Raw genomic sequence first — 71,365 nt, 5'->3', positions numbered from 1 at the left:
AACAGCACGGGCTATAGATTTGGCATCTCCTCCTTCCAACTCAACAAGCCCCAAAAATGTTGATACAATTGTCTGCTTGGTGTCACTAAAGTACCTTATCACAACCCCCAGGTACTTAGAAACATTTACATCCGTGGACTCATCGAGGAGGAGGCTGAAACGCTGGTCACCCACACCTGCGACCAACTTTTTCAGAAAGTATGGTGCTAGAACACCATTAATCATTTCTGTGCACTTTGTCCCGTGCATTTTGAAGTGGGTAGCAGCAGTGGAGTCTGAGAAAGCAGCTCTACGTGCTTCTCCAATGTGATCACATGCCAGCATGGAACAGTGTTCAGCGATAACTAATGCCATGGTGGCCTCAGCCTTTTTTGCAGGGTCAATTTTTTTTAACCATAAATGGCAGCTTGTTTTGGGTGGAACTGTTATAAGGCTTTGCCTTTTGAGTATGTTTTTGAGTTGTCATGTGTTTTTTTACATCACTAAGTTTGGCGTAGAAATCAGCCTTACAATACAGGCAGTATGCCCGTGTATCATCTCCAATAAACGGCTTCAACCAGCCTTTGAATTCAGGGTTTGATTCCCACTCCTTTCTGTATTTTTGAGTGTACAGTTTAGACTGAGACATGATGAGCTAGCCAGCTAGTAAGTGACTGAGGCTGTGTGAGTCAAATGCAGTGATTTATTTTAGATAAATAACATTTTACATTTACGATCAGCCAGCGGCGGCTTCCCGCATGGGCGATTCATTTGCAGTCTGGACGCGGAGGGGTGAACATCTCCTGCTCTGACTGCAGCTGGGAGGGACTGCTGCGCGAGGACTTGGCCGCCTGTGAGTGCTTTGGGATGGGGGTGGGGCCCACGGCAGCACCCGCTGCTCGTTGAGAAGAGTAAGAACGATACGTGCTTTCACGCCAGAGTCTCCAATAACACCAGAAAAAGTTGCTAGATGTCGCTAGTCGATTTAGAGGGGTCTGAATACTCGCTAAATATAGCGACAAAGTCGCTAAGTTGGCAACACTGCCCGAGTGGCGCAGCGGTCTAACGCTTTGAACATTAAGTAGTACATTAATGTCCAATGGAACGCTGCGTTTGCCTTGCAGCATTGCGTTGCAGAGTCAGTTGCAGTGCGTTCTGTGTGGTGCATACGTTGGATTTATCGAACGTATGCGTCAAACTGTATGCGTAAACGGGTTGACAGAAATGGTAGCAGAGGGTGAATGTTGAACTTTTGTTGCACACATATCTAAATGATGCTGCATACTATTTTGCGCAACGACGCAGTCGTTGTGTTCAAAACATAAGGCACTGCATCGCAGGCTGTGTCAAAACATAAGGCACTGCATCGCAGGCTGTGTCAAAACATAAGGCACTGCATCGCAGGCTGTGTCAAAACATAAGGCACTGCATCGTAGGTTGTGTCAAAACATAAGGCACTGCATCCCAGGCTGTGTCACGGCTTATACCTGCGTATACCCTTCACTACACCACTGGCTCTTTGTGTTGTGCAAGAGTGCGCTGGTATTATGGTTGCTGTCAGAATCATGAACCTGTCACACACTGAAGGCCTATAGGTTCGCCTCTGACCGGGAGTCCCATAGGGCTGCGCACAATTGGCCCAGCATCGTCCGGGTTAGAGGAGGGTTTGGCCGGGGCGGGGCTCTAGCGACTCCTTGTGGCTGGCCGGGCGCCTGCAGGCTGACTTCGGTCATCAGTTGAACTGTGTTTCCTCCTTCACATTGGTGCAGCTGGCTTCCGGGTTAAGCGGGCGGGTGTTAAGGCGCGCTGTTTGGTGGGTCATGTTTTGGAGGATGCATGACTCGACCTTCGCCTCTCTCGAGCCCGTTGGGGAGTTGCAGCGATGAGACAAGATCGTAATTGAAATTGGGAGAAAAAAGGGGGTAAAATTGTTTTCTGCCTCCATTCGGGATGCACTGTTTCAGTTTCAATGACTCAATATTCTGTACAAAAACAGAAACTCAATATTCCGCCCCCATAAATGCTTGTGCCCCCCACTTGGAGGGAATTTATTATTAAATATACGTACTGTAGGCTAATAATAATTGTGCCCTGCCCTCCCATGCATTTCATATGCCCCCCTTAAGACTGAGGACTGGCAACGGGTCTGCTTGCATTAGTCCCCTCGTTTGGTGATTGGCATTTAGGCTGTTACAAACGAAAAGGCAGCAGACAGAGAGACCTACTCTACAGTATGTTTTATCAGGGAAGTCTGGTAGGGTGACCTGATTTGTAACTATAAAAATCATTTTGTCAATTAAATTGTGAACCCAAAAGTTTGAATCTAGAGGGAAGACTGTAAATAGAAAATAATTTGGGTAGAGTGTAGGGGCAAATTTATGTTATATATTCTTCAGGAGATTTTATTAGCTATTTACTTTATTTAGTCTGATCAGTGGAACAATTCTCATTCTTAACAACGGGCTAAAATCTAGGGTAATTACTGTGCTTGTCAGCAAGAATGGCGCAGTGGTCTAAGGCACTGCATCGCAGTGCTAGCTGTGCCACTAGAGATCCTGGTTCGAATCCAGGCTCTGTCGTAGCTGGCCACGACCGGGAGACCCATCGGGTGGCGCACAATTGGCCCTGCGTCATCCAGGGTAGGGGAGGGAATGGCCGGCAGGGATGTAGCTCAGTTGGTAGAGCATGGCGTTTGCAATGCCAGGGTTGTGGGTTTGATTCCCACGGGGGTCTAGTATGAAAAAAAAAAAAAAATTAATGTATGCACTCACTAACTGTAAGTCGCTCTGGATAAGAGCGTCTGCTAAATGACGTAAATGTAAGAACACCACTATTATTCCCCACACTTATTGTATTATTCTACTTCTTCCCAATGTTGCCAGTGTAATCACATATTTGAAATCTGATATGCCTACTTATGTCTTTGAAAATATATATTTTCTGTTGTAATTGTACCCCCTTTTTCGTGATATCCAACTGCGATCTTGTCTCATCGCTGCAACTCCCCAACGGGCTCGAGAGAGAGGCGAAGATCGAGTCATGCATCCTCCGAAACTTGACCCGCCAAGGCACGCTGCTTAACATCCGCTTGCTTAACCCCCGCTTGCTTAACCCCCGCTTGCTTAACCCCCGCTTGTTTAACCCGGAAGCCAGCCGCACCAATGTGTTGGATTAAACACTGTTCAACTGATGACCGAAGGAGTCACTGGAGCGCGATGAGCCAAGTAAAGCCCCCCCCGGCCAAACCCGGACGACGCTGGGCCAATTGTGCGCCGCCCTATGGGACTCCCGGTCACGGGGATCAAACCCCAGGCTGTAGTGATGCCGCAACACTGCAATGCAGTGCCTTAGACCGCTGCGCCACTCGGGAGGCCCAAGGCTATATATTTTTGCAGGCATTCACGGACAGTTTTGAATAAGTCATACAAATAAGCATTGGATATTAAATGCTCCAGGAATCAAATGTAATTGTTGACATTTTAGTATTGTGCACATGCTAGGCAGAGATGGTAGGGTGTCTCACAACTCATAAGCATCATATTGTGTCTATGCAGAGTAAGATGAAAGCAGGGATTTTCAACTAGTAGGCATCAACCACCTGAATATTGATATTCATTAGATTTTTGGGTGATTTTGAGAAATTAATTGTTATAACAAGAACATTTTCAAACACCCAGCACTTGGGGAAAATAGTTCAGGGGTGGCCAACCCTCCTGGAGAGCAAGCAGGATTTTCTTCCAGCCCTATTTTAATGAGATAGTTCACCCATATTTACAAAATGTTTGTGTCCTTACCTTGAAAGCAGTCTATGGTCAAGCAGACTGCAATCTATGATTTGGTTACCCACTGCCATCAACCATTAATATTACAATTTCCTGTGCAGAGCCTTGGTGTAGTGGTAACACTCCCCGGCCTGTGTTGCATAGAACTTTCCACCTGAGAACAGGGATCGTGCCAGGGGGCAATGAAATTCACTCCAAGCTTTGGGGATTAGAACCAGTGACCTTTCGGTTACTGGCACAACGCTCTTAACCACTAAGCTACCTGCCGCCCTATTTTCAGTTTGTGATTTTGTGCTATATGGGTTGGAGACATGTTTATTTCGACATTCTAAAGAACAACTTCTATAAGCATTGGCAACACTGCCAGGTTGCACTGAGCCTTGCTGTTGGAAAAAATACAAATCAAATCCAATTTTATTTGTCACATGCTTCGTAGACAACAGGTGTAGACTAACAGTGACATGCTTACTTACGGGTCCATTTCCAACAATGCAGAGTTAAAAATAAGATAACAAAATCGAATGAAAAATATAAATAGTGACACAAGGAATAAATACACAGTGAATAACAAATAAAAAGAATGAGTAGAAAATACCATGGCTATATACAGGAAGTAGAAAATAACATGGCTATATACAGGAAGTAGAAAATACCATGGCTATATACAGGAAGTAGAAAATAACATGGCTATATACAGGAAGTAGAAAATACCATGGCTATATACAGGAAGTAGAAAATACCATGGCTATATACAGGAAGTAGAAAATACCATGGCTATATACAGGAAGTAGAAAATACCATGGCTATATACAGGAAGTAGAAAATAACATGGCTATATACAGGAAGTAGAAAATACCATGGCTATATACAGGATGTAGAAAATACCATGGCTATATACAGGAAGTAGAAAATAACATGGCTATATACAGGAAGTAGAAAATAACATGGCTATATACAGGAAGTAGAAAATAACATGGCTATATACAGGGAGTAGAAAATAAATAAAATACAAATCTTTATCAAATAACATGGAAAACAACCACTTTTTGTGCAGTATTAATTTACCATCCTTACAAACCACTTAATGTAAATACACATTACTGTATTGTACATAGGCTGGTCATCTAGGTTTGGTACCTGTAGACTTTCCATCACCATGAAGAAAAACAATGCACAATACAGTAATTGAGTACATTGAGACACCAACTTGTTTGTGATGCGATGATGTGGCTCAGTTGATAGAGCATGGCGTTTGCAACGCTACGATTGTGGGTTCGATTCCCACGGGGGACCTGTACGAAAATGTATGCACTCACTACTGTAAGTCGCTCCGGATAAGAGCATCTACTAAGATGTAGAAGGAATGAACAGACCATTTCTTTTAACACAAAGTAACTGGAACACATATATCAAGCAAGTATTATCATATTAACTGTTTTGTACAGATAATTATCAGACTGAATTTACAAATGCTGGTAAACGCTCAAATACTAATACATTTAGTTAAAACATTTTCACAAAAGTAGTGCACTGGGCCTTTTCTAGTCCTGTATTAGCAGACAGATATAGATGTCTTCAGTGCAGGCAAATTTTTTTATTTCTGCATCGCCCCCCTGACTTCTCTATGTGGCCGTCTATGGAAATTGTCTTTCTGGGCCGGGCATTAGTTAAACTGCAATACCGAAGCAAAACTGTAGGAGCAGTCAAAACCATGCTGGTAGACCTGAAAGATGGTCGATTTACTGGGGTTTTAAATTGTCAGTGGTGAAGTCTTGCTGTATGTTATTCTCGAAGAAGAAAGTTGCTGATAATATAGAGTTGTTTCTGTATGGACAGCCTATGGGAGGGTTTCTAAGTACAAATATTTTTGATCTGTGGTTCAATGAGCGATATACAGTGCATTCGGAAAGTACTCAGACCCCTAGACTTTTTCCACATTTTGTTACGTTACAGCCTTATTCTAAAATTGATTAAATTTGACAAAGCAAAAACAGGTTTTTAGACATTTTTGCACATTTATAAAAAATAAAGAACTGAAATATCACATTTACATAAGTATTCAGACCCTTTACTCAGTACTTTGTTGAAGCACCTTTGATAGCGATTACAGCTGTGAGTCTTCTTGGGTATGACGCTACAAGCTTGGCACACCTGTATTTGGGGAGTTTCTCCCATCCTTCTCTGCAGATCCTCTCAAGCTTTGTCAGGTTGGATGGGGAGAGCCGCTGCACAGCTATTTTCAGGTCTCTCCAGAGATGATCGATTGGGTTCAAGTCCGGGCTCTGGCTGGGCCACTCAAGGACATTCAGAGACCTGTCCCGAAGCCACTCCTGTGTTGTCTTGGCTGTGTGCTTAGGGTCGTTGTGCTGTTGGAAGGTGAACCTTCGCCCCAGTTTGAGGTCCTGAGCGCTCTGGAGCAGGTTTTCATCAAGGACCTCTCTGTACTTTGCTCCGTTCATCTTTCCCTCGATCCAGACTAGTCTCCCAGTCCCTGCCGCTGAAAAACATCCCCACAGCATGACGCTGCCACCACCATGCTTCACCGTAGGGATGGTGCCAGGTTTCCTCCAGACATGACGCTTGGCATTCAGGCCAAAGAGTTCAATCTTGGTTTCATCAGACTAGAGAATCTTGTTTCTCATGGTCTGAGTCCTTTAGGTGCCTTTTGGCAAACTCCAAGCAGGCTGTCATGTGCCTTTTTAGTGAGGAGTGGCTTGCGTCTGGCCACTCTACCATAAAGGCCTGATTGGTGGAGTGCTGAAGAGATGTTTGTCCTTCTGGAAGGTTCTCCCATCTCCACAGAGGAACTCTGGAGCTCTGTCAGAGTGACCATTGGGTTCTTTTGTCATCTCCCTGACCAAGGCCCTTCTCCCCCGATTGCTCAGTTTGGCCGTGCGGCCAGCTCTAGGAAGAGTCTTGGTGGTTCCAAACTTCTTCCATTTTAGAATGATGGAGGCGACTGTGTTCTTGGGGACCTTCAATGCTGCAAAAATTTTTTGGTACCCTTCCCCAGATCTGTGCCTCGACACAATCCTGTCTCGGAGCTCTACGGACAATTCCTTCGACCTCATGGCTTGGTTTTTGCTCTGACATGTACTGTCAACTGTGGGACCTTATATAGACAGGTGTGTGCCTTTCCAAATCATGTCCAATCAATTGAATTTACCACAGGTGGACTCCAATCAAGTTGTAGAAACATCTCAAGGATGATCAATGGAAACAGGATGCACCTGAGCTCAATTTCGAGTCTCATAGCAAAGGGTCAGAATACTTATGTAAATAAGATCATTCTGTTTTTAATGTTTCATAAATGTGCTAAAATTTATAAAAACCTGTTTTTGCTTTGTCATTATGCGGTATTGTGTGTAGATTGATGAGGAAAAAATGTAATTTAATCAATTTTTGAATAAGGCTGTAACGTAACAAAATGTGGAAAAAGGGAAGTGGTCTGAATACTTTCCGAATGCACTGTAAGCATTCATGGTAAAGGCTGGAATGGAATTAATGGAACGGAGTCAAACATGTAGTTTCCATATGTTTGATGTCTTTGACACCGTTCCATTGAATCCATTTCAGGCATTACATTGAGCCCGTCCTCCTATAGCTCCTCCCACCAGCCTCCACTGGTATTTATAGAGCTCTGATCAGGACGACAATTGATTACAGGTGTATAGTTTATGGAACAGCGGCGAAGACTTTGCTTCAGAGGCTGGACAGAATCCAGTAAATAGCTTTAAGGATATTCATTGGTGCGTTTAAATCAACATCTGTATGTGCCTTACTGGTGGAGGCAGGTGAGATGCCTTTGGATATACGGTGTAAAAAATGGTCATTAGCTTATTGGGTTGAAAGGCTGTGAGGTTGAGCATCCCACTGCTACTGTTCTAGATGACTGTTGGGAATATACTAGTAGACAAGGCAGTGGTTTTGGTTGGACAGTTGTAAAGCTTGCTGATGAGAGTGGTTTGAGGGAGTTGGAGGTTGGCCCTTCTGTGGTGATAGGGGATGTTCCTCCGTGGTTACTACCGGATCCTGTTGTTGATCTAACCTTGGTTGAAAAAATAAAAGGTTGGTCAGAAGTCAGTGATATAGTGAAACTGGTTGACCATTAAATTGGTAGAAGTTTTTATGCATTTTTACCGCTTTTCACAGATGGATCCAAGGATCCAAAGACCCAGATAGTGGGCGCACAGGGGAAGGCATTTACATTCCTGAATTTGATGTGCAGACATGTAGAAGACTAACAGATTAACTGTCGGTATACCCAGTTGAACTGTTGGCGATAGTAGTTGCCCTCCAGTGGGTGGAGGACGCTCAACCTGTCAGAATTATAGTATGCTCAGATTCCTAGTCTGTGTTGAATTAATAGTTTATCATCTGGCAAATATAATAGGAGTGACCTACTATTGGAGGCATTCATGTTAATATGGAGAATCAAGAGATGTGTAGTAGTGAGATTCTGCTGGGTCCCAGCTAGGGCTGTTACGGTGACCGTATTACCGCCACACCGGCGGTCACGAGTCATGACGGCAGTCAAATTCCACATGACCGTTTAGTCATGGTAATTAGGCTTCTCCAAGCTCTGATGCTGCTGGTGGTCATTAGTAGCCTACCGAACATGCTAACTGCCTGGTACTCAGCTCTCTGCTGTCCCTCTAATCACTCTGATATCAATGCAAGTGTTATAAAATCAAATCAAACACTTCATGAGAGCCCATGAGCTCATGTTGCACAACATTTGTATAGATTATGCAATTGCGTGTGAAAACAGAGTGATGGCCTCTATTAAAAAGAGGAGGATCCCATCAGCTTTCTATAGACTAGGCCTAATATATTTATTTCTCAGCTTTCCTAATATTAAGCACATTGCTTCTCTTCACAACAGGAGTATAGCCTACCTGGCTGGCATGAAAATTAACCACTGGAAAAGCGTCCTCCATTTGCTATTTAAGTGCATAGATGACGTATTTTTTTTCCCCCTGCCCCTGTTTCGAGGTGCATGATAATGGTCCATTGTAAATCAAAAACAAATTTCACACATATATTATTTAGAATATGTAAAGACAAGATTAAATCAATATTATTCTACCACTTGTGAATGATGAATTATCACTTGTGAATGATGTATTATCACTTGTGAATGATGTATTATCACTTGTGAATGATGTATTATCACTTGTGAATGATGTATTATCACTTGTGAATGATGTATTATCACTTGTGAATGATGTATTATCACTTGTGAATGATGTATTACCACTTGTGAATGATGTATTATCACTTGTGAATGATGTATTATCACTTGTGAATGATGTATTATCCCTTGTGAATGATGTATTATCACTTGTGAATGATGTATTATCCCGTGTGAATGATGTATTATCACTTGTGAATGATGTATTATCACTTGTGAATGATGTATTATCACTTGTGAATGATGTATTATCACTTGTGAATGATGTATGATCCCTTGTGAATGATGTATTATCCCTTGTGAATGATGTATTATCACTTGTGAATGATGTATTATCCCGTGTGAATGATGTATTATCACTTGTGAATGATGTATTATCACTTGTGAATGATGTATGATCCCTTGTGAATGATGTATTATCCCTTGTGAATGATGTATTATCCCTTGTGAATTATGTATTATCCCTTGTGAATGATGTATTATCACTTGTGAATGATGTATTATCCCTTGTGAATGATGTATTATCCCTTGTGAATGATGTATTATCCCTTGTGAATGATGTATTATCCCTTGTGAATGATGTATTATCCCTTGTGAATGATGTATTATCCCTTGTGAATGATATATTATCACTTGTGAGTGAAGCCCAGCTTGTGTGCAGTAAAGGAAGAAACAGCGCATGCCTTTTTTTGGCGACTTCTTCAAATCATAGTCGCACACCTCATGTAGCCTAGCCCATAGGCCTATACAGTGACTTCGGAAAGTATTCAGACCCCTTGACTTTTTCCACATTTGGTTACGTTACAGCCTTATTCTAAAATTGATTAAATAAAAAATGTTCCTCATCAATCTACACACAATACCTCATAATGACAAAGTGAAAAGAGGTTTTTAGATTTTTTTTTGCAAAAAATAAAAACTGAAATACCTTATTTACATGAGACTCGAAATTGCTCTCAGGTGCATCCTGTTTCCATTGATCATCCTTGAGATGTTTCTGCAACTTGATTGGAGTCCACCTGTGGTAAATTCAATTGATTGGACATGATTTGGAAAGGCATACACCTGTCTATATAAGGTCCCACAGTTGACAGTGGATGTCAGAGCAAAGGGCCTTGGTCAGGGAGGTGACCAAGAACCTGATGGTCACTCTGACAGAGCTCCAGAGTTCCTCTGTGGAGATGGGAGAACCTTCCAGAAGGACAACCATCTCTGCAGCACTCCACCAATCAGGCCGTTATGGCAGGGTAGTCAGGATGGAGGGAAATATGAACGGAGCAAAGTACAGAGAGATCCTTGATGAAAACCTGCTCCAGAGCGCTCAGGACCTCAGACTGGGGCAAAGGTTCACCTTCCAACAGGTCAACGACCCTAAGCACACAGCCAAGACATCGCAGGACTGGCTTCGGGACAAGTCTCAGAAGCCAGAGCCTGGACTTGAACCCGATCCAACATCTCTGGAGGGACCTGAAAATATCTGTGCAGCAACGCTCCCCATCCAACTTACAGAGGTTGAGAGGATCTGCAGAGAAGAATGGGAGAAACTCCCCAAATACAGGTGTGCCAAGCTTGTAGCATCATACCCAAGAAGACTCGAGGCTGTAATCACTGCCAAAGGTGCTTCATCAAAGTACTGAGTAAAGGGTCTGAATACGTATGTAAATGTGATATTATTATTATTATTATTATTATTTGTATAAATGTGCAAAAAAATCTAAAAAACAGTTTTTGGTTTGTCATTATGGGGTATTGTGTGTAGATTGATGAGAGCGAAAACGATTTAATCTATTTTAGAATAAGGCTGTAAAGTAAAGAAATGTGGAAAAAGTCAAGGGGTCTGAATACTTTCCGAATGCACTGTATGTTTTGATAAGGTTTGTATCACAACCAAAGTGGCCAAATAACTTCTTAAAATTAAGCACATTAATCCACTTTAAAACAGGTGTAGAGCCTAACTGGCATACATATGCAGCACGTGAATTTCAAGTTTGGGGAAGATAATTTTCACCATAAAACTGCACATTTATAATAAAAGCATTACATGCATAATGGCATTTGCCATTTGCTATGTTTGGAATATTTATTTCTCACACAGAATAGAATAGGTCAACATTTTGTACTATGGGGGATAGTAGATTGACATAGGCTAGTGCTTTTGCTGTTCGTTAGGCCGACTCATCTTGTTGGCTGATGAAAAGTAAATGTGGACAGTTCTTCCAATATCTTCAATATACGCCTCAGAATTGGATAAGGACGGGCGCAGTTGCATCCCCGATGTGTCGGTCTTCACTTGTAGCCTGTGAGAAAGACCTGATCACGTGACGGGCATTGGCTAATAAGAATTGAGCTAACTGTGAGAGCCATGTCGGTGAGAGGTGCTTCGGAGCACGCAGCCAGGAGAAGGGAATTATAATGATTAAATTCGGCACAATGGCCACTGGCCGAGAAAGGCATGGATTTCTTTAGGGGGCATTACGGCCACACAAAGGGGATGCCACCGGGAAAAATCGAGGCATTATCAGGTGCTTGTTAAATTGTGAATGAGAGACTGATGAGGTGTGTACAGCCTGCGCAAAAAACAAAGCAGAGCTCATGCCTTTCATGTGACTTTTTTCAAGTCATCATTAGAGTCGCATCTTGAAGCCTTAGAATGTATTAAAAATCAAAACATATAGCCCAGCATTTGTATCACAACTAAAGTTCCATAAATAACTCTAAATTAAGCATATAGGAGTACCTGTTTCTTTGTTAACTGCTCAACACAGAATAGCCGCAGGTGCTCACTCCCTCAAATCGTTTGGAGAAAATATCCTTTCTATTTTATTCAGCTATGTTCAATTGTATTCTTCATACAATAAAATAATGCCATGGAATTCTAAGCAAATCTTGTCTGCTAAATGAACTAGTGTAGCCCACAGCCATTTGGCATAGCCAGATCAGGGCCTAACATAAGAACAACTCAGAGTATGCTATTCTGTTCTTCTGAAATATACTATATATTTTTTCATATCATGTTTCTTTAGACCTGTCTAAAATAAATAATGGATTTATTGTGATGGTGTAGACTATATTATGTAGATGTTGCAAAGGTCTGCTTTAGTGGCTTGTAGGCTATGCGTGGAAGCCAGGAGATGCTAAATGTGTTTATGTTAATTAACGGTCAATTACCGTGAGACTGGCAGTTATTTGCTTGACAATCACGGGCTGACAAAATGTAATGAACGCCACAGGCCTAATCCCAGCCCATTCGGGTGTGGAAGGGAATGAAATTGTAGACCAGATAGCCAAAAGGGCTTTAAAACTAGATATAATTGATATTCATGTTCCACTGGATAGAGGTGAGGCCAAATGTAAGATCAGCTATTTTGATAGATGTGTGGCAGAAGAGATGGGACTCTGAGCCCAAGGGCCGGCATTAATATGCCCTCCAAAGGGTATTTTAGAAGTTAGTAGGGTTCTTTTTTTTTATTTTCTCAGAAGTACTGAGTTAGGTAAGAGGATTTAGAAAATGTGGAGCTAACGTTGTAAACCATGATCGACCATACACTCCAGCACAGTAGGTGGCGGCATGCACGGGAAACGTTTGTTTGCGGACCGCCATTATATCATAGAAGAAGAAGAAGATCAGCTCGCTACAAGAAGTGAAGATGGCGACTGCCTACGAGAGGTTCAATTTGTAAGTATTGTTCTTCACTTTTAAATGTATTAAAACGATACCAATCATGTATAAGGAATATCGGTCGACATTTGTCATGATTGTCAAAAGTCGGGTTGACATTAGCTAGCTGGCTTGCTGAATGTTAGTTAAGTCAACAGCTATCTTGGTGAATGCTAGCCAAGGCAACAACCAATGGTCATGCAGTCTAGTAGAACTCGCTTAGCTTGCTTAAAGGGTAACTCTCAACCCCAATTTCAGCCTTTTCCGAACCCCTTCAAATGTTCAAAAATGCATTCAGTTGAGAAGTTGTGGGTGGGAGTAGTTGTACCTTATCCCAACACTTTCTCACTAAAGCATACTTACCAGAAGTATCTAATGGCATGCTCTGATAATAAAATGATGTGCATCACGAGCAAATATGTCTCTGAACAGTTGGCTCACAGTGGTAAACTCTAATCCCCCCGTAGGGTGCAAAACAAATCATTGAAATGTGGATTCACATTTATGGCGTTATTCTGTTGGGAAGAAAAGTGCAATCATCACCTCGAAAATAAAGATTAGGGTCTCAATTCAATCCAACCCGCAGTGCAGTATTTACCCAGTATCTCTTTTTCCAATGGTCAAATTAACTCACAGATTAGTCTTGGGTTCTCTATAAAAACCTACAACTACTACCAGGGCGACCCCTCTCACAGATATGCTTTTACTTTTCAGAATTAGAAGTGTGGGCACAGGATGGATATTGTAAATAAAGGAGACATTTTTTTTTATCTGCCCCCAACCTGTTTTCAGAGCATTTAGTATTATTCTGTACGTAAATCCGAGATGGTCCATTTAGTATGATACAGTATGTTACATTTCGTATGGTATGTATTAATTTGTGAATGTCCATCATCCATTTCGTATGATATGTTTACGAATTGCAATTTGTACAATATGTTACGGGGCGGCAGGAGGCCTAGCTGTTAAGAGCGTTTTTCCAGTAACCGAAAGGTCACTGGTTCGAATCCCGAACCTGCTTGGTGAAAAATATTTAGATGTACCCTTGAACAAGGCACTTAACCCTAATTACTCATTTAAGTCGCTCTGGATAAGAGCGTCTGCTAAATGACTAAAATATCAAATATGTTACGAATTCCAATTTGTTGTTGCCAACGTTAGCTAGGTGGCTAACGTTAGCGGGATTAAGATTAGTGGTTAAGGTTAGTAGTTAGATTAAAGGGCTAGGGGAAGGGTTAGCTAACATCCTAAGTAGTTTCAAAGTAGCTAAAAAGTAATTTGTTTCAAAGTTGCTAAAGTTGTCCGTGATGAGATTCGAACACGCAACCTTTGGGTTGCTAGATGTTTGCGTTATACGCCCACCCATCCACCCCTGACCAACCACACTCCTTTCGGTTTTGCCTTAAGTAACCATACCAACCGTAACATGTCATACTAATTAGAGTGGCCTGGATTTACGTTTACTATGTCACGTCTAGTCTATGAGACCAGGCTGCTGCCACCATTAAACTATGAGCCAACTGTTTTAGCAGACAGCGGTTGGGAAAAAATCCAACGCGTTGACATGACCACCATTGTCATCTATTTCTTGTTACGATTGATTGAGGCTATGAATATAAACGTATCATCCTCAGCCTACATGATTTTGTTCTTGATATGTGTGGAAATGTGCCTTTTTGAATGTTGTGTAACATCAGTAGTCTAGTCAAGGAACCATCATGCAAAATATATTGGCACACTCCACTTACCAAGACCTTTGCCAAGTAAGGTGCACTGTCACCAGCACATCTAGAAGGGAGTTTATTTCATACTGAATCCCTCCCTTGAGATGACGTAGGTGCCATTACGTCACGATTTCAATGGTAGAGTTGAACCGCTACGGGCAAAAAGAGCTACATTTACTATTAAAAGACCAAAATTAGGGCTGTCAAAAATAGCGCGTTAACGACGTTAATTAGTTGTTTGCTGTTAATTACGTCAATTTTTTTAACGCATTTCACGCATGCGCAGTGTGACAAATTATTCAGGTCAGGAAAGTGGTTGGGAGCTAGAGGCGAGATGGAGCAAGGTGAGCCTATTGACGGATACAAATATAAAAAGAATGATGATGGTACAGTTAACAAGTACAAGGTTATTTGCAAGATTTGTAAGAAGGAGTTTCAATTTCACCGGAGCTGTTCAAGCTTGAAGTACCATGTCAACGCCAAACATGCGTTTGCTGGGCCGTCAGATTCAGCAAGTGGTTTGCGCCAGACCACGCTGAATGTTTGCAGGCAATTAACAAAATCAACCTCAGATAATTTGACCAACACAATAGCAAAATGGATTGCAAAGGATTGTAGACCCATTAGCATTGTAGAAGACTCAGGTTTCCTTGATGTTTTGCAAGTGGCGTCTCAAGACTCATTCTATAAGCCACCGTCAAGAGCCACAGTTATGAAGAAAATCCACGAGCTCTATGAAAACGAAAAAGAAAAAAGGAAAGAGGTCTTGGCTCAAGTAAATCATATCGCCCTGACAGGAGACCATTGGACATCAGTGAGTAACAACAATTACCTCGGAGTAACTGCACATTTAATCAGTGACACGTGGGAACTTAAGTCTTTTGCGCTGACTATATTAAAAACTGAGGAGCGTCATTTTGCGGAGGCTTGTAAAGAACAGTTCCTGTCTGTTGCACGTGAGTGGGACATCGTATGCATTTCAGAAAAAAAATGGTTAGGATTCAGGTGTAATTGCAAATAGTGATTAATCATGATTAATCCACTGAAAATTCTGATTAATTTGATTAAAAATTTTAATCATTTGACAGCCCTAACCAAAATATATCACTTTTGCAACGAACTGTCAAAATGAAGACCAGTATTGACATGTTTCACTATAACTAAGCACAAAACATCTGGTTTTCCATGGGAAAAAAAAGTGTTTTTCATAAAAGTTACTCTTTAACCTGAGCTAGCTATATAACAATATATTTGTCTAGCTAGCTAATGAAGAAATCCCATTTAATGTTGCATGAACATTTCAGTTTAGTGGCCAGCTAATTAGCTCATCTTGTTGCAAAAAAAAACTTTAATTGTCTGGTTGGCTTGTTTGCTACCAGGTAGTCAAGTCATATGGATAAGCAGCATATGATAACAATTTGACCAGAGAACTGTCCAGGCAAACAGAACTAGGGTTTTATCACTCCCAAATTCTGCATTTTCTTTGTTGAAATGTTGTCCTGTAAGCTCAGTTCTATGTGCCATCTCAGCTGTAGTGTGTGTGACCCTTTGCAAGAACTATTGGGCAACTGAATACCTGACTGAGTTGTCATGTTCTCAAACCAAGGAAATGGGGGCAAGTCAGTAGTAGATGTATTAACATAAAGTACTGCTGATGAATCAGAGATGGCGCCGGTAGCTCGTTGAGAATAACCAAGCCTATGTGACAAGTGCAATACCCATGGGCCATGAACCGGGTCTAACCTACTTTTGGTTGTTGAATTCAGTCACAACTTCACGTCAAGTTATGCAAGCAGACAATATAATAATAATAATAATACCAGTAATTATTATAATTAAAGTTTTATTACGCTTTTCATTATACAGAATCTCAAAGCGCTTGTTAAGCGGCAGGTAGCTTAGTGGTTAAGAGCGTTGTGCCAGTAACCGAAAGGTCGCTGGTTCTAATCCCTGAGCCGACTAGGTGAAAAATCTGTCTATGTGCCCTTGAGCAAGGCACTTAACCCTAATTGCTCCTGTAAGTCGCACTGGATAAGAGCGTCTGCTAAATGACTAAAATGTAAAAATTATATAGGCTACAACATCAGCTAGATCAAGTCTGTTGGAGTGCTTCTAGATCAAGTCTGAGTGCTTCTAGATCACGTCTGTTTGAGTGCTTCTAGATCACGTCTGTTTGAGTGCTTCTAGATCACGTCTATTTGAGTGCTTCTAGATCACGTCTGTTTGTTCTCTCACGTCACCCCGCTCCTCCGCACACTCCACTGGCTTCCAGTTGAAGCTCGCATCTGTTACAAGACCATGGTGCTTGCCTATGGAGCTGTGAGGGGAACGGCACCTCCGTACCTTCAGGCTCTGATCAGTCCCTACACCCAAACGAGGGCATTGCGTTCATCCACCTCTGGCCTGCTGGCTCCCCTTCCTCTGCGGAAGCATAGTTCCCGCTCAGCCCAGTCAAAACTGTTCGCTGCTCTGGCACCCCAATGGTGGAACAAGCTCCCTCACGACGCCAGGACAGCGGAGTCACTCACCACCTTCCGGAGACATTTGAAACCCCACCTCTTTAAGGAATACCTGGGATAGGATAAAGTAATCCTTCTACCCCCAAAAAAAAAAAAAAAAAAAATTGTAAAGTGGTTATGCCACTGGCTATAAGGTGAATGCACCAATTTGTAAGTCGCTCTGGATAAGAGCGTCTGATAAATGACGTAAATGTAACGTAAATGTTTGAGTGCTTCTAGATCACGTCTGTTTGAGTGCTTCTAGATCACGTCTGTTTGAGTGCTTCTAGATCAAGTCTGTTGGAGTGCTTCTATACTGAACAAAAATATAAACGCAACATGTAAAGTGTTGGTCCTATGTTTCATGAGCTGAAATAAAAGATCCCAGAAATGTTTTATACGCACAAAAAGCTTATTTCTCACAAATGTTGGTCACAAATCTGTTTACATCCCTGTTAGTGAGCATTTCTCCTTTGCCAAGATAATCCATCCACCTGACAGCTGTGGCATATCAATAAGCTGATTAAACAGCATGATCTTTACCAGTGGTGTAAAAAGTACCCAATTGTCATACTTGAGTAAAAGTAAAGATACCTTAATAGAAAATGACTCAAGTAAAAGTGAAAGTCACCCAGTAAAATCCTACTTAAGTAAAAGTACTTGGTTTTAAATATACTTAAGTATCAAAAGTCAATGTAATTGCTAAAATATACTTAAGTATCAAAAGTAGAAGTAAAAGTATAAATTATTTCAAATTCCTTATATTAAGCAAACCAGACGGCACCATTTTCTTGTTTTATTTTTTTACGGATAGCCATGGCCGCACTCCAACACTCAGACATAAATTACAAACGAAGCATTTGTCTTTAGTGGGTCCGCCAGATCAGAGGCAGTAGGGATGACCAGGGATGTTCTCTTGATAAGCGTGTGAATTAAACCATTTACCTGTCCTGCTAAGCATTCAAAATGTAACAGGGTACTTTTGGGTGTCAGGGAAAATGTATGGAGTAAAAAGTACATCATTTTCTTTAGGAATGTAGTGAAGGAAAAGTAAAATTTGTCAAATAGTAAAGTACAGATACCCCAAAAAACGACTAAAGTAGTACTTTCAAGTATTTTACTTAAGTACTTTACACAGGTGCACCTTGTGCTGGGGACAATAAAAGGCCACTCAAAGATTTGCAGTTTTGTCACACAACACAATGCCACAGATGTCTCAAGTTTTGAGGGAGCGTCCAATTAGCATACTGACTACAGGAAGGTCCACCAGAGCTGTTGCCAGATATTTGAATGTTCATTTCGCTACCATACGCCGCCTCCAACGTCGTTTTAAAGAATTTGGCAGTATGTCCAACCGGCCTCACACCTGCAGACCAACGCAAAACCACACCTGCCCAGGACCTCCATATCCGGCTTCTTCACCTGCGGGATCGTCTGAGACCAGCCACCCGGACAGCTGATGAAACTGTGGGTTTGCACAACCGAAGAAGTTCTACTTTCAGGAAACCGTTTCAGGGATTCTCCTCAGCTTGCTCGTCGTCCTCACCAGGGTCTTGACCTGACTGGAGTTCGGTGTTGTAACCGACTTCAGCGGGCAAATGCTCACCTTCGATGGCCACTGGCACGCTGGAGAAGTGTGCTCTTCACGGATTAATCTCGGTTTCAACTATAGCTCTCCAGATGGAGGGTTGACGGACCACGTGTTTTATACCGTAGCCTATCAGTGCAGTATTTTACTCTGTGGGTGGTTAAGTGCGTTGCTCAAGGCCACAACGGCTCAGTTGTCATTATCGTAAGTTCATGGTCTGCCTGTCTGCCCTGTAATAAACCTCAGGATTGTCACGTCTCTGTAATGTGCTGCATCTCAGGCGGCAGACAGCCTTTCTGTTACGGTGTGCTCCTGGCTGACCCAAGATCAGCATCTAGGGGAAACTTCACCCTACTCCGCCACATACTTGAACCTCTCCATTATTCCCTTCCCACAGGCACACTACCCCAGAGAAGTTCTACATTGAGGCCTGTGATGACGGGGCCGATGCAGTCCTGGCCATCGACAGGGTGTCCAATGAGATGACCCTGACTGGTAAGACTCAGTACACACCGTAGCGAAACGTTTTGCAACAAAAAACAAGCATTTGTTATTGGATGAATTCAGGTAGGTTCCAAGAGAGGGTTTATAGCTTCCTAATGGAGTTCCTGAAGTGCGGAAGTTGTGAATAATGAATGTACCCTTAAAACCTACAACTGCATAAAGTGCTGGCAAAGTTTAGCGCACCACTCCGTCTAGCTCAGCAAAAGATCTAGGTCTACAACTGAAGATGACCTATTGTGGATCAGTACAGTAGATGGATGTGTGTGTGGTCTGTACAGTAGCTGGATGTGTGTGGTCAATACAGTAGCTGGATGTGTGTGGTCAATACAGTAGCTAGATGTGTGTGGTCAATACAGTAGCTGGATGTGTGTGTGGTCAATACAGTAGCTGGATGTGTGTGTGGTCAATACAGTAGCTGGATGTGTGTGTGGTCAATACAGTAGCTGGATGTGTGTGGTCAATACAGTAGCTGGATGTGTGTGGTCAATACAGTAGCTGGATGTGTGTGTGGTCAGTACAGTAGCTGGATATGTGTGTGGTCAATACAGTAGCTAGATGTGTGTGTGGTCAATACAGTAGCTGGATGTGTATGTGGTCAATACAGTAGCTGGATGTGTGTGGTCAATACAGTAGCTGGATGTGTGTGTGGTCAGTACAGTAGCTGGATGTGTGTGTGGTCAATACAGTAGCTGGATGTGTGTGGTCAATACAGTAGCTGGATGTGTGTGTGGTCAATACAGTAGCTGGATGTGTGTGTGGTCAATACAGTAGCTGGATGTGTGTGGTCAATACAGTAGCTGGATGTGTGTGTGGTCAATACAGTAGCTGGATGTGTGTGTGGTCAATACAGTAGCTGGATGTGTGTGTGGTCAATACAGTAGCTGGATGTGTGTGTGGTCAGTACAGTAGCTGGATGTGTGTGTGGTCAATACAGTAGCTGGATGTGTGTGTGGTCAATACAGTAGCTGGATGTGTGTGTGGTCAATACAGTAGCTGGATGTGTGTGTGGTCAATACAGTAGCTGGATGTGTGTGTGGTCAATACAGTAGCTGGATGTGTGTGTGGTCAATACAGTAGCTGGATGTGTGAGATCAGTACAGTAGCTGAATGTGTGTGTGGTCAGTACAGTAGCTGAATGTGTGTGTGGTCAATACAGTAGCTGGATGTGTGTGTGGTCAATACAGTAGCTGGATGTGTGTGTGGTCAATACAGTAGCTGGATGTGTGTGTGGTCAATACAGTAGCTGGATGTGTGTGTGGTCAATACAGTAGCTGGATGTGTGTGTGGTCAATACAGTAGCTAGATGTGTGTGTGGTCAATACAGTAGCTGGATGTGTGTGGTCAATACAGTAGCTGGATGTGTGTGTGGTCAATACAGTAGCTGGATGTGTGTGGTCAATACAGTAGCTGGATGTGTGTGGTCAATACAGTAGCTGGATGTGTGTGGTCTGTACAGTAGCTAGATGTGCGTGGTCAATACAGTAGCTGGATGTGTGTGTGGTCAGTACAGTAGCTGGATGTGTGTGTGGTCAATACAGTAGCTAGATGTGTGTGGTCAATACAGTAGCTGGATGTGTGTGGTCTGTACAGTAGCTAGATGTGTGTGGTCAATACAGTAGCTGGATGTGTGTGTGGTCAATACAGTAGCTGGATGTGTGTGGTCAATACAGTAGCTGGATGTGTGTGGTCAATACAGTAGCTGGATGTGTGTGGTCTGTACAGTAGCTAGATGTGTGTGGTCAATACAGTAGCTGGATGTGTGTGTGGTCAATACAGTAGCTGGATGTGTGTGGTCAATACAGTAGCTGGATGTGTGTGGTCAATACAGTAGCTGGATGTGTGTGGTCTGTACAGTAGCTAGATGTGTGTGTGGTCAATACAGTAGCTAGATGTGTGTGGTCTGTACAGTAGCTAGATGTGTGTGGTCAATACAGTAGCTGGATGTGTGTGTGGTCAATACAGTAGCTGGATGTGTGTGGTCAATACAGTAGCTGGATGTGTGTGGTCAATACAGTAGCTGGATGTGTGTGGTCTGTCAGTAGCTAGATTGTGTGGTCAATACAGTAGCTGGATGTGTGTGTGGTCAATACAGTAGCTGGATGTGTGTGGTCTATACAGTAGCTGGATGTGTGTGTGGTCAATACAGTAGCTGGATGTGTGTGGTCTGTACAGTAGCTAGATGTGTGTGGTCAATACAGTAGCTGGATGTGTGTGTGGTCAATACAGTAGCTGGATGTGTGTGGTCAATACAGTAGCTGGATGTGTGTGTGGTCAATACAGTAGCTGGATGTGTGGGTGGTCAGTACAGTAGCTGGATGTGTGTGTGGTCAATACAGTAGCTGGATGTGTGTGGTCTGTACAGTAGCTGGATGTGTGTGTGGTCAATACAGTAGCTGGATGTGTGTTAATCATTGTGATTAGAGAGTGTTTATCCTGTATCTTGTTTCTTTAGGGAAGAAGGATGTTCCTCCGTCAGCTAACACCAGGCCCATCTGTGGCATCATGGGGACCATCCGCCTGGTGGCAGGTAGGCACCACAGCCTGACACAACACTGGACTGGTCCTTATCTTGTCACACAGGATGTAGGCCTACCACTCGGTGCGTCCCAACAATATCTCCTTTCTCCTGAAATGTGGAATCGTTCACTAATTCCCGCAAATCTAAAAACATCAGATTGGTGGAGGCATGGGCTAGAGCAGGGGTGTCAAACCAATGTTTTTTTTTTTCTTCTACTAACTACAGTGGGGAAAAAAAGTATTTAGTCAGCCACCAATTGTGCATGTTCTCCCACTTAAAAAGAGGAGAGAGGCCTGTAATTTTCATCATAGGTACACGTCAACTATGACAGACAAAATGAGAGAAAAAAATCCACAAAATCACATTGTAGGATTTTTTATGAATTTATTTGCAAATTATGGTGGAAAATAAGTATTTGGTCAATAACAAACGTTTCTCAATACTTTGTTATATACCCTTTGTTGGCAATGACACAGGTCAAACATTGTCTGTAAGTCTTCACAAGGTTTTCACACACTGTTGCTGGTATTTTGGCCCATTCCTCCATGCAGATCTCCTCTAGAGCAGTGATGTTTTGGGGCTGTCGCTGGGTAACACAGACTTTCAACTCCCTCCAAAGATTTTCTATGGGGTTGAGGTCTGGAGACTGGCTAGGCCACTCCAGGACCTTGAAATGCTTCTTACGAAGCCACTCCTTCGTTGCCCGGGCGGTGTGTTTGGGATCATTGTCATGCTGAAAGACCCAGCCACGTTTCATCTTCAATGCCTTTGCTGATGGAAGGAGATTTTCACTCACAATCTCACGATACATGGCCCCATTCATTCTTTCCTTTACACGGATCAGTCGTCCTGGTCCCTTTGCAGAAAAACAGCCCCAAAGCATGATGTTTCCACCCCCATGCTTCACAGTATGTATGGTGTTCTTTGGATGCAACTCAGCATTCTTTGTCCTCCAAACACGACGAGTTGAGTTTTTACCAAAAAGTTCTATTTTGGTTTCATCTAACCATATGACATTCTCCCAATCCTCTTCTGGATCATCCAAATGCACTCTAGCAAACTTCAGACGGGCCTGGACATGTACTGGCTTAAGCAGGGGGGCACGTCTGGCACTGCAGGATTTGAGTCCCTGGCAGCGTAGTGTGTCACTGATGGTAGGCTTTGTTACTTTGGTCCCAGCTCTCTGCAGGTCATTCACTATGTCCCCCGTGTGGTTCTGGGATTTTTGCTCACCGTTCTTGTGATCATTTTGACCCCACGGGGTGAGATATTGCGTGGGGCCCCAGATCGAGGGAGATTATCAGTGGTCTTGTATGTCTTCCATTTCCTAATAATTGCTCCCACAGTTGATTTCTTCAAACCAAGCTGCTTACCTATTGCAGATTCAGTCTTCCCAGCCTGGTGCAGGTCTACAATGTTGTTTCTGGTGTCCTTTGACAGCTCTTTGGTCTTGGCCATAGTGGAGTTTGGAGTGTGACTGTTTGAGGTTGTGGACAGGTGTCTTTTATACTGATAACAAGTTCAAACAGGTGCCATTAATACAGGTAATGAGTGGAGGACAGAGGAGCCTCTTAAAGAAGAAGTTACAGGTCTGTGAGAGCCAGAAATCTTGCTTGTTTGTAGGTGACCAAATACTTATTTTCCACCATAATTTGCAAATAAATTCATAAAAAATCCTACAATGTGATTTTCTGGATTTTTTTCTCTCAATTTGTCTGTCATAGTTGACGTGTACCTATGATGAAAATTACAGGCCTCTCTCATCTTTTTAAGTGGGAGAACTTGCACAATTGGTGGCTGACTAAATACTTTTTTTCCCCACTGTATGTGTAGAAATGATAATGGGCCTACATTCAGGAATTTTATTGACTTTGTACAGCTCGCTAATAATCACCGAAATGAAAGCTAGACAGTCAGGGAGCATCAAATACCAAAAGTGATGGATAGATGACTTTTTAGCAAATTTGTACGGCGAGGAAATATAATCAGTTTTAAGTGTGGCCCTCCGGACCTCGTTGAAGACCGAATGCGACCCCCAGGGCAATCTGAGTTTGACACCCCTGGGCTAGAGGGAGTTTCCACCGTATTTCTTATACCAGTCATTACCTTTCAAATCAGTGAAGGGAATTGAACAAGTGAACACTTGGGGAGAAAGGAGATTATCGGAACGTAACCCTTGTCCCTACAGGATGTACCCCTGTAACTAACACGTTACTGTTTTAAATAGGGTGTTGACCAGGCTGACGTTAACTGTGGTTTCCCCTCTCACAGGGATGTACCTGATCGTCATTACCAAGAAGAGGAATGTGGGCAGCCTCCTGGGTCACGCTGTGTGGAAGGCTGTGGATTTTGATGTCATCTCTTACAAAAAGACGGTGCTTCACCTCACTGAGAACCAGGTGACAAACACACTCATACACTTTTTGGGATATATATATTATTTTTTATATATTTTTTTACACTACAGTTGGAAACAGAGGGGGAAGACAGGCAAATGAGAGACCAGTAGGAAGGGTGGATGTGGCGATTGAACCCAGTCTGTGGTGGGTTGTGACTAGCCGGGAGTGTTACCGCTAGACCACGGGGTTCTGCACTGTATTTTCAGAAGTTTTACGCTTCCTATTCTAATACTCAGTCGGATGGTTCTGTTTGAAACTCTTCCTAGTTACAGGATATCTATTCACTGATAGCTGTTGCTTGTTATCAATCCATCCATATCTGTGACTTTGCATTGTGTCAATACGCAGGGAGAATCTCCTTTCAATCTATCCTAGTGTTTGACAGGCAGTAGGGAAAGCACACTGCCATGGAAACAGTAGCTTTGACCTAGAGGGGACCTAGCTACAGTAGCGTTAGTACAGCTAACAGACAGTAGCTTTGAACTTTAGCTAACAGACAGTAGCATTGAACTAGAGGACCTAGCTACAGTAGCTATGGTACAGCTAACAGACAGTAGCTTTGAACTTTAGGGGACCTAGCTACAGTAGCGTTAGTACAGCTAATAGACTGTAGCTTTGAACTAGAGGACCTAGCTACAGTAGCGTTAGTACAGCTAATAGACAGTAGCTTTGAACTAGAGGACCTAGCTACAGTAGCGTTAGTACCGCTAATAGACAGTAGCTTTGAACTAGAGGACCTAGCTACAGTAGCGTTAGTACAGCTAATAGACAGTAGCTTTGAACTAGAGGACCTAGCTACAGTAGCGTTAGTACAGCTAACAGACAGTAGCTTTGAACTAGAGGACCTAGCTACAGTAGCGTTAGTACAGCTAACAGACAGTAGCTTTGAACTTTAGGGGACCTAGCTACAGTAGCTAACAGACAGTAGCTTTGAACTAGAGGACCTAGCTACAGTAGCGTTAGTACCGCTAATAGACAGTAGCTTTGAACTAGAGGACCTAGCTACAGTAGCGTTAGTACAGCTAACAGACAGTAGCTTTGAACTAGAGGACCTAGCTACAGTAGCGTTAGTACAGCTAACAGACAGTAGCTTTGAACTTTAGGGGACCTAGCTACAGTAGCTAACAGACAGTAGCTTTGAACTAGAGGACCTAGCTACAGTAGCGTTAGTACCGCTAATAGACAGTAGCTTTGAACTAGAGGACCTAGCTACAGTAGCGTTAGTACAGCTAACAGACAGTAGCTTTGAACTAGAGGACCTAGCTACAGTAGCGTTAGTACAGCTAACAGACAGTAGCTTTGAACTAGAGGGGACCTAGCTACAGTAGCGTTAGTACAGCTAACAGACAGTAGCTTTGAACTAGAGGGGACCTAGCTACAGTAGCGTTAGTACAGCTAACAGACAGTAGCTTTGAACTAGAGGGGACCTAGCTACAGTAGCGTTAGTACCGCTAACAGACAGTAGCTTTGAACTTTAGGGGACCTAGCTACAGTAGCTAACAGACAGTAGCTTTGAACTAGAGGACCTAGCTACAGTAGCATTAGTACAGCTAACAGACAGTAGCTTTGAACTTTAGGGGACCTAGCTACAGTAGCTAACAGACAGTAGCTTTGAACTAGAGGACCTAGCTACAGTAGCGTTAGTACAGCTAACAGACAGTAGCTTTGAACTAGAGGGGACCTAGCTACAGTAGCGTTAGTACAGCTAACAGACAGTAGCTTTGAACTAGAGGGGACCTAGCTACAGTAGCTAACAGACAGTAGCTTTGAACTAGAGGGGACCTAGCTACAGTAGTGTCAAATCCAATGTTAAGTAAATTCCAAGAATTCAATTCCCAATTCAATATTATCCCCAAGAATTCTACAAATTCCAATTTGAAATCAATTCCTTCAGGCTTTCAGGCTTATCATTTCAGTGTTCAGAAATATTCAAATTGTTAACATTTATTTAAAACAAATCCTGCAGTCAATGTTTGATACTAAGTGCTTTACTGTAACTGGGAAATGTGCAAAAGTAGTGCACTATAAAGGGAATAGGGTGTAATTTGGGACGCAACCTCAAGTCATTGTATCTGTTTAGAGATGCACCACAAGTCATTGTATCTGTTTAGAGATGCACCACAGGTCATTGTATCTGTTTAGAGATGCACCACAGGTCATTGTATCTGTTTAGAGATGCACCACAGGTCATTATATCTGTTTAGAGATGCACCACAGGTCATTATATCTGTTTAGAGATGCACCACAGATCATTGTATCTGTTTAGAGATGCACCACAGGACATTGTATCTGTTTAGAGATGCACCACAGGTCATTATATCTGTTTAGAGATGCACCACAGGTCATTGTATCTGTTTAGAGATGCACCACAGGTCATTATATCTGTTTAGAGATGCACCACAGGTCATTGTATCTGTTTAGAGATGCACCACAGGACATTGTATCTGTTTAGAGATGCACCACAGGACATTGTATCTGTTTAGAGATGCACCACAGGTCATTGTATCTGTTTAGAGATGCACCACAGGTCATTGTATCTGTTTAGAGATGCACCACAGGTCATTGTATCTGTTTAGAGATGCACCACAGGTCATTGTATCTGTTTAGAGATGCACCACAAGTCATTGTATCTGTTTAGAGATGCACCTCAAGTCATTGTATCTGTTTAGAGATGCACATCAAGTCATTGTATCTGTTTAGAGATGCACCACAGGTCATTGTATCTGTTTAGAGATGCACCTCAAGTCATTGTATCTGTTTAGAGATGCACCACAAGTCATTGTATCTGTTTAGAGATGCACCACAGGTCATTGTATCTGTTTAGAGATGCACCACAGGTCATTGTATCTGTTTAGAGATGCACCACAAGTCATTGTATCTGTTTAGAGATGCACCACAGCACACAGTCAGAACAACGCTTGCTAACAGCACAGCTTACTAAAGGTCACAGTGAATTTCCTTTGTTATGGAAAATGGAAGTTGTCACACACTCTTTACTTGATACGTAAAGAAAGACTTATATATTTTCTTATTAGAATTATCAGTGAAAGTTTTGGTCTAAAATGCCTCAGGTGTTTTAATACTTCATGTTTTCGATGAGTGCCGTGGGTGGAGTGGAAATTTAGTTTGGAGGTATTAGAAACCATGTGTGATTCCAAATGGCACCCTATTTCCTATACTGTGCACTACTTTTGACCAGAGGCCAAAAGTAATGCCCTATATAGGGAATAGGGCACCATTTGGAACACAAGACTTGCATTTTAATGTATTTGGCCGTCAGTCATCTTGAGGAGAGAGACACTGCATTCACTGGCAAAAACAGGATACAAAGTGCTGACATAATGCAGGGAAGCAGCTGCAGCCTCGTATGGAGTGAGGCGGTATAGGGTCAATCCCATTTGCATCCTCTCTCCTCTCCTTCTCTTCAAAACACATTGGAGAAGACCTTAGTTTCAAGTTTTAATGTCAAATGCTCAAGTACAGTGAAATGCCTTTCTTGCAAACTCAAAACACAACAATGCAATAATGAATAACAATGTATTACTATAAAAAAATAACACGAGAAATATGAAATACACAGGAAATACACAGGAAATATTTAAAAAGTAAGTTCCAATACCATATTTACATGTGCAGGGGTACTGGCGTGATGGAGGTAGATACAGTGTATTCGGAAAGTATTCAGACCCCTTGACTTTTTCCACATTTTGTTACGTTACAGCCTTATTCTAAAATATATAAAAAAAATTCCTCATCAATATACACACAATACGTCTGGAGCAAAAACAGGTTTTTAGAAATGTTTGCAAATGTATATAAAAATAAGAAAATGGTAATATGACATTTTAAGTATTCAGACGCTTTACTCAGTACTTTCTTGCCGCACCTTTGGCAGCGATTACAACCTCAAGTCTTCTTGGGTATGACGCTACAAGCTTGGCACACCTGTATTTGGGGAGTTTCTCCCATTCCTCTCTGCAGATCCTCTCAAGCTCTATCTTGTTGGATGGGGAGTGTCGCTGCACAGCTATTTTCAGGTCTCTCCAGAGATGTTCGATCGGGTTCAAGGCCGGGCTCTGGCTGGGCCACACAAGGACATTCATAGACTTGTCCCGAAGCCAGTCCTGTGTTGTCTTGGCTGTGTGCTTAGGGTCTTTGTGCTGTTGGAAGGTGAACCTTCGCCCCAGTCTGAGGTCCTGAGCGCTCTGGAGCAGGTTTTCATCAAGGATCTCCTGAGTGGCGCAGTGGTCTAAGGCACTGCATCGCAGTGCTAACTGTGCCACTAGATCCTGGTTCGAATCCAGGCTCTGTTGCAGCCGGCCGCGACCGGGAGATTCATGGGCGGCGCACAATTGGCCCAGCGTCGTCCAGGGTAGGGGAGGGAATGGCCGGCAGGGATGTAGCTCAGTTGATAGAGCGATGGCGTTTGCAACGCCAGGGTTGTGGGTTCGTTTCCCACGGGGGCCAGTATAAAAAAAAATATGTATTCACTAACTGTAAGTCGCTCTGGATAAGAGCGTCTGCTAAATGACTAAAATGTAAATGTAAATGTAATCTCTCTGTACTTTGCTCCGTTCATCTTTCCCTCGATCCTGACTAGTCTCCCAGTCCCTGCCGCTGAAAAACATCCCCACAACATAATGCTGCCACCACCATGCTTCACCGTAGGGATGGTGCCAGGTTTCCTCCAGACGTGACGCTTGGAATTCAGGCCAAAGAGTTCAATGTTGGTTTCATCAGACCAGAGAATCTTGTTTCTCATGGTCTGAGAGTCTTTATGTGCCTCTGGCAAACTCAAAGCTGGCTGTCATGTGCCTTTTACTGAGGAGTGGCTTCCGTCTGTCCACTCTACCATAAAGGCCTGATTGGAGTGCTGCAGAGATGGTTGTTCTTCTGGAAGGTTCTCCCATCTCCACAGAGGAACTCTGGAGCTTTGTCAGAGTGACCATCGGGTTCTTGGTCACCTCCCTGACCAAGGTCCTTCTCCCCCAATTGCTCAGTTTGGCCGTGCGGCCAGCTCTAGGAAGAGTCTTGGTGGTTCCAAACTTCTTCAATTTAAGAAGGATGGAGGCCACTGTGTTCTTGGGGACCTTCAATGCTGCAGAAATGATTTGGTACCCTTCCCCAGATCTGTGCCTCGACACAATCCTGTCTCGAAGCTCTATGGACAATTCCTTAGACCTCATGGCTTGTTTTTGCTCTGACATGCACTGTCAACTGTGGGACCTTATATAGACCGGTGTGTGCCTTTCCAAATCATGTCCAATCAATAGAATTTACCACAGGTGGACTCCAATCAAGTTGTCGAAACATCTCAAGGATGATCAATGGAAACAGGATGCACCTGAGCTCAATTTCGAGTCTCATAGCAAAGGGTCTGAATACTTATGTAAGTAAGGTATTTGTTTTTAAGTTTTAAGAAATTTGCTAAAATTATTGGGTATTGTGTGTAGATTGATGAAGAAAACAATTATTTTAATAAATTTTAGAACAAGGCTGTAACGTAACAAAATGTGGAAAAAGTAAAATGGTTTGAATACTTTCCGAATGCACTGTATGTATACGGGTAAGGTGACTGACTATGCAACAGGATATAAGATAAACAGAGTAGCAGCAGCTTGTATGTGAGTGGGTTGTGTAGAGTCAGTATAAATGTATGTGCATATTATGTGCGAGTGAGAAAATTGAGTTTGTGTGTGAGTATGTGATGATGTAGGACCCTGTGAGTGTGCATAGAGACAAATACTGAAAGAAGAGGGGAGGAACCTTGGACCTTCTCCTCCGATACTGTTGAGAAGGAGACAAGCAGGTGGGACGTGAGGGATCACGGAAAGACACATTGAGAAGTGCACACTTTGGTAGAAAGGAGAAATTGTGGTCATAGCTGTAGTCATTCATGTCCGTCTTGTCTCGCTCTCTCTCTCTCTCTCCACCCATCCAAAATGCATCAGAAGGGGATAATTTCTGTATTTTGCAAGTTCCATATCTTGGATACTTGATTACTGACAAGCAAAAATCAATGGACTAATGAAACAAATACCAAAATATGGCTTTCCTTTAGACATCGGCTGCGTCCCAAATGTCACCTGCATCACATAGGGAATAGGGTGCAGCCATTTGGGACGCAGAGATCATTAGAAGTTGTGCACTAAACTCTGGGAGGGAGGTGAAGTGGACAAGGTTTAGAATGAAACCCATCAACTCGGAGGGCTATTGTAATATGTAAGAGATGATTTCAACCGTGCATAACAAGGCCCCATTTTGAAACCACCAGGGCTGTAATAGTACTTCAGAACATCTGATGCCGTTCAGATTTATTTTAGCCAGATTTATTTAATTTGTTTATAGGTCACCTAGTAAGATTATTGTCAATGTTTCTAAATAAAGCATGCTGTTTAATTTCATATGAAAAGTCCCTGGCTTAACAGCCTCTCTTTTCACACACACACACACACACAACTCCTACACAAAACGGCAAACTGCACTGTCATGAGTTGTGCCCAACCAGCTAAAATCTATTTTCTCCCATCCAGACGCATGACAACAAGACATTCCTGTCCATGATTAACAACGTGCTGACTACAGATGGATTCTACTTCTGCACTGACTATGACCTGACCCACACCCTCCAGAGACTGGCCAACGTCAGCCACGACTTCCAGGAGATGAGCCTGCTGGAGAGGGTAGGAGAAGAGGGGGGAGGGAGAGAGGGAGAGAGAGCGTGAGGAGGGGAAAGAGAGAGAGGACAAGAGAGAGGAGGAGAGAGAGGGGGAGAGGGTGTGTGAAAAGAGGGTAGGAGAAGAGGGGGGAGGGAGGGAGGGAGAGAGAGCATGAGGAGGGGAGAGAGGGGAGGAGAGGGAGAGGGGGAGAGGGTGTGTGAAAAGAGGGTGGGGGTGTGGAAGGGAAGAGAGAGAGGAGAGCGAGGAGGTGTGGAAGAGGGTAGGAGGGAGGAGGGGGTGAGATGACTATTGTTTCTCTGAAACAAAGACCCTGTCCAGAAACAACCCTAGACCCAACCTAACCCTCGAGGCTCTTGTGCAGACCTGGAAAGATTGATAGAGGTAGACAGTTTACCATACTGCTCATATCCAGAGGGCAAGGTGCAGCTACCACCATATTGCTTATAACTAACCGATTCTTTCAAATCTACATGAAGTGATTATTTTAGGAGCATAACAGTTGTTTTTGGACAGGGCCAGAGTTTTCTCCTATTGCATACCAAGCTAGTCAATCACAATGGCTTAGATGATGATATCCCTCTCTCATCCATATTGGAGGAGTGTCACTGTGGTGTTTGGGCTCCTGCCATTCATGTTAACCACACTAGTCACCTTGCCCTCGTGTACACACACACACACAGAAGCATTTACTCACGTAAACACACACACACACACACCACTGTCTGCTCAAACTGATGGAGATAATTTACTGCAGGCTGATTGACAGATACAGTGCCTTCAGAAATTATTCACACGACTTTACAAAGATACAGCCGCCCTTCCTAACTTAGTTGCCGGATGGGAAGGAAACCGCTCAGAGATTTCACCATAAGGCCAATGGTGATTTTAAAACAGAGTTTAATGGCTTTGATAGGAGATAACTGAGGATGGATCAACAGCGTTGTAGTTACTCCACAATACTAACATAAATGACAGAGTGAAAAGAAGGAAGCCTGTACAAAATAAAAAATATTCCAAAACATGCATCCTGTTTGCAACTAGGCACTAAAGTAATACTGCAAAAAAATATGGCAAAGCAATTAACCTGTCCTGAATACAAAGTGCTATGTTTGGGGCAAATCCAACACATCACTGAGTACCACTCTTCATATTTTCAAGCATGGTGGTGGCTGCATCATGTTATGGGTATGCTTTTCATCGACAAGGAATAGGGAGTTTTTTAAGATAAAAATAAATGGAATAGAGCTAAACACAGGCAAAATCCTAGAGGAAAACCTGGTTCATTCTGCTTTCCACCAGACACTGGGAGACATAATCACCTTTCAGCAGGACAGTTAGCTAAAACACAAGGCCAAATATACACTGGAGTTGCTTACCAAGACGACATTCTCAGTGGCCTAGTTACAGTTTTGACTTAAATCTGCTTGAAAATCTATGGCAAGACTTGAAAATGGCTGTCAAGCAACAATCAACTTGACAGAGCTTAAATCGTTTTTTAAAAAGAATGACGAGCAAATCTTGTATAATCCAGGTGTGCAAAGCTCTTAGACTTACCCAGAAAGACTCACAGCTGTAATCGCTGCCAAAGGTGATTCTAACTTGTATTGACTCATGCGGTTGAAAACGTATGTAATCAAGAGATAGTGTTTTCCCCCCATTAATTACACAAAATGTTAGTATTTTTTAAAAACTTTTACATTTGTTTTTTTTTGTAGATCGTTGACCAAAAATGACAATTCAAATCAATTATAATCCCACTTTGTAACACTAGAAAAGGGTTGTGAATACTTTCTGAAGGCACTATAGATTGAGGGATTAATTTATTGAGTCTGTGATTGACTGATTGGTTCTCCTGTTTCTAGGCAGATCAGAGGTTTGTGTGGAATGGAAGCCTCCTGAGAGAGTTCCTTGCACAGCCAGAGGTGAGTGTGATGATATGCCTTATAACACATTACACATGTCCACAGCCTTCCTCCTTTGTTTCTTATTCTAATGTACCAGAGGTAAGTGTATTAGAATATGGACAAGATAACGTCAACCTTACCCCTCCAAAATTAACTATATTTGTTTGAACAATAACTATAGATGACCACAGCCTTCCTCCTTTGTTTCTTATTCTAATGTACCAGAGGTAAGTGTATTAGAATATGGACAAGGTAACGTCAACCTTACCCCTCCAAAATTAACTATATTTGTTTGAACAATAACTATAGATGACCACAGTCTTCCTCCTTTGTTTCTTGTTGAATGTATCCAGTTTAAATGTGATATTTTCTTCCCTTTTCAGCTTCACAAGTTTGCGATCCCTGTTGTCCATGGATGTATCCTTTGCATGGTCTTGCTCTGCTCCCACCGATCTTAGTGTAGTAGTAATCAGAACGTTGAGTTTGAATGGGTCTCTCTGAGTGTTCCAATAACCAATTTCAACTCAATGCAACTTAAATCATTCCCTCAGGGGGCACTTTAGGTAACCGTCGCCAGGAAATAAATAATAACATCCTCTGCTTAGAGTACAAGAACAATAACATCCTCCACTTAGGTTACGTCCCAAACGGCCATCAGTCACTGGCTATCCCCTATATAGTGCACTACTTTTGACCAGACTATATAGGGGATAGGGTGCAGTTTGGGACACAGACTTAGGTACAGCTTGGCCTATGGGCTGATGCTGTAGCAGTGTATTATGTGAGGTCCTTGATGAGCCTGATCCAGTCGTTGTGATGAAGCCGTGCCGTGTCAACGGGAAGATCTTTGAATGGATCCTCATATCCAGAAGGAGCTGCTTCAGGGCTGGGGTCAGGTACTACGTCAGAGGTAAGACACATGGCCACGTCCCAGTTGGCACCCTGTTCCCTATGTTGTGCACTACTTTTGACCAGGGCTCATAGGGCCCTGGTCTAAAGTAGTGCACTATATAGGGAACAGGGTGCCAATTGGGTACGCAGCCATTGTACTGTACTGAGCAGCATTACTGGCATGTTGAATCGGTAATGGCCCCGTGGACATGCGTAATCATTCTCTCATTATCATTATTCGTTTTTTTTCCTCAGGTATCGATTCTGAGGGCCACGCTGCTAACTTTGTGGAGACGGAGCAAATAGTCCTGTACAATGGAGGGAGGGCTTCATTCGTACAGGTGAGTTTGAAAAGTAGAAGTAGTAGTAGCAGTAGAAGTAGCAGTAGTAGTAGAAGTAGTAGTAGTAGACGGTGGTGGTAGTAGACTGCAGTAGAAGTAGAAGTAATAGTAGTAGTAGTAGCAGTAGTAGTAGCAGTAGTAGTAGCAGTAGTAGCAGCAGTAGTAGTAGCAGTAGTAGTAGTAGTAGTAGTAGCAGTAGTAGTAGTAGTAGCAGTAGTAGTAGTAGTAGTAGCAGTAGTAGTAGTGATAGTAGTAGCAGTAGTAGCAGCAGTAGTAGTAGCAGTAGTAGTAGTAGTAGCAGTAGTAGTAGCAGTAGTAGTAGCAGTAGTAGTAGTGATAGTAGTAGCAGTAGTAGCAGCAGTAGTAGTAGCAGTAGTAGTAGTAGTAGTAGCAGTAGTAGCAGCAGTAGTAGCAGTAGTAGTAGCAGTAGTAGTAGCAGTAGTAGTAGTAGCAGTAGTAGCAGTAGTAGTAGCAGTAGTAGCAGTAGTAGTAGTAGCAGTAGTAGTAGTAGTAGTAGTAGTAGTAGTGATAGTGATAGTAGTAGTAGTAGTGATAGTAGTAGTAGTAGTAGTAGACTGTTGTAGTAGTAGTAGTAGTAGTAGTAGTAGTAGTAGACTGTTGTAGTAGTAGTAGTAGTATAAGTAATAGCAGTAGTAGTAGTAGTAGTAGTAGACTGTAGTAGTAGACAACAGCAATAGTAGTCGTAGAAATAGTAGTAGTAGAATTAATAGTAGTAGTAGTTGTTTCCAGTTATTGAATAGGCTCTGAACCAATCCAGAGAAATAAGAGCGTTTTTAAAGTTTTTTTTCAGATAATGTTTGTTTCCCTCCACAGACACGAGGCTCCATGCCCTTCTTCTGGTCTCAGAGGCCCAACCTGAAATACAAGCCCAAACCACTGATCAGCAACAACACCAATCACGTAAGGGATTTTACATCTTCTGTTTCCCTCTTTCTATTGCATTACAGTACAACAGGTCAAAGGTTAGGTAAACCCACTCTGTGGATCTTTTGTCTACCAAATCATCAATTAACGCATTTTTCCCCAACTGTCTTCATAGATGGATGGCTTCCAGAGGCATTTTGACTCCCAGGTCCTCATCTATGGAAAGCAGACCATTCTGAACTTGGTAGGCCCCTCCATTTTTTTTTTAAAGCCTCACAATGGCTAACATCACTTTGTCACATAATTGTGAGAGAGACGCATTAGAGAGATGGATATAAGATTGTGTTCTTTTTCCTCCAGGTCAATCAGAAGGGTTCAGAGAAGCCCCTGGAACAAGCCTTTGCCAAGATGGCGTCTGGCTTGGAGAACGGCATGATCAAGTAGGAACAGACCACCGCTCTCCTGAACACTCACCCATCTGGCTTAGCATTTTGAGTGATTTATACCTTTTTAGATGGGCGGCAGGTAGCTTAGTGGGTAAGAGCGTTGTGCCAGTAACCGAAAGGTCGCTGGTTCTAATCCCCGAGCCGACTAGGTGAAAAATCTGTCGATGTGCCCTTAAGCAAGGCACTTAACCCTAATGGCTCCTGTAAGTCGCTCTGGATAAGAGCGTCTGCTAAATGTAAAAATGATGAGGATGGATGGATGGATGGATGAATGGATGGATCTAGTGTATTCATGCTGTTTCTATTGGCTGCAGGTACGTAGCATTTGACTTCCACAAGGAGTGCAGCCGGATGAGATGGGATCGTCTGAATATCCTGGTGGACAATGTAGCTGAGACACAAGATGAATACAGGTATTTCTCCCTATTGACTCCTTTTTAAATAGCTGCTAGTCTACACCCACAACCATACAAGACTCCAGTTAAGTTCCTTAGCAAGAGGATAGGCATATGAACACAAAGGAGAGGGTCGTTTTCATTCTTTCTACCCTTTTATCTCTGGTCTGTCTTCAGGGTAACATACCTGTGATTACATTACGGTAGTCAGTCTGGTCTGTCTTCAGGGTAACATACCTGTGATTACATTACGGTAGTCAGTCTGGTCTGTCTTCAGGGTAACATACCAGTGAGTACAGTAGTCAGTCAGTGACGTCTGAAAAACCTCCGGGCATATGTGTTCAGGCTTGCATCCCAAATGGAACCCTATTCCATACATAGTGCACTAGTTTTGACCAGGGCCCAAGTAGACAAATCAAATCAACTCAAATTATATTTGTCACATGCGCCGAATACAACAGGTGTAGACCTTACAGTGAAATGCTTACTTACAAGCCCTTAACAACAATGCAGTTTTGAGAAAAATAAGTGTTAAAGTATTTACTAAATAAACTGGAGAAAAAAAAGAGCAACAATAACATAACAGTAACGGGGTGTCAATGCAAATATCCCGGGTAGCCATGATTAGCTGTTCAGCAGTCTTATGGCTTGGGGGTAGAAGCTGTTAAAAAGCCCTTTGGACCTAGACTTGGCGCTCCGGTACCGCTTGCCGTGTGGTAGCAGAGAGAACAGTCTATGACTAGTGTAGCTGGAGTCTTTTGGCAATTTTTTGGGCCTTCCTCTGACACCGCCTGGTATTGAGGTCCTGGATGGCAGGAAGCTTGGCCCCAGGCGGTGATGCAACCTGTCAGGATGCTCTCGATGGTGCAGCTGTATAACTTTTTGAGGATATGAGGACCCATGCCTAATCTTTTCAGTATCCTGAGGGGGAATAGGCGTTGTCGTGCCCTCTTCACGACTGTCTTGGTGTGTTTGGACCATGATAGTTTGTTGGTGATGTGGACACCAAGGAACTTGAAACTCTCGACCCGCTCCACTACAGCCCTGTCGATGGTAATGGGGGCCTGTTTGGCCCTCCTTTTCCTATAGTCCACGATCATCTCCTTTGTCTTCATCACGTTGAGGGAGAGGTTGTTGTCCTGGCACCACACTGCCAGGTCTCTGACCTCCTCCCTATAGGCTCTCATTGTTGTCAGTGATCAGGCCTACCACTGTTGTGTCGTCGGCAAACTTAATGATGGTGTTGGAGTCGTGCTTGGCCATGCAGTCATGGGTGAACAGGGAGTACAGGAGGGGACTGAGTACGCACCCCTGAGGGGACCCCTTGTTGAGGATCAGCGTTGCAGATGCATTGTTACCTACCCTTACCACCTGGTGGCGGCCCGTCAAGAAGTCCGGGGGCGACAGGTAGCTTAGTGGGTAAGAGCGTTGTGCCAGTAACCGAAAGGTTGCTGGTTCTAATCCCCAAGCTGACTAGGTGAAAAATCTGTCGATGTGCCCTTAAGCAAGGCACTTAACCCTAATTGCTCCTGTAAGTCGCTCTGGATAAGAGCGTCTGCTAAATGACTAAAATGTAAATGTAAATGTAAAGTCCAGGATCCAGTTGCAGAGGGAGGTGTTTAGTCCCAGGGTCCTTAGCTTAGTGATGAGCTTTGAGGGCACTATGGTGTTGAACACTGAGCTGTAGTCAATTAATAGCATTCTCACGTAGGTGTTCCTTTTGTCCAGGTGGGAAAGGGCAGTGTGGAGTGCAATAGAGATTGCGTCATCTGTGGATCTGTTGGGGCGGTATGCAAATTGGAGTGGGTCTGGGGTTTCTGGGATAATGGTGTTGACGTGAGCCATGACCAGCCTTTCAAAGCACTTCTTGGCTACAGACGTGAGTGCTACGGGTCGGTAGTCATTTAGGCAGGTTAACTTGGTGTTCTTCGGCACAGGGACTATGGTGGTCTGCTTGAAACATGTTGGTATTACAGACTCGGTCAGGGACATGTTGAAAATGTCAGTGAAGACACTTGCCAGTTGGTCAGCGCATGCTCGGAGTATATGTCTTTGTAATCCGTCTGGCCCTGCGGCCTTGTGAATGTTGACCTGTTTAAAGGTCTTATTCACATCGGCAATGGAGAGCGTGATCACACAGTCGTCCGGAACAGCTGGTGCTCTCATGCATGCTTCTGTGTTGCTTGCCTCGAAGTGCGCATAGGCTCGTGTCACTGGGCAGCTCGAGGCTGTGCTTCCCGTTGTAGTCCGTAGTAGTTTGCAAGCCCTGCCACATCCGACGAGCGTCGGAGCCGGTGTAGTAGGATTCAATCTTAGTCCTGTATTGATGCTTTGCCTGTTTGATGGTTCGTCGGAGGGCATAGTGGGATTTCTTATAAGCGTCCGGGTTAGAGTCCTGCTCTTTGAAAGCGGCAGCTCTACCCTTTAGCTCAGTGCAGATGTTGCCTGTAATCCATGGCTTCTGGTTGGGGTATGTACGTACGGTCACTGTGGGGACGATGTCATCGATGCACTTATTGATTAAGCCGGTGACTGATGTGGTATACTCCTCAATGCCATCGGATGTGTTCCGGGAACATATTGCATTCTGTGCTAGCAAAATAGTCCTGTAGCTTAGCATCTGCGTCATCTGACCTGCTGTTCTATCTTGCCGAGGCACAGAAAACCCTGCCAGCTGTATGTTATCCATGTTGTTGTTCAGCCACGACTCGGTGAAACATAAGATATTACCGTTTTTAATGTTCCGTTGGTAGGATAGTCTTGATCGGAGCTCATCCAGTTTATTCTCCAATGATTGCACGTTGGCCAATAGGACGGATGGTAGAGGCGGGTTACCCACTCGCCGACTAATTCTTACAAGGCACCCGACCTAGGTCCCCTATATCTCTGTCTCTTTTTCATGCGAATGACGGGGATTTGGGTGAAGTAATCCTTCGCGTCCGACTCGTTAAAGAATAAATCTTGGTCCAGTACGAGGTGAATAATCACTGTTCTGATATCCAGATGCTCTTTTCGGTCATAAGAGACGGTGGCAGAAACAATTATGTACAAAATAAGTTACAGACAACGCGAAAAAACACACACACAATAGCACAATTGGTTAGGAGCCCGTAAAACAGCAGCCATCTCCTCCGGCGCCATTATATAGGGAATAGGGTGCCATTTGGGACACACCCCCTAGCCTTGTCTTTATTATAAATGGACCCCTCTGTTGTCTCCCTGCAGCGGAGGGCTAGGTGGTGTCCCGTCGTTACAGTGCTGTTACTGGCTCTCTCCTAGCCTCGTCTACTGACCCCTCTGTCTCCCTGCAGTGGAGGGCTAGGTGGTGTCCCAACGTTACAGTGCTGTTACTGGCTCTGAGGATGTGTGTTCTCCTAGCCTCGTCTACTGACCCCTCTGTTGTCTCCCTGCAGCTACTTCATGGTTGACACGGAGGGGAAGGTGTTGTCCCAGCAGAAGGGGACGTTCCGCAGTAACTGCATGGACTGTCTGGACCGCACCAACGTCATCCAGAGCATGCTGGCCCGCCGCTCCATACAGTCCCAGCTACAGGTAGGAAGTCCTCCAGAGCTGGCCCGCCGCTCCATACAGTCCCAGCTAACAGGTAGGAAGTCCTCCAGAGCTGGCCCGCCGCTCCATACAGTCCCAGCTACAGGTAGGAAGTCCTCCAGAGCTGGCCCGCCGCTCCATACAGTCCCAGCTACAGGTAGGAAGTCCTCCAGAGCTGGCCCGCCGCTCCATACAGTCCCAGCTACAGGTAGGAAGTCCTCCAGAGCTGGCCCGCCGCTCCATACAGGTCCAGCTACAGGTAGGAAGTCCTCCAGAGCTGGCCCGCCGCTCCATACAGTCCCAGCTACAGGTAGGAAGTCCTCCAGAGCTGGCCCGCCGCTCCATACAGTCCCAGCTACAGGTAGGAAGTCCTCCAGAGCTGGCCCGCCGCTCCATACAGTCCCAGCTACAGGTAGGAAGTCCTCCAGAGCTGGCCCGCCGCTCCATACAGTCCCAGCTACAGGTAGGAAGTCCTCCAGAGCTGGCCCGCCGTCCATACAGTCCCAGCTACAGGTAGGAAGTCCTCCAGAGCTGGCCCGCCGCTCCATACAGTCCCAGCTACAGGTAGGAAGTCCTCCAGAGCTGGCCCGCCGCTCCATACAGTCCCAGCTACAGGTAGGAAGTCCTCCAGAGCTGGCCCGCCGCTCCATACAGTCCCAGCTACAGGTAGGAAGTCCTCCAGAGCTGGCCTGCCGCTCCATACAGTCCCAGCTACAGGTAGGAAGTCCTCCAGAGCTGGCCCGCCGCTCCATACAGTCTCAGCTACAGGTAGGAAGTCCTCCAGAGCTGGCCCGCCGCTCCATACAGTCCCAGCTACAGGTAGTAAGTCCTCCAGAGCTGGCACGCCGCTCCATACAGTCCCAGCTACAGGTAGGAAGTCCTCCAGAGCTGGCCCGCCGCTCCATACAGTCCCAGCTACAGGTAGTAAGTCCTCCAGAGCTGGCACGCCGCTCCATACAGTCCCAGCTACAGGTAGTAAGTCCTCCAGAGCTGGCACGCCGCTCCATACAGTCCCAGCTACAGGTAGGAAGTCCTCCAGAGCTGGCCCGCCGCTCCATACAGTCCCAGCTACAGGTAGTAAGTCCTCCAGAGCTGGCACGCCGCTCCATACAGTCCCAGCTACAGGTAGTAAGTCCTCCAGAGCTGGCCCACTGCTCCATACAGTCCCAGCTACATGTGTGTGGATGTTATATGCTTATTTTTGCTAGACAGTACACTCCGATGGAGCAGGCAGAGTACCCCATTCTACCTCCATACAGTCCCAGCTACAGGAGTGTGGGAGTTACACATACACTCAGAGGGACCATTTAATGCATAATATGTTAATTTATACAGTCCCAGCCACAGGTAGGAGCTAGGAGGGTTGCACTCATTATCACTTGAAGAAAAGGAAAACCTGCACACTGCTCCGCAGTAGTATTTAAACCCATTATTTCTTGACAGATACTCAGCGACCAGGCAGAGAACCTCAAACCCCCTGGTTTCGCACACTGTGGGAGTTATCATTCTGACAGTTCCATAAGAGAACAAACTAAGAAAGTTATAGGTGGGAGGCAGAGAGTTGAACAAAGGGTTGCTCAAAGACAACCAGTAGCTACTGTTTCACACAGTTGGATACATTATTATTGACAGTTTCTTTTAGAGAACAAGCTGAAAGACTGAGCCCTGTCCCTAGTTCCCTACCTTATCCCCTTCTAAATGGACTTATGTATGCTTGTTTGGTGTTTGTCCACAGCGGATGGGTGTCCTGCATGTGGCCCAGCGGATTGAGGAGCAGGCTGATTTCGAGAAGATCTACAAGAATGGTAAGTGGCCACCCTCTACAGCCCATGAATGGCAGCTACTTTAGGCCTTTTCACACTGCATTCTCTTAGGCCAGGGATATCACTAACCCTGGGTTAAACTTAGCCCCGGGCTAAGGGGGCTGTCAGCCCTGGGCTAAGGGGCTAAGGGGGCTGTCAGCACTGGACTAAGGGGGCTGTCAGCCCCGGACTAAGGGGGCTGTCAGCCCCGGGCTAAGGAGGCTGTCAGCCCCGGCTTAAGGAGGCTGTCAGCCCCGGGCTAAGGGTGCTGTCAGCCCCGGGCTAAGGGTGCTGTTAGCCCCGGGTTAAGGAGGCTGTCAGCCCCGGGCTAAGGGTGCTGTCAGCCCCGGGCTAAGGGGGCTGTCAGCCCCGGGCTAAGTGTAGCGTGTGAACGCAGCTTTTGAGTGTCCTATGAGGTTGATCTGTCTGGTGTGTCACACTGCTCTGCTAATAATGTCTGTCTGTTTTCTGTGCTAGCTTGGGCTGATAATGCCAACGCATGCGCCAAACAGTACGCTGGTACAGGAGCCCTGAAGACTGACTTCACAAGGTATAGAAATGCGTTTCGGTGTGCTGCTGCCTTCAGAAAGTATTGTGTTACAGCCTGAATTCAAATGGATTAAATTTAGATCTTGTGTCACTAGCCTACCCCATAATGTCAAATTATTTTTTACAAATTAATTAAAAATGAAAAGCTGAAATGTCTTGAATCAATAAGTATTCAACCCCTTTGTTATGACAAGCCTAAATAAGTTCAGGAGTAAACATTTGCTTAACAAGTCTCATAATAAGTTGCATGGACTCACTCTGTGTGCAATAATAGTGTTTAACATGATTTTTGAATGACTACCTCATCTCTGTACCCCACACATACAATTATCTGTAAAGTCCCTCGGTCGAGCAGTGAATTTCAAGCACAGATTCAACCACAAAGACCAGGGATGTTTTCCAATGCCTCGCAAAGAAGGGCACCTATTGGTAGATGGTTAAAAAAAAAAAGCAGACATTTGAATATCCCTTTTGAGCATGGTAAAGTTATTAAGTACACCTTGGATGGTGTATCAATACACCCAGTCACTACAAAGATACAGGCATCCTTCCTAACTCAGTTGCCGGAGAGGAAGGAAACCGCTCAAGGAGTTCACCATGAGGCCAATGGTGACTTTAAAACAGTTACAGAGTTTAATGGCTGTGATAGGAGAAAACTGAGTACGGATCAACAAAATTGTAGTTACTCCACAATACTAACCTTTAACTTTTTGTCCTGAATACAAAGTGTTATGTTTGGGGTAAATCCAATAAAACACATTACTGAGTACCACTCTCTATATTTTCAAGCATATTGGTGGCTGCATCATGTTATGGGTATTTTCATTTTTTTTGTAACCTTTATTTAACTAGGCAAGTCAGTTAAGAACAAATTCTTATTTACAATGACGGCCTACACCGGCCAAACCCGGACGACGCTGGGCCAATTGTGCGCCGCCCTATGGGACTCCCAATCACGGCCGGTTGTGATACAGCCTGGAATCGAACCAGGGGGGTCTGTAGTGACGCCTCAAGCACTGAGATGCAGTGCCTTCGACTGCTGCGCCACTCGGGAGCCCGTACCCACTCGGTATGCTTCTAATCGTTAAGGACTGGGGAGTTTCTCAGGATATAAAATCATCGGAATGGAGCTAAGCACAGGCAAAATCCTAGAGGAAAACCTGGTTCAGTCTGCTTTCCATCAGACACTGGGAGATTAATTCACCTTTCAGCAGTACAATAACCTAAAACACAAGGCCAAATATACACTGGAGTTGCTTACCAAGAATGTTCCTGAGTGGCCGAGTTAGTTTTGACTTAAATCTACTTGAAAATCTATGGCAAGACTTGAAAATGGTTGTCTAGCAATTTGACAGCTTGAAGAATTTTGAAAAAAATCATGGGTAAATGTTGCACAATCCAGCTCTTAGAGACTTACCCAGAAACACTCACAGCTGTAATTGGTGCCAAAGGTGCTTCTACAAAGTATTGACTCATGGGTGTGAATGCTTATGTAAATTAGATATTTATGTATTTTATTTTCAATACATTTGCAAACATTTCTACAAACATGTTTTCACTTTGTCATTATGGAGTATTGTGTGTAGATGGGTGAGAGAGAAAAAATCAATTTAATCCTTTTTTTAATTCAGGCTGTAACACAACACAATGCGGAATAAGTCAAGGGGTATGAATACTTTATGAAGGCACTGTATACAGGCCTGCATGTCAGTGTACCTCTGACCTCTGAAATATATACAGGCCTGCATGTCTCCAGAGACTATGCTCGTGTGTTTGGAGGTCAACTGTTGGTTGTGTGGCTTCAATTTGAAGTCACTTTTCTTTCATTTCTATGCAGACTGTCTACATTTTTAATTTACATTTTAGTCATTTAGCAGACGCTCTTATCCAGAGCGACTTACAGTTAAGTGAGTGCATACATTATTTTTTTCATACTGGCCCCCCGTGGGAATCGAACCCACAACCCTGGCGTTGCAAACGTCATGCTCTACCAACTGAGCTACATCCCCTGCCGGCCATTCCCTCCCCTACCCTGGACGACGCTGGGCCAATTGTGCGCCGCCCCATGGGTCTCCCGGTCGCGGCCGGCCACGACAGAGCCTGGATTCGAACCAGGATCTCTAGTGGCACAGTTAGCACTGCGATGCGGCGCCTTAGACCACTGCGCCACTCGGGAGCTAGGTACTAGCTGGTTGGTGGATAATCTCCATGTGGCCATGAGCTGTTGATGGATGTTATTTCTCCTTCAGCAGATTGATGCCATTAGTATTGCTATGTGGACATTAGGGCAGACAGTCTGGCTACTGTCTGCCCTGGGGCGGCAGGTAGCTTAGTGGTTAAGAGCGTTGTGCCAGTAACTGAAAGGTCGCTGGTTCTAATCCCCGAGCCGACTAGGTGAAAAATCTGTCGATGTGCCCTTGAGCAAGGCACTTAACCCTAATTGCTCATGTAAGTCGCTCTGGATAAGAGCGTCTGCTAAATGATTAAAATGTAAATGTAAATGTACTTGCTTGCTGGTGACTGTATCACTCATTGTTGTGTTGACAGTGTCTGTTATTGATGGTTGTTGTTTCCTGTCCTCCGCCAGGACAGGGAAGAGGACCCAGATGGGCCTGGTGATGGACGGAGTCAACTCTGCCATTCGCTACTACAAGAACAACTTCTCTGACGGCTTCAGACAAGTACGTCTGATTTTTTCAGTTTAAAAGCCTAGAAAAAGGGACGTGTTCCTTTTGTGAACTACATAAGGTAGTCACAGCAATAAATAATCAGATATCTACTGTGTAGTTGATACATTTGCTGCTATAGACCAATATCGTTGTCCTCTAAAATCATAATTTTACAAAAACTGAACATAATTCTTCATCCATGTTTTTGTAGAGAGACATGGAGATATTTCGCTGTGTTCTTTTGTCAGTCCTTTAAAGAGTAAATAAAATAGTATTTGTGTTTCTTGTCTCCAGGATTCCATTGATTTGTTCCTTGGAAACTACGCTGTTGATGAAACAGACGGACCCACTCCACTCCGCATCCAGAAGGACTGGAAGTTCCTCACGGTCAGTTGCCTCTCCCCATCTCACAGTAGTAATCAAATCAAAATCAAATCAAAATTGTATTTGTCACATGCGCCGAATACAACCGGTGTGTAGGCCTTTTCAGTGAAATGCTTACTTACAAGCCCTTAACCAACAATGCAGTTTTAAGAAAAATAAGTGTTAAGTAAAAAATAGATAAGTAGAAAATTAAAGAGCAGCAATAAAATAACAGTAGCGAGGCTATGAACAGGGGGTACCGGTACAAAGTCAATGTGCAGGGGCACAGGTTAGTCGAGGTAATTGGGGTAATATCTACATGTAAAGGGATGTATCATAGGGGTGAGAGGTGGGGAGAGGCCTTTTTGGGATGTCCTGGCACCAGTCAGGATGCCAAGACTGATCATCATGTTTTGTGATTCACTTTACACGACTAAATCTCTGGTACTCTCCTCCATTTTAATACAGAGTTCTGCTTTCCCCCCCCCCCCCAAACTACGAATAATATATTTTTGTCATCTTTGTCTTGCAGCTGCCCATCATCATGGTGGTGGCGTTCTCTATGTGTATCATCTGCCTCCTCATGGCTGGTAAGAAAACCACTGTTGATCTCCATCTGACAACCCCTTGTCTAAAGGAACATTTTAGCCTTTTAACTCTAGCCATATTAACCTCGGGACACAAGGGCATGCTAGCTTGTTCTGTTTTTGTCTATATCCTTAAAATGTTTCATCTCTGGTCACAAAAATGTATACATTTGTTATGGTCTCTGACGAGTGTCCCCCTCTGTCTCTTTGTGTCCTTGATATGTGTTGTTCTCTGACGAGTGGTGTCCCCCTCTGTCTCTTTGTGTCCTTGATATGTGTTGTTCTCTGACGAGTGGTGTCCCCCTCTGTCTCTGTGTCCCCCTCTGTCTCTGTGTCCTTGATATGTGTTGTTCTCTGACGAGTGGTGTCCCCCTCTGTCTCTTTGTGTCCTTGATATGTGTTGTTCTCTGACGAGTGTCCCCCTCTGTCTCTGTGTCCTTGATATGTGTTGTTCTCTGACGAGTGTCCCCCTCTGTCACTGTGTCCCCCTCTGTCTCTGTGTCCTTGATATGTGTTGTTCTCTGACGAGTGGTGTCTCTTTGTGTCCTTGATATTTGTTGTTCTCTGACGAGTGGTGTCCCTCTGTCTCTTTGTGTCCTTGATATGTGTTGTTCTCTGACGAGTGGTGTCCCCCTCTGTCTCTTTGTATCTGACGAGTGGTGTCCCTCTCTCTTTCCCAGGTGACACGTGGACTGAGACCCTGGCGTACGTGTTGTTCTGGGGCACTGCTGCTGCAGTCACCGCTGCCGTCATCGTCTTCAACGGCCGTGACTTTGTGGACGCCCCCAAACTGGTGCAGAAAGAGAAGATGGACTGAATGTGTGTTTGTGGAAAGCAGCTCGGCCCAGCGGACTCCTATACCTCTTCATCTTCATCCAACTCTTCTTCCTCCCGGCTGCTTGAGGCTCGGACACTGTACTGACCTGCTGCTCTCCACACTGTCCTCCTAGGCTGCATCCCAAATGGCACCCTATTCCCTATATACTGCACTGGAATAAGGTGCCATTTGGGACAGCGCCATAGAGTTTCCATTGGGGTTTCTACTCTAACCCACTGAAGCCGCTCTGAACTCTACAGTCTCCTATCAGACTCTGGCCTCCTTCACTTCCTTCCTATCCCACATTCCTTAGATCATGATGTATACTGACCTTTTTATTATGTTTAATTTCTCTGTGTTGGACAAGGTTGGTGTACGTTCGGTCAACCTTGGTGATGGTTTAACCAACTGAAGGCATATGGTAATAGTTAGTTATTACAGAGGTCTCAGAAAACTTTTTGATGGCACTTTAGTGAATTGCAGCAGAATTCTTCATTTTCCATGAAAGCAACTTAAAAACAAGACAATGTTCAATATTCTTGTTATACATTAATTAATGGTTTCTTTGGTTTTAACGTTTCTGTTTACTGTAATTATAATGCAGTGATGTCTTTTAAACAATAGAAATCTACAGAGAAACGTTTGGCACTTTCACATGCACTAGAATGACTGGGGTACATCGTTTAGAAAGATAACATGTTTTAGTTGTTCTCTTGAATGTAAGCCTTACTAAATAAGCCTTACTAAACGACTAATTTAAAGAACATCTAAACTAGCTAGTTCTCCTAGAGAAGAATGACATGGGGGTCGGGGGGACAATGTATTCCTATTATGAACTTAAATCATGCAGTAGTATTTATTATGATTTCTATTTTTAAGTAAGGGCTTCTTGCTTGTCTTACCATCTTGTTTTGGCACTTTGGGTGAACATGAAATAAGTTGCACATAGTATGTGATCTGAGCGGTGTGAGATGTTGTTAATTCATTTAAGCAATAAGGCCCGAGGGGGTGTGGTATATGGCCAATATACCACGGCTAAGGGCTGTTCTTAGGCACGACGCAACGCAAAGCCATATACCACAAACCCCCCGAGGTGCCTTATTGCTATTATAAACTGGTTACCAACGTAATTAGAGCAGTATAAAAAAAAAATTTGTCCTACCCATGGTATACGATCTGATATACCACGGCTTTCAGCCAATCAGCATTCAGGGCTGGAACCACCCAGTTTATGATGTTGGTTATAGGGTAGTCACCATATCATAGTTCTGTCCTAATAACCTTGACTTGTCAGTGTTTTCTTGTTGACCTCTCACAGTAATTTGGGATTGTAATGCTCCAGATACAGAATTTAAAACCACACGTTAGACCTCTACTCTTACAAGCTTGCCCCTCCATGATTGAGGGAGTGGACATAACCATTCCTTGTTATCGTGAATATGTTTGAATATGATTTATAATCTTAATGGTTTTCAGGTTTTTTTCCCCAGACTTTCTGTATTCAATAGATTGTTTTGTAGCTCTGAATATTTCCATCTTGCATATGCAGTGTTGAGTACTTATTCTAAATACAGAAGTGGAGGTCATTGCATAAATATTTTTGAACGTAATTGCAATTCCATTGCTCCTTAGAATGTATTATTGTAATCTGCCAGTGATTTACTACAAAATAAGTTTTAGCTCAATTAGAATTATGTTTTAGTTAATATGCTAGAATTAATATTTATTCTAGCTGGGCTGTGGTAACTACAAAGAGGGGAGGACCAACTCAAGCTTGTCTACTTTGATACCGTTATGTCTGTGTTTCCATGAACATATCCTTGTAATTATAGATGCTATATATTTTACAATGAGATTGTACGCTGAGCACTTATTTGCAAAGTCTATACTAAATGTAAAGATCAAGTAGTGATTTTTGTCTGAGTGAGAATTTAGAAATGTTTACCTGATCTTCTGTGTGAGTCAACAGCATTTTAAAGGTGTATGATTTGCCTGGTGAATATTTTTGCTTATATGGGGATTGGAAACAATCTTGAGATTTATGTTTTTAATATTTATCTGACACAGGAGGCTGGTAGCACATTAATTGGGGAGGATGGGCTTGTTGTAATGAGTGGAATGGAACCAAACGTGTTTCCATGGTTTCCATGTGTTTGATCCCATTCCATTCACTCCGTTCCAGCAATTATTATGAGCCGGCCTCCCCTCAGCAGCCTCCACTGCTTTCAGAATATTAGATGTATTTTGGAATATGGTTGTTTCCGTGAATGGATTAATAGTGGTAGTGGATGATTTTTATTTTTTAAATCATATTTTTTTACTCCGTCACCATTCCTTGGTTGGTATTCAAAACCCTGAACATTCCCATATGACCATAATACATGTAACTGGGGCTGCGATGTAGCCTGGTCCCAGATCTGTTTGTGCCGTCATGCCAAATCAATGAGTGACATGGAGTTGGCATGATAGCACAAACAGACTGGAACCCAGGCTAGCTATGAAGACCCTGGCCAGTAAATCAACTTTTGAGGTTAGTTGTAGACTTTTACATTTTGCAATTGTAAGTGGTGGGCTGTTACTATGAAACTAGTTCTCTATCTTCATTGGTTTACCAGAAAGGCCATATTCCCAATTGGTGCGGTATTTTTTTGTTGTTGAAATGACCATTGAATAAAAATAAATAACCAAGTACTGCCACTGGCAAGGACAGGTTACTGAGTGGTTCAGGGGTATGACAGGATCAGTAGCTTGCTACAGTAGTTAGATTGTAAAACTTGACATCAAATGATTATACTTCTAGCCAATCAGATGGAAATAAGTAAACACTATAGTGAAAGATGTAAGATCTAATTCACAATGTCATTGAGAGGGCAGTTGCAAATGTGCTATTTCATCATGAATGGTCATATACTCGAATAGGTCATCCTACCTGTCCCTAGCCCAATATTGGACTAAAGGAGCTTAACATTACTCCTTAGTCCAAGGACTTTACATGTTCTGTTTAAAGGGCAAATTGGCTCTGGACGCAAAAACAGCCAAATACTCCCTCTAAACGTGAATCGATTCTCAATGGCTGTACGGTTATAGAAACTTAAATCCCTCTACTTTCATATCACATCAAAATAATTTCACTAATGCAAAATACACACTTTACTGTACACCGTTTTAACAGTTGCAGCCAACAGTAATGTTCAGTGACACGTTTGTGGCGTCTGTCTTCCGTTTACACAGGTGTTCAGAGACGCAGATAGCTAATTACCAAAGGTAGTCCACTCTGTCTTCCATTTGTGAGCTGTAACATGGAAATACGGCCAGTGGGAAGCCTCATTTTTTAAAACAATTATTTCTCGCTGATATGAAAGATAAGGTCCTTATGCTTCCATAACCATACTGCAAGCGATGCATGTTAATGTTCAGACCGAGCGTCGTGGCTCTTAACAAAACTGCCCCCCTACAGAAGACTCCTTTGTCCAATGACTCTTATGTGTTAATGTATTTGAACTAAGTCATGATCAAGGGCTAACCTATCCCCAATGTCCTAGGACTAGGTGATGACCTTGCTGTGAATAAAATTAAACTGTCAATTTACACATAATTCCCCACTTGTTTGATTCCATATAAGAGGTTTATGGATTATTTATAAATAAACTAACACTGTTTTGTGTTCAAGTTTATATATTTTTTAAATATTTTTTGGGGGCATGACAAGGAGTGGCATTGTGGCACAAACAGTTATATTTTCTGTTGTATTTTTGACTTTATGTTTTGTTTTACCCCATATGTAACTCTGTGTTGTGTTTTTATCGCACTGTTTTACTTCATCTTGGCCAGGTCGCAGTTGTAAATGAGAACTTGTTCTCAACTGGTTTACCTGGTTAAATAAAGGTGAAATAAAAAAATAAAACAGATCTGGGATCAGGCTAGAGAGCAGTCAATTGGACTTGTTTTGAAAGCGCATGCGCAGAAACGTAACTTTCCTGTTGCTTATTCCGACCGGACACTTGCAAGGTGTTGCATGTGTTTCATTTCGAGGGTTCACAACTGTAAATGTATGTAAAGAAAGCTTTACAATTTCAAGTCTAAAGCATGAGCACACTATGGATGGGAAACGTGAGTATTGAACCATTTCAGTCGACGTTTTTAACACTTCAGCTTGTAGCTAGCTAGGCTTAGCTTCCGCTTGTTTGCTAGCATACTAGTTAGCCAGCTAGTAGCTACATACATGACGTTAAGTGGCTAGCTAGCTAACTGATTTGGTTTATTAGTGCTAAGCGAACTTGATACAGATGGAACATTTTGACACCTTAATTGGTAGCTAAACACAGCCTTTATGATATTTGCAGGTGACGTGTGGTAGCTAACTGTTGTCTATGCGTTAGCTAACCTTAGCATGTTATGATAACGTTTGGCTGTGTTTGTTTTGGTAGTTAGAGCCCTACATGGATGAGAAGTTCATAACCCGAGCCTTCGGCACCATGGGGGAGTTGGTGGTGAGTGTGCGGATTATACGCAACAAGATGACTGGGTGAGTATTTTAGCTAACGTTAGGGCGTTTGACCTGAAAGTGTCGAACTAGTAACGTTAGCTACACTAGCCATACCAATCTGTAGCCAGGACAAACGTATTTTCACGATTTCACTAATATAATCGAAAACAATCAATCATAGCACGTTTTTGGCTCATTAAGTAATTTTTACCTGATAAAGTAGAATCCTGTTGGAAAATAATGTTAAAAGTACCGTTTATACTGCTAAAACATAACATGCATTGAAAATGATACTTTAGCTGCTTCCTGTTGTCATGGCTTTTTGAGTTATGACCGAGTGTCAAAACACTGCTTTTTAGATGTACAAAGTCATAATCAGTATGCTGAAATAAATTGTGATATTTTGAAGACCAATACATAAGTTACTCCCTACACACGTCACACTTGTGTTCAGATTACTTGTATTTTGCTAAATGAGTACCTTCTAAACAGCACACCCACCAATATTTACGAAGTGGTCACTCAAGACTGGAATTGATTAGCTTGTTTTACTGTAATCAATAGCGCGTGCAAATGAGTCACTCACATCGATTTTGTCTTGAAATCAATGGAACTGGGACAATAACCGCAGCAACATGTACCGTTTGCGCTCTTCTAGCGGTTAAGAGCGTTGGGCCAGTAACCGGAAGGTCTCCGGTTCGAATCCCAGAGCCGACTAGGTTAACAGTCTCTGTGCCCTTGAGCAAGGCACTTAACCATAATTGTAAGTCTGCTGTAAGTTGCTCTGGATAAGAGCGTCTGCTAAATGACTCAAATGTAAATGTAATGAACTTCGGTATACTACATGTATCTGTTAATAGATTACAACCTGTAGTAGCCATTTATCAATTTATATATCAGAGGAAATTATTTCGGTAGATGGCCAATACGGAAAAGGAAACGCATTTTTTTTTTTGACTGGATAATTCCAACAAATCACCACCTCACATCAGTTTCTAAATAGAGACAGGGGTTGGCTTTCTTTTAAATGATAGCTTAACGCTCAAATTCATGTGAGACCAGAGACTTTTATAGGAGGAGCAGACGTTGTCTGAAAATGACAGCTACGTTCTAAAGCCTCACTTACACTTACCATAAGCACTCCGTTGCACCGGATGTCATTCATTTGAATGGGGACCGTCCACAACGGAGTAGAATCGCAACGCCCCGTTGCGATTTGAAGGCTCCGTTGCGAGACGGGACGCGGCATACTTTGAATTTTTCAGTCTGGCCAGAGTCCGTCAAAAGAACAGGAAGTTACCAAACTACAAAAGTAGTGAAAATATGTGGTTTTTGACGATGGGGTTTATGAGATAGCTAGTAACTTGTAAACAATTACCCATTCCTATAAGTTAGTTTATTGTGATGGTAATGATGTTTGCGTGTAACGGAGTGCTCATGGGTAATATGAACAAGGCTTAAGTTCCACTACGGACTGGATCGAGTATGACAAAAACACTGGTACTAAACCGAAGTTCTGTTTTTTAAGCAATCGATTTTGTGAGGTCATGTCGACTAGAAACATTTTATGCTAACGTCACCAATCGGGGGTTTGAATGCAACATTGGACTGATATTCCTTCTCTGTGTTGCTCATTAGTAGTGGTGCAGCAGGTTACTGCTTCGTGGAGCTGACCGATGAAGCCACAGCTGAGAGGTGTCTTCGTAAAGTCAATGGAAAAGCACTACCAGGAGCCACACCAGTAAATATACCATTTAACAAAGCTACTTGGATGTTATGGATTCTAGTAAGTGTCCCAAATGGCACCCTATCCCCTATATAGTTCACTACTTTTGACCAGAGCCTAATGGGATGCAGACCTAGATTGTAACATGCTGCCTTTTGGTGACTTGAGCCAAACAGAAGATCTGTATGCAATTTGCCACATTTAGCTTTTGTATACATTTAATGCCTATTGTCATCATGTTGTAAATGAGCGTTTAAGGGAAGCCTTTTTGTACTTCACAGCCTAGAAGATTCAAGTTAAACCGGGCCACCTTTGGGAAGCAAGGAGAAAGCGGGTATATCAACAAGCTTGATTGTAAGTCAAACTATATGTCATGAGATGCCATATAGAAACATTGGAAATGAACAACTCCTTTTCTCTCTCCGCTGCAGTCCACTCTACTCTCTGTTCGTTGGAGATCTCACACCTGAAGTGGATGACGGGATGCTGTACGAGTTCTTCTACAACCGCTATCCATCCTGTCGCGGGGGGAAGGTGGTGCTGGACGGCACGGGAAACTCCAAGTGAGTCCAGGAGGATATTATAATCACTATGCTGGGTTTCCATACATCCAGGTTTATGTGATATGATGGCATGTGAATACAGTTGACAAGGCTATTTCCACTACCACTGCATTCACTACATCCACTGTTACTATTCCACTAACGGCTGTCCTACGACTATTTATAATATGGTCACTACTTTTGCACTAACAATTTAAATGTCTAAACTTCTTTCCACTACCCAAAAAAGTATTCACAGCTGAAGCGTTGTAGTTATTTACTTACTTGCTTGTCTGAACGTTTCTCTTGTCTCCAGGGGTTGTGGGTTCGTCCAGTTCCCAGACCAGAGGCTTCAGAAGCTGGCGCTGGAGGAGTGTCAGGGAGCGGTGGGGCTCGGGAGCAAGGCACTACGACTGAGCCTAGCTGCTAACAAGTGAGTTACACTTCAGTTCAGTTCTTACTGTTACACTTCTATAAGCCGTCTCCAGACATGGATTATATACCATAGCATAGTAAGAACTCTCGTTCTTCATTCGTAAAACCAGGGTTGTAGCATAACCCATTTGTTTTCCAAATCACCTTTTACAGCCTACAGTGAGGGGAAAAAAGTATTTGATCCCCTGCTGATTTTGTACGTTTGCCCACTGACAAAGACATGATCAGTCTATAATTTGAATGGTAGGTTTATTTTAACAGTGAGAGGCAAAATAACAACAAAAAAATCCAGAAAAATGCATGTAAAAAATGTTATAAATTGATTTGCATTTTAATTAGGGAAATAAGTATTTGACCCCTCTGCAAAACATGACTTAGTACTTGGTGGCAAAACCCTTGTTGGCAATCACAGAGGTCAGATGTTTCTTGTAGTTGGCCACCAGGTTTACACACATCTCAGGAGGGATTTTGTCCCACTCCTCTTTGCAGATCTTCTCCAAGTCATTAAGGTTTCGAGGCTGACATTTGGCAACTCGTACCTTCAGCTCCCTCCACAGATTTTCTATGGGATTAGGGTCTGGAGACTGGCTAGGCCACTCCAGGACCTTAATGTGCTTCTTCTTGAGCCACTCCTTTGTTGCCTTGGCTGTGTGTTTTGGATCATTGTCATGCTGGAATACCCACCCACGACCCATTTTCAATGCCCTGGCTGAGGGAAGAAGGTTCTCACCCAAAATTTGACGTTACATGGCCCCGTCCATCGTCTCTTTGATGCGGTGAAGTTGTCCTGTCCCCTTAGCAGAAAAACACCCCCAAAGCATAATGTTTCCACCTCCATGTTTGACGGTGGGGATGGTGTTCTTGGGGTCATAGGCAGCATTCCTCCTCCTCCAAACACGGCGAGTGGAGTTGATGCCAAAGAGCTCGATTTTGGTCTCATCTGACCACAACACTTTCACCCAGTTCTCCTCTGAATCATTCAGATGTTCATTGGCAAACTTCAGATGGGCCTGTATATGTGCTTTCTTGAGCAGGGGGACCTTGCGGGCGCTGCAGGATTTCAGTCCTTCACGGCGTAGTGTGTTACCAATTGTTTTCTTGGTGACTATGGTCCCAGCTGCCTTGAGATCATTGACAAGATCCTCCCGTGTAGTTCTGGGCTGATTCCTCACCGTTCTCATGATCATTGCAACTCCACGAGGTGAGATCTTGCATGGAGCCCCAGGCCGAGGGAGATTGACAGTTATTTTGTGTTTCTTCCATTTGCGAATAATCACACCAACTGTTGTCACCTTCTCACCAAGCTGCTTGGCGATGTTCTTGCAGCCCATTCCAGCCTTGTGTAGGTCTACAATCTTGTCCCTGACATCCTTGGAGAGCTCTTTGGTCTTCGCCATGGTGGAGAGTTTGGAATCTGATTGATTGCTTCTGTGGACAGGTGTCTTTTATACAGGTAACAAACTGAGATTAGGAGCACTCCCTTTAAGAGTGTGCTCCTAATCTCAGCTCGCTACCTTTTATAAAAGACACCTGGGAGCCAGAAATCTTTCTGATTGAGAGGGGGTCAAATACTTATTTCCCTCATTTAAAATGCAAATCAATTTATAACATTTTTGACATATTTTTCTGGATTTGTTTGTTGTTATTCTGTCTCTCACTGTTCAAATAAACTTACCATTAAAATTATAGACTGATCATTTCTTTGTCAGTGGGCAAACGAACAAAATCAGCAGGGGATCAAATACTTTTTTCCCTCACTGTATATACTGTACACTGCATGACCAAAAGTATGTGGACACCTGCTCGTCGAACATCTCATTCCAAAATCATGGGCATTAATATGGAGTTGGTCCCCTCTTTGCTGCTATAACAGCCTCCACCCTTCTGGGAAGGCTTGCCACTAGATGTTGGAACATTGCTGCGGGGACTTGCTTCTATTCAGCCACAAGAGCATTAGAGAGGTTGGGCACTGATGTTGGGCTATTAGGCCTGGCTCACAGTCGGCGTTCCAATTCATCCCAAAGGTGCTCGGTGGGGTTGAGATCAGGGCTCTGTGCAGGCCAGTCAAGTTCTTCCACACTGATCTCCACAAACCATTTCTGTATGGACCTCATTTTGTGCACAGGGGCATTGTCATGCTGAAACAGGAAAGGGCCTTCCCCAATCTGTTGCCTCAAAGTTGGAAGCTCAGAATCATCTAGAATGTCATTGCATGATGTAGCATTAAGAGTTCCCTTCACTGGAACTAAGGGGCCTAGCCCGAACCATGAAAAACAGCCCCAGACCATTATTCAAATCAAATGTTATTTGCCACATGCGCCGAATACAACAGGTGTAGACTTTACAGTGAAATGCTTCCTTACAAGCCCTTAACCAACAATGCAGCTTTAAGAAAAAAAAGAGGAAAAAAAGTGTTAAGTAAAAACAAAAGAGCAAATTATTAAAGAGCAGCAATAAAATAACAGTAGGGAGGCTATATACAGGGGGTACCGGTATAGAGTCAATGTGTGAGGTAATTGAGGTAATATGTACATGTGGGTAGAGTTAAAGTGACTATGCATAGATAATAAACAGAGTAGCAGCAGCGTAAAAGAGGGGGTGGGGTGGGGGGACAATGCAATAGTCCGGGTAGCCATGATTAGCTGTTCAGGAGTCTTATGGCTTGGGGGTAGAAGCTGTTAAGAAACCTTTTGGACCTAGACTTGGTGCTCCGGTACCGCTTGCCGTTCTCCTGGCATCCGCCAAACCCAGATTTGTCAGTCGGACTGCCAGATGGTGAAGCTTGATTCATCACTCCAGAGAACATGTTTCCACTGCTCCAGACTCCAGCCGGCGATTGGTGATTTTAGGCTTGTGTGCGGCTGCTCGGCCATGGAAACCCATTTCATGAAGCTCCCGACTAATAGTTATTGTGCTGACGTTGATTCCAGAGGCAGTTTAGAACTCGGTAGTGTGCTACAACCGAGGACAGACGATTTTTACGCTCTTCAGCATTCGGCCGACCCCCGTCCCGTTGTGTGGCCTACCACTACGCGGCTGAGCCGTTGTTGCTCCTAGATGTTTCCACTTCACAATAACAGCACTTACAGTTGACCGGGGGCAGCTCTAGCAGGGCAGAAATTTGATGAACTGACTTGTTGGAAAGGTTGCATCCTGTGATGGTGCCACGTTGAAAGTCACTGAGCTCTTCAGGAAGGCCATTCTACTGCCAATGTTTGTCTTTGGAGATTTTATACACTTGTCATGTGGCTGAAATGGCTGAACCACTAATTTGAAGGGGTGTCCACATACTTGTGTATATAGTTTATGTTTAGCTGTATTTGTATATCCAATATTGTTTCACTATTCCCCTCAGTCAAGAAGACCTGAGCAGAGTATCTTTCCCCAAAAATATCAGTTTTTCAACTCCTAAAGAGATGGGTTTAATCATTGTCCGATTCCTCGGTTACCAATAACCTCGCTCTCTCGCTCTCTCGCTCTGCTGCCTCTTGCTCGCTCTCTCTCTCTCTGCTGCCTCTCTCTCTCTGCTCTCTCTCTCTCTGCTGCCTCTCTCTCTGCTCTCTCTCTCTCTCTGCTGCCTCTCTCGCTGCTCTCTCTCTCTCTGCTGCCTCTCTCTCTGCTGCCTCTTGCTCCCTCTCTCTGCTGCCTCTTGCTCCCCTCTCTCTGCTGCCTCTTGCTCTCTCTCTGCTGCCTCTCTCTCTGCTGCCGCTCTCTCTGCTGCCTCTTTCTCTCTCTCTCTCTCTCTCTCTCGCTCTGCTGCCTCTTGCTCTCTCTCTCTCTCTCTCTGCTGCCTCTTGCTCTCTCTCTCTCTGCTGCTTCTCTCTCTGCTGCCTCTTGCTCGCTCCTTTAGAACGCGTCATAATCAATCAGACAACAGGGGGTGGGGGTCACATGGAGGAGGCTACAGACACAACCATAATCAATACAATCAACAGCCGTACGGTGGTGGATGGGGCTCATGGGGCTACGACCAGAATGGAGGCAACTATGACGGCTACAACTATAACCAGTATGATTACACTCAGAATCCTGTACAGGTAAGATTGCTGCCCTGCTTCCCCTTTGCTGGTGATATGTTACGTAGCTCAACGTCACTACTTCTTCATAGACATGCGATGTTACTGACCTTGTGTTTTCCTTCGACTTTTCAATATACACAGTCTATTAACCAACTCATTTAACGTTTCAGGAAAATGAAGCTGATGAAGATGATGGTCTGGAAGGTTAGTGTTTTTGTTTTTCTACTCCTTTTTCTCCAGACTAGTGTGGCCAATGATCTATGAGGAATGTAGGTGGTTCTTAATGAACATAGATTGATGTACTGCACGTTCCAAGGTTTTAACAGTACATGTCATTAGCGGAGGCGAGTCGGACTCATGCTTTTGTCATGAGGTAGCTCTGCCTGCAACTTCAGAATCATTGTCTAGATCTAATGGTTAAGGCGTTGGTTTCCCGAGCGGGAGACTGGGGTTCAGATCCCACCTGTGACCGCAGCAGGGATCAAATCGTCACTGGCTGCCTTTCCCTCCATTGTAGATCCTAACCCAGAGCTGGATGTGGTGGAAGCCAACAGGAAGTTTATGGAACACAGCGAGGAACTGTATGATGCCCTTATCGAGTGCCACTGGCAACCCTTGGAATCCTCGGAACAGGCCTTTGGAACCACGAGTAGCCTTCCAGAACCTGTCTACTGTTGAGGCATAAAATGAAATGGCAATATCCTCTTTTGCCATGTTATTTGGCCTTTCATATTATATTCTGTAGATGTTTGAGAATTTAATAGCTAAAGACATATCCCCAGTCCTTGACCATAACTGCCATTTGCTTACAGACATTATTTTTGTGTCAATTGACAAAAATGATTTATTTTGTGCATCTATTAATGTACATCTTTATTTTTTAAAAACAGTGGACACCTGGCCCATCCTGTACCTAAGAATAGCTTCCTGTTTTCATTTCTTATGCTTTGCTAAACCGCAAAGATGATGTTTGTATCCCAAATGACACACTATTCCCTATTTAGTGCAGCACTGCTTTTGGCCAGGGCCCACAATGGACTCTAGGGAATAGTGTGTCATTTGGGATACGTGCTTCTCAATTGAGGAGCAAGTGATTGTGTGATCTGCGGTGTTACACTCTGCCTCCTGTCTGTGTTTGTAAAGTTAGAATAAATGTATCATGTTGCCAGGTAGAAATGTCTTATAGAATGTCCCAACCAAAAATGACGGGAGTTGTTTCCAGTCTCATAGAGTTTAGCAAAGTATAACATTGTGGAAAGCTGCAGATAGAAATTCCATGAATAGAGCCGACGTGATTCCTTCTACATGTCACAGTGGCATGTTTCTTCTCTTTTTCTATCTGAACGTTCGAAAACATTGTGTACTGCTGAATGCGCCCCGGTCTCTACTGAGCAAAGTGAGAGGGCTCAGCATGGCCGGTTCCATCAGCAGAAAACCACATGACAGTCACAAGGTTTCCCAGTGACTGAAGGGGAGGCATGGGCTGCCATAGCCAGAGGGACCTCCATTGAATGAATCCCACGGTGGACAGGATTTGAGAGATTCTTTTGCATGACTAGGCCTACTCTGTTGAGTTTGTGTGAGTTTTTAGTTTCTGAATTCCTTTTTGTAATCCTCTTCTGCTCCCGAGTGAAAGTTGGGAACAGTTGTGAAAGACCTCTTCCTCCTTTTATTTTACTTTTATCTATGTAAAATATTGTTTTTAACAATAAAATTACAAAACCTTTTTTTTAAGCCCTTTTTAAAAACAGATTTGATTGAATATCCACTTCATTAACGTACACTTTGCTCCCAACCAGGGGTTGTTTTGCCTGTATGCAATGACATCATATGACAGTTTTGGACAATGGTCTATAATAATGACATGTTCATGTGCTAGTCAGAACTAGGAAACTCTGACATTTCTGCCTTGCTAACTGGTTGAACTTGGACGTGTATAACTACAACCAGTTAGCAGGTCGCACATTTCCTAGTTCCGACTGGCATTTGAATGCGGCATAAACACTTAATCGCTGACGCTATGTATTGGCGGTTGAGAGGCTTTGAAGCCACGGGTCGGGTTTATTGGGACTCTCCAGTAGGAGCAGCCCTCTATAGGAATGAATGGAATTCTACAGTATTTCAATTAAATGTTTTAAGGACAAAATTACATGTATTTAATTCTTGTTTGTTGTTGTTGTAGTGGGGACAGTAACATTAGTATTCTCCAAAAAAAATACTTGAAGGATTGAAAAATATATATTTGTTAATTTTTTTTATGTTGAGCTCACATAACTTAAAAGTATGCATTACGGTGTCTGTAATAGAATAAACGTGTCAAAAACTAATGTAGACATTAAATAAATGCATTTTTATAGCTTACAAAATATTTTCTACAATGGAGTACCACAAAAATGGCTGCGCGGTGGATTAACGCAGCGGTCCCTGTCAGCAGAGAGGAAGAGGAAGCGAGAGGCTCAACTCGGTGGAACTCTGTCTCCCTCCAGCAGGTGGCGTTTTTTCGTTTCGCCATTTGGTCAACAACAAAAAAAATTGCTGATTTGCCACGTGAGGTTTATTCGATCGATTAGAAGTTTCGTAATGCTTAAATTGTGACGAGTGTACTGATATAACTTTGAGAAAAAAACACTTATGAGAGTTGTCTCGAGATGGCTATGCATATTCAAGACATGAGGCTAGTAGCATAGCATCTCTCCATTGAATACAGGCGGTTGACGTCAACAGTCATCGAATATTCAAAAATAGATTACAATAATGAGATGTGTCCACCAATCCAAAGAAAGGATAGGCGGGAGCTAGACAGCCGGTCGTGCCGCTTTGTGGACAACGACTCACATTGTTAGGGCGGAGAGACGTGTATCTTGTCAGTATATCCATAATCTTGCTGTCTGTCATCCAGGGTTTATAACGTCATTGGTGTTGGGAGGGTGGCTTCTTGACGAAGGTACAAAGTGGATGTTTTAAGTGCTACGGCCCGCAAAACAAGTAAGAATTTATTGTTTTCCTTTTCAAGTGAACTACGTTAATGTATAGCTCACGGTGAAATAAAAAGCCACATTTTGTTGACACGGTTCTCCAATTCGCAGTGGAGTTGACTTCCTCACCATATGGTTCTGTGTTAACGAACGTTGCTAGCTAACGGATATTTACAACAGCTTCAGACTCAGATGCCTGTCGGCAATCATAGTCGTCATTTCAATTATACAAGTTAGAGAGACAACTCATCATTAGATGGATTTTATGTTTATTAGCACGTAGTTAGCTATCTAGTTTTATGGATAACCTGAGTTAGTTGGGTAACTTGCTACATTAGTTAAATCTAGTTAGCGATCTAAGGCTAACTGTAAATCATTTGATTTACCTAACGTTAGCTAGCTACATTCTGAAGGAAATACCTGGTAACTAGGGCAAACTCTTGCTTGTGTCCTACTTTGAGCTAGCTAGCCAGAGATTGAGGATGTATGTGGCAGTCTGATGATGTTTTGGGAGTGAGTATCTGCTCTTCATTGTCACTCTGTGTTTCCTGGAACGCCCCTGTCTAATGGGTGTGAGGAACAGAAAGTCGATTTCCTAATGGTTGTCCTAGATAGCGTTTCCTAGTAAAGGTATTGTTGAACTGGCCCGGACATATTGCAAAAGTGTGAAGAGTCATTACTTTTAACAGATACTGTTGTAATGTCAAATCATACTTCGTTATGAATCTATGACAGCACTTCTCTCCAGTTAGGACTAGGCATTTAACTGTTATGTAACTTGTGACACATTTTATTAGGCCTATTTTAGGACAAACTTGCCTGATAAGTTTGATAACACTGTTTATCTCTGTACTCTCAGTTATGTATTGATAGCAAGATAGCAAAACAAAAAACTAGTTCCTACTTTCTCCTCTCCCAGAGTTTTCACCCACCCACCTACATTCCCAATATACCTGCCACCCAGCCCCCAACAGTCTTCACCCTGAGGCCTAAGAGCACACCACACAGGTAGCAATGTCTTCCGGTAAAGCAGACCGCTATCGCACACAGCCACGGGACTCCAATACCCTCATCCAGACATGCAGCTCCAACATCCAGAAGATCACACAGAACAGTACGTATTGCTGCAGAAAGAGAGTGGACAAACCCAGGGTAGACGATTTAGTAATTAAGATCATTCAGTCAGGACTTTGTAATAATCTATGCTAGATGTATCCTATAGCTTACAGTTTAGATAATGTATTTTTTCACCCTTCCCAGCTGCCCAGATAAAGAGCATGGTGAATCAGCTGGGGACGAGGCAAGACACCAGCGAACTGCAGGACCGTCTGTAAGTATTCTCAGTGTTTTGCTTGTACATACACCGACAAACGTATTAATAAACATGCATCCATACACTGTCAAACTTATTTATGCGCCGAACACAGAACAGAACATATGTGTGTGTTCTATGTTACTCTCTGAGAGTTTGGTATCTCCCCTACTGACTTTGGACAACGGTTCCTGTTCCTTCAGGCAGCAGATACAGCACTTTACCAACCAGCTGGCCAAGGAGACCAGCAAGCACCTGAAAGACCTGGGCGCCGTCTCACTATCTTCAGCACCTTCAGAGCAGGTCAGTATCTGTTCCAATGAGTTTGTGTGTGTGTGTGTGACTGACTCCTCAACGATGACATTGGGTAACCTTTGTGTGTTTGAATGGCTCCAGGTTGAAGTTTCCCGTAGGTACAGATCTAGCATTAGCCCCCCCAATCCTAACCTTAACCATTACTGGGAGAAATGCAAAACTGACCCAAGATCAATGTCTAGGGGCAACTTCACCCTACACCACTCCTTGACAGTGACAACTCCTTGACAGTGACAATGTTTAGAATGACCCATTTCTTCTTCTTCTCAACCCACAGAGACAACAGAAGATCCAGAAGGACCGGCTGGTGAATGATTTCTCCGCTGCCCTCAACAACTTCCAGGCCATACAGCGCCAGGCAGCAGAGAAGGAGAAGGAGTCTGTGGCCAGAGCCAGAGCTGGTTCCCGTCTCTCAGTAAGGCTTTGATAATGGATAGAATGCTGAATGTAAAACCATTGGCAGGTTTTCTATTTTCAAACTTTCAAGAGGATATTTTGCTTATGTGATGTCTGGATCCTCTCTGTCAGGCTGAAGATGGTACCTCTGAGGAACAGCTCGTGTCTTTTGATAAGTACGTTCAAGCTTCTCTCTCAAAGGAGGATGTTTTGAAACTTATCTACTCCAGGATATGGTTCCTGATTTCTTAAATATCTCCTCTTCTCCATATGTGTTTTCTCGCTGTCTTTCTTTTCTGTAGCCAAGATGATTGGGGTCAGACAACCACACAGACGACAGAGGAGGCCATAACAGAAGAGGACTTGGAGCTTATCAAGGAGAGAGAGACCAACATCAGACAGCTGGAGGTAAATCTCTCTGTCTCTCTCTGTCTCTCTCTCTCTCACACACTCCCTCCATCTATGTATCTCTCTGTATACCAAACATTAGGAACACCTTCCTCATATTGAGTTGCACCCCCTTTTGCCCTCAGAACAGCCTCAATTCGTCGGGGCATGGACTCTACAAGGTGTCGAAAGCGTTCCACAGGGATGCTGGCCCATGTTGACTCCAATTCTTCCCACAGTTGTGTCAAGTTGGCTGGATGTCCTTTGGGTGGTGGACCATTCTTGATACACAGGAAACTGTTGAGCGTGTGAAAACCAGCAGCGTTGCAGTTCTTGACACAAACCGGTGTGCCTGGCACCTTATACCATACCCCATTCAAAGGAACTTAAATATTTTTGCCTTTCCCTCAATGGCACACATACACAATCTACGTTTCAATTGTCTCACGGCTTATAAATCCTTCTGTAACCTGTCTCCTCCCCTTTATCTACACTGATTTGAAGTGGATTTAACAAGTGACATCAATAATGGATCATAGCTTTCACCTGGTCTGTCTATGTCATGGAAAAAGCAGGTGTTCTTAATGTTTTGTATACTCAATGTATACATCTTTCTCTCCCTCACTACATAGGGTGCTGGTCAAACTAGTGCACTGGGGAATAGGGTGCCGTTTACAGGGGGTTTTCTGTATAGAAAAGAGGTGGGCCACCTAAGTGTGTTTTCAGGCTGCCTATGTCCAAACAGTAAAACAATTACATCTTTGCAAAATACTTTCCGGGATGGAAATACGTTTTCAGTGTAAACTTAAACAACTTTAAGTTATGCATTCAGGGGTATTTTTGTCATGGCATGGGGCCCCCATTGATTTTCTTATGTTTGAGTCACTCAGATAGCATAAGCCATGGCAAGATGTGTAGAATTTCAGGAAATTAGCATTAAAGCTGCATATATTCTCTCAGCCCCATGGCAAAATGTGTATAATATCAGGAAATTAGCTTTAAAACAGCAAAACTATGTCACCGCGGGCAACGGGAGAGCCTCTAAAATGTTCTGTAAGGGACCGCACCATTGGCCACGCCCCCGCCACATCCACCACCTAAGCCCCATTTTGATCCAGGAAAAAAACCTGATTTTAGGATTCAGCCGGTGCCTGGGGACCAGACCAATGCCTATGTTCATCATGTGGCATAAACAGGAATGCATTACCTTTCTCATTGTGTTATATTGTGTTATTTCAGCATTACCTTTTTGTTGAGTTGTGTTATTTCAGCATTACCTTTATCATTGAGTTGTGTTATTTCAGCATTACCTTTCTCATTGAGTTATGTTGTGTTATCTCAGTCGGACATCTTGGATGTGAACCAGATCTTCAAGGACCTAGCAGTGATGATCCATGATCAGGGAGATATGATTGGTGAGTCCCATCACTGTTGTAGTACTGGAGTCTAGTGCCCAATCAGTTACTTCCTTCATAAAACCCACCACTCTAAAACATGATTTGAACTCTCTAAGAGTATGATTAGGTTTCCGTATATACACATGCTTACAGTTAGAAAACTGACCCCAAAAACATCTGTATTATTGGAGCAAACTCTGCTGATTGTCTTGTTTGAAATTAAAATGCATATATGTGTTTAAAAAATAAGCTGACCCACCATAAGGCAGAGACAAGCTGAGGCACCATAAGGCAGAGACAAGCTGAGGCACCATAAGGCAGAGACAAGCTGAGGCACCATAAGGCAGAGACAAGCTGAGGCACCATAAGGCAGAGACAAGCTGAGGCACCATAAGGCAGAGACAAGCTGAGGCACCATAAGGCAGAGACAAGCTGAGGCACCATAAGGCAGAGACAAGCTGACCCACCATAAGGCAGAGACAAGCTGAGGCAGTGTGTCTGAACCTCTTCTCCGTGTGTTTCCACCACAGACAGCATAGAGGCCAACGTGGAGAGTGCTGAGGTCCACGTAGACCGAGGGACAGAACAGCTCCAGAGAGCCGCATACTACCAGGTAAGGGGAAATATCACTGTTGCAGAGTAAGACTCTACTACCAGGTAAGAGGAAATATCACTGTTGCAGAGTAAGACTCTACTACCAGGTAAGAGGAAATATCACTGTTGCAGAGTAAGACTCTACTACCAGGTAGGAGGAAATATCACTGTTGCAGAGTAAGACTCTACTACCAGGTAAGAGGAAATATCACTGTTGCAGAGTAAGACCCTGTGTCCACTGCTAGCTAGCAGTGGCCGCCGATAAAATGAGGGGGCCCATTAATTTTCAATAGGAGTGTCTCGCGCCAAACTGAGCCAGGTGAGAGGAACTGAGCCAGGTGAGAGGAACTCGCTGAGCAATGTGTGAACAGAATGTACAGTAATTTGGGGAAAGCTGAACATTCTGCACATTCCCAGCGATATCATGGCGCAATTGACCAATTGAGGCTCACTGTAGCTTTCAGACTGCTGGATTGGCTGTTGATCCCTTTGCCCTTTAGAACAGCCTCAATTCGTCAGGGCATGGACTCTACGAGGTTTTGAAAGCGTATAAACTGAGCAGTATAATGAGTCTGGTAGCAGCAGTTTGTTTCTGCTTGTCACCACCCACCATCCATCCCATCCCTCTGCTCTGTCTCCCCTCAGCTAAAGTCCCGTAAGAAGATGTGCATCCTGGCCGTGGTCCTGTCCATAGTACTAACCATACTGGGCATCATCATCTGGCAAGCCACCAAATGAAGAGAGACCTCCCCCGACCTGAAACACTAGCCTGGGATGGGATCCCCTGAGCGGTAAGAGAAGGGGATGCCCGGCTAGCTCACTGTTGGCAGAGGTCAGGGGTCAGTGGAGTGGCATCAGGGGCAAAGGGATGGGTCTAGGATGTAATCTTACCTGTTACCTGACATTCCCCACCTGAGCTCAAGACCTCCATCTAACCTCCTCTCTCATTTACCCTGAGACAACGCAGTAGTATTTATATTCAAATGAAGGAGAGTATTGGAGTGAGATGGGGTGGGGAGAGTGGATTAATAGGAAGATATAATCTTATGATCTGTTTCAGTTCATTTTGTGATATTTACTGCACTAACACTAACATTTATTGTATTTCCAAAAGCAGAATTATTGTTATTATTGTAGGGGTGTAAATGATTTTTGTAACCTGTACATTTCCGTCACCTTTCTGGTGTGTAAACATTTTAGAGTCCCACACTCCATTCAAGTAACAGGAGAGGTTTCACGAACACAGATTAAGCCTAGTCCTCGACTAAAATTCATTTTCGATGGAGATTCTCCATTGAGCATGAATTTTAGTCCATGCGTGACTAGGCTTAATCTGTGTCGAGGAAACCACCCCATAGTCCTTATATTGCTCAGGTGAGATGAGGTTCTGATAGCAACTTTGTTTTATCCAACTGTATACATGATAATAACAAACTCTGGTCGTAATAAATATATTTATTAACACCGTTGCAAGAGCAAACCAGTTGCCGGAATGTTTTTTAGTCGAGGACTAGGTATAATCTTTGTCAGGGAAACCAGCCCCCTTGCGGTAGTATTATGTAATGAAACTTTTTTTTCCTCACGGTTCCTCCCTGCCTTAAGAACATGTTAGCAGAACAGGGACTTATGTTGTAGATGGTGGTGATGACTGGATGTGATGATCATAGTTGTATATGTGCTGTAAAACTGAACTTATGACTGATTTTCTCATTATGATGCAACTCTTTTGTGTGTATATATATATTACAAAATCTTGGACTATAAACCATTTTGAATATTTTCCGGGTAAGAAAGAAATATCTGTTAAATGCAACCACAGTTTTAAATCTACCTGTTTTGTATTGATTTCAATGGCTTCTATCGGTATTTATAAACAAAAACTACTTCCCAACACTTCGTTCTAAAGGGTTATTTATTTTGGTGTGCTTTTGAATGTTCAAGAAATGTAGTGGTTCGCACACAATTTCCTTTTTCCTTTTTTATGTTTTGTTCTTTTCTTTTTACAGCAGGGATGAAAGATTAACCCAAGTTTCAGTGTGTTTTGTATGTTGAAGGTGGAAAACAAAACACTGTCCTGTAGGCAGTGTAATATGGTGGCCAGTAGGAGTCAGTGGAGCTCTGAATACAGGCGCAGGAGAAGATGGAATGTTCATGGAAAAGCTGCAAACTGCTGATTTCAACCATCTGTTTTCATCGGGTTCAGATTCACTGCATCCACGTAGATTCACACTGAATGGCCAATAAGAATGGAGTAGAGTTTAATTATTTCAGTACCAATGAAACAAGTTGAAATTTATACCGTGGTTTTATAGTTTGTACAAGGATGCACATTTAGTTGACAAGTAGGTAAGACACCTATTTGCATCAGCAGAAGCAGTCTTCACAAGTCTGTCTATATACAGTGCCACAAGTATGTTCTGTTACATCCTGTCCTTCAGAGTGGGATGATTCCCTTAGTGTGTTTCATTAAAACGGACATGAACATGGCCCAAGTCGTTGATTCTCACTGTATTCATCTGCTTCTACTGGTTCTGAAACGTCCCGCTGAGTCACTGCCATACATACAGGCCCTTCAGATCCAGCACTCTAATGTATTGAGATTATTCCAGACAAACAACACCAGACAGGCGGTGAATCCCAAACCACCCCCTCGCCGCTACCATCTTGCCCTCCGTTGTCATGTGTTCCTTACTGAACTACGAGGGTGATTTAAGCACCACAGGTAACTTCCACAAAACTGTGAATGATCTGAGAGACGAGGCAAGAAGGGCCTTCCGTGCCGTCGAAAGGAACATAACATTTGACATCCCAATTAGGATCTGGCTAAAAAAATACTTGAATCGGTTATAGAACCCCATTGCCCTTTATGGTGGCAGAGGACTACAGTCCATTACGGCTTTCAAAGGAAGACCCAGCCGTGATCTGCCCAATGATGAAACTCTTCCAGGCGAACTTGAAGCATTTTATCCACGCTTCGACAATAACAACACCGTACCGTGCGTGAGGGCCCCCACCGACACAGAGGACTGGGTGATCTCGCTCTCCGAGGCCAATGTGATTATGGTCTCTAATCAGGTCAACACTCGCAAGGCTGGACGGTATTCCAGGGCGCGTTCTCAGAGCATGCGCAGATCAGCTGGCAGGCATCTTCACATATTTTCAACCTCTCTTTGTCCCAGTCTGTCATCCCCACGTTTTAAACTGACCACCATCATCCCTGTTCCCAAGAACTCTAAGGCTTCATGCCACAATGACTACCGCCCTGTAGCACTCACATCTGTAATCATGAAGTGCTTTGAAATGTTGGTTATGGGGCACACACAAACTCAAATCATCCCAGACACCCTAGACCCACTTCAATTTACATACAGCCCCAACAGATCCATAGACGACACAATTTCAATTGCATTCCACACTGCCCTCACCCACCTAGATAAGACGAATACTTGTGTGAGAATGCAGCAAAGTGTTCAACACCGTAGTCTCCTCCAAGCTCATCACCAAGTTTAGGACTAGATCCTGGACTTCCTGACGGGCCGACCCCAGGTGGTGAGGGTAGGCAACAACACATCTGCCACGCTGACCCTCAATACAGGGGCCCAACAGGGGTGTGTGCTTAGTCCCCTACTGTACTCCCTGTTTACCCACGACTGCAACACCATCATCAAGTTTGCTGACAAAACAACGGTGGTAGGCCTGATCACAGGCGACGATGAGACAGCCTTCAGGGAGGTGGTCAGTGACCTGGAAGTGTGGTGCCGGGACAACAACCTCTCCCTCAACGTCAGTAAGACCAAGGAGCTGATCATGGACTACAGGAAACAGGGGGGGGACACGCCCCCATCCACATCGACGGGGCTGCAGTGGAGCAGGTCGAGAGCTCCAAGTTCCTCAGTGTCCAAGTCACTAAGGACTTAAAATGGTCCACTCACACGCGCACAGTCGTGAAGAAGGCGCAACAGCGCTCTTCCCCTTTAGGAAGTTGAAAAGGTTTGGTATGGGCCCTCAAATCCTCAGAAAGTTCTAAGGCTGCACCATTGCTTGGTACGGCAACAGCCCAACCTGGTCTCAGATAATTGTTTATTATTCTGTATGTAAATCCGAGACACTCCATTTAGTATGATACAGCTGAAGTCGGAAGTTTACATACACTTTAGCCAAATACATTTAAACGCAGTTTTTCACAATTCCTGACATTTAATCCTAGTAAAAATTCCCTGTCTTAGGTCAGTTAGGATCAACACTTTATTGTAAGAATGTGAATTATTTTATTTATTTCATCACATTCCCAGTGGGTCAGAAGTTTACATACACTCAATTAGTATTTGGTAGCATTGCCTTTAAATTGTTTAACTTGGATCAAACGTTTCGGGTAGCCTTCCACAAGCTTCCCACAATAAGTTGGGTGAATTTTGGCCCATTCCTCCTGACAGAGCTGGTGTAACTGAGTCAGGTTTGTAGGCCTCCTTGCTCGCACACGCTTTTTCAGTGCTGCCCACACATTTTCTGTAGGATTGAGGTCAGGGCTTTGTGATGGCCACTCCAATACCTTGACTTTGTTGTCCTTAAGCCATTTTGCCACAACTTTGGAAGTATGCTTGGGGTCATTGTCCATTTGGAAGACCCATTTGCGACCAAGCTTTAACTTCCTGACTGATGTCTTGAGATGTTGCTTCAATATATCCACATAGTTTTCCTTCCTCATGATGCTACTCTGTTAATTATTTATGCATAGTCACTTTAACTCTACCCACATGTACATATTACCTCAACTACCTCAACTAGCCGGTGCCCCCGCACATTGACTCTGCACCGGTACCCCCCTGTATATAGCCTCCCTACTGTTATTTTATTTTACTTCTGCTCTTTTTTTCTCAACACTTTTTTTGTTGTTGTTGTTTTATTTCACTTTTTTATTAAGAAATAAATGCATTGTTGGTTAAGGGCTGTAAGTAAGCATTTCACGGTAATGTCTACACCTGTTTTATTCGGCGCATGTGGCAAATTTGATTTGATTTGATGCCATCTATTTTGTGAAATGCACCAGTCTCTCCTGCAGCACAGCACCCCCACAGCATGATGCTGCCACCCCCGTGCTTCATGGTTGGGATGGTGTTCTTCGGCTTGCAAGCAACCCTCTTTTTCCTCCAAACATAACGATGATCATTATGGCCAAAAAGAGGACATTTCTCCAAAAAGTACGATCTTTGTCCCCATGTGCAGTTGCAAACCGTAGTCTGGCTTTTTTATGGCGGTTTTGGAGCAGTGGCTTCTTCCTTGCTGAGTGGCCTTTCAGGTTATGTCGATATAGGACTTGTTTTACTGTGGATATAGATACTTTTGTACCTGTTTCCTCCAGCATCTTCACAATGTCCTTTGCTGTTGTTGTGGGATTGATTTGCACTTTTCGCACCAAAGTACGTTCATCTCTAGGAGACAGAACACGTCTCCTTCCTGAGTGGTATGACGGCTGCGTTGTCCCATGGTGTTTATACTTGCGTACTATTGTTTGTAAAGATGAACGTGGTACCTTCAGACGTTTGGAAATTGCTCCCAAGGATGAACCAGACTTGTGGAGGTCTACCATGTTTTTTCTGAGGTCTTGGCTGATTTCTTTTGATTTTCCCATGATGTCAAGCAAAGAGGCACTGAGTTTGAAGGTAGGCCTTGAAATACATCCACAGGTACACCTCCAATTGACTCAAATTATGTCAATTAGCCTATAAGCTTCTAAAGCCATGACATAATTTTCTGGAATTTTCCAAGCTGTTTAAAGGCACAGTCAACTTAGTGTATGTAAACTTCTGACCCACTGGAATTGTGATACAGTGAATTATAAGTGAAATCATCTGTCTGTAAACAATTGTTGGAAAAATTACTTGTGTCATGCACAAAGTAGATGTCCTAACCGACTTGCCAAAACTATAGTTTGTTAACAAGAAATTTGTGGAGTGGTTGAAAAAACGAGTTTTAATGACTCCAACCTAAGTGTATGTAAACTTCCGACTTCAACTGTATGTTACGTTTCCTATGGTTACATAAGAAAGATGGTTACTTATGGCAAAAACGAAAGTAGGGTGGTTGGTCAGGGTAGATGGGTGGGTGTATAATTAAAACGTTTAGCAACCCAAAGGTTGTGAGTTCATATCATCATGGCCAACTATAGCATTTTAGCTAATTAGCAATTTTTTAACTACTTACCACTTTTTAGCTACTTTGCAACTACTTAGCATGTTAGCTAACCCTTCCCCTAACCTTAACCCTTTTAGCTAACCCTTCACCTAACCCTAACCTTAACCCTTTAACCTAACTCCTAAACTTAACCCTAACCTTAACTAATTCCTTGCCTAGCTAACGTGTGATCGGCAGTGTATCAAATACTTGTTCTCCCCACTGTATATATATTGTAAAGTGGTTGTCCCACTGACTATCATAAGGTGAATGCACCAATTTGTAAGTCGCTCTGGATAAGAGCGTCTGCTAAATGACGAAAATGTAAAAATGTAAATGTACTTTCTTCAAATTCGTAACATATAATACGAATGGGCGATGTACATCCACAAATACATACAATACGAAATGTAACATATCGGGTGTTTCCTCTGATTTACGTACAGAATAATATGAAATGGTCTGAAACCAGGTTGAATCCCATGGCGCTACAGAGGGTGGTGCGGACAACCCAGTACATCACTGGCGCCGAGCTCCCTGCCATCCAGGACCTCTTTATCAGGCGGTGTGAAAGGAAGGCCTGGAAAATCGTTAAAGACTCCAGCCACCCAAACCATAGACCAGGTATCATCAACTAGATTAATCCGTGGGCCGATTTTTCTAGAGCGGATGATCGGGGGGCTTGAACATAATTACAAATAATTTGTGCTGCAAATTGACCGCAAGAAGCCTAAACAGATATAACGTTTGACTAAAACATAATAATTTTAAACCTTGCTTACATTTGTATACAATCACGTGTCTCTCTATTATGTGTGAGAATACTTGGGAACAGATTTTTTAAATTAAAACTTGGAGCTGATTTGTGTTTTTACAGTATTTTATGTC

General features: G+C 43.5%; 3 protein-coding genes across 4 annotated transcripts; all 3 read left to right on the top strand.

The window, feature by feature from the left end:
* Positions 1–12,578: 12,578 nt before the first annotated feature.
* LOC121586823 (phosphatidylinositol-3-phosphatase SAC1-A) lies at positions 12,579–46,782 on the top strand. The gene is made up of 20 exons (XM_041903820.2): positions 12,579–12,631; positions 18,821–18,918; positions 21,380–21,454; positions 23,717–23,844; positions 30,378–30,527; positions 32,387–32,446; positions 32,812–32,845; positions 33,237–33,338; positions 33,575–33,660; positions 34,495–34,581; positions 34,721–34,789; positions 34,906–34,985; positions 35,306–35,404; positions 38,800–38,938; positions 40,671–40,740; positions 41,215–41,287; positions 43,874–43,967; positions 44,250–44,342; positions 44,851–44,908; positions 45,586–46,782. Exons 1-20 carry the CDS (start codon positions 12,603–12,605, stop codon positions 45,720–45,722), a joined length of 1,761 nt encoding a protein of 586 aa, XP_041759754.2. The 5' UTR covers positions 12,579–12,602; the 3' UTR covers positions 45,723–46,782.
* A 2,907-nt stretch (positions 46,783–49,689) lies between these two features.
* LOC121586822 (tRNA selenocysteine 1-associated protein 1) lies at positions 49,690–58,664 on the top strand. Of its 2 annotated transcripts, none has more exons than XM_041903819.2 (9): positions 49,690–49,832; positions 50,150–50,247; positions 51,850–51,949; positions 52,216–52,268; positions 52,366–52,497; positions 52,793–52,909; positions 56,762–56,948; positions 57,101–57,134; positions 57,448–58,664. In XM_041903819.2, the coding sequence occupies exons 1-9, from the start codon at positions 49,809–49,811 to the stop codon at positions 57,606–57,608; spliced, it is 906 nt and encodes a 301-aa protein (XP_041759753.1). In that variant the 5' UTR covers positions 49,690–49,808; the 3' UTR covers positions 57,609–58,664. The 2 variants fall into 2 exon arrangements, with proteins under 2 accessions (XP_041759753.1, XP_041759751.1); XM_041903817.2 differs by having other exon boundaries at positions 51,847–51,949.
* A 1,107-nt stretch (positions 58,665–59,771) lies between these two features.
* LOC121586821 (syntaxin-12) lies at positions 59,772–66,793 on the top strand. Its single transcript, XM_041903816.2, has 10 exons — positions 59,772–59,915; positions 60,825–61,019; positions 61,166–61,235; positions 61,421–61,520; positions 61,810–61,947; positions 62,061–62,104; positions 62,231–62,336; positions 63,658–63,730; positions 64,243–64,325; positions 64,952–66,793. The coding sequence occupies exons 2-10, from the start codon at positions 60,920–60,922 to the stop codon at positions 65,042–65,044; spliced, it is 807 nt and encodes a 268-aa protein (XP_041759750.1). The 5' UTR covers positions 59,772–59,915; positions 60,825–60,919; the 3' UTR covers positions 65,045–66,793.
* Positions 66,794–71,365: the final 4,572 nt, after the last annotated feature.

This window comes from Coregonus clupeaformis, chromosome 17 (genome assembly GCF_020615455.1).
Source record: "Coregonus clupeaformis isolate EN_2021a chromosome 17, ASM2061545v1, whole genome shotgun sequence".
Classification (NCBI taxonomy): Eukaryota; Metazoa; Chordata; class Actinopteri; order Salmoniformes; family Salmonidae; genus Coregonus; species Coregonus clupeaformis.
This window is presented reverse-complemented; position numbering and strand designations above follow the sequence as displayed.

Excerpts from the sequence above, each read along its gene's own strand:
- LOC121586822 (XM_041903817.2), top strand. The coding sequence starts at position 49,809 with ATGAGCACACTATGGATGGGAAAC. Across the intron at positions 50,248-51,846 it reads ATACGCAACAAGATGACTGG|TAGTGGTGCAGCAGGTTACT; the intron begins GTGAGTATTTTA and ends GTTGCTCATTAG. Across the intron at positions 57,135-57,447 it reads TGAAGATGATGGTCTGGAAG|ATCCTAACCCAGAGCTGGAT; the intron begins GTTAGTGTTTTT and ends CCTCCATTGTAG.
- LOC121586821 (XM_041903816.2), top strand. The coding sequence starts at position 60,920 with ATGTCTTCCGGTAAAGCAGACCGCTATCGCACACAGCCACGGGACTCC. Across the intron at positions 61,020-61,165 it reads CCAGAAGATCACACAGAACA|CTGCCCAGATAAAGAGCATG; the intron begins GTACGTATTGCT and ends CACCCTTCCCAG. Across the intron at positions 62,105-62,230 it reads CAGCTCGTGTCTTTTGATAA|CCAAGATGATTGGGGTCAGA; the intron begins GTACGTTCAAGC and ends TCTTTTCTGTAG.
- LOC121586823 (XM_041903820.2), top strand. The coding sequence starts at position 12,603 with ATGGCGACTGCCTACGAGAGGTTCAATTT. Across the intron at positions 30,528-32,386 it reads AGATGAGCCTGCTGGAGAGG|GCAGATCAGAGGTTTGTGTG; the intron begins GTAGGAGAAGAG and ends TCCTGTTTCTAG. Across the intron at positions 33,661-34,494 it reads GGAGGGCTTCATTCGTACAG|ACACGAGGCTCCATGCCCTT; the intron begins GTGAGTTTGAAA and ends TTCCCTCCACAG.